The sequence below is a fragment of the Cololabis saira genome, chromosome 12, assembly GCF_033807715.1.
Source record: "Cololabis saira isolate AMF1-May2022 chromosome 12, fColSai1.1, whole genome shotgun sequence".
NCBI lineage: Eukaryota > Metazoa > Chordata > Actinopteri > Beloniformes > Belonidae > Cololabis > Cololabis saira.
In genome coordinates, this window is record NC_084598.1 from 45,239,871 (window position 1) to 45,311,959 (window position 72,089).

Below are 72,089 nucleotides of genomic sequence, written 5' to 3' on the forward strand. Positions count from 1 at the left end.
CGGGTCCTCGCCGTCATGGGCACCAACCCTCCCAGGTCCCCCCAGATTCCTGGGTCAATATCACTATGAAGTGCTTTTAGTGTCCACATCAAAGTCAACTTATTATCATGAGCTGATTCGAAAATAACAACATTATAAGGTTCTGGAGTAAATGAACGAACATTTCCACACATGAGTGTTGTGGTAAGTCTCTTGACATGGAATTTACCATTTTAAACCATTTTCTTTGATTTGGTCTAGGCCTAGGTGATAAACCAAAAATATACAGATACCAACATTCACTCCGATGACTAATGTCAATTTTTTCTCATGTCGGTAAACTTTGTATTTTGATTAAAAAAAAGAAAACAAACATCTTTTTGTCTGTTTTTGCTGTGTGTGCTGATGGGCTATTTTAATTCCCCTTTAAGACAGTGTACAGTGTGTTTGTGTAATCATGTGTCTCCACCCACCCAGTCTGTACGAGAATGGAAACCCCATAAAAATGGCTGATGGTTCAATCGAAGAAGCGGCTGACGTAGCCGCAAATGAAAAAACAGGGCTCTCACGTTTCATGCATTCAGCGTGAGACTCACGCATTTCAACAATTTCACACTCTCTCACGCCACACATGGCATTTCTCACACTGAGAAATTAACTTCACCAACAGCCCAACTTAAAAACGAGTCAAAGTACGCTACTGTGCGCAGGGCTTAAAGTTAAAAAATATCCTGAGCCTGAACCTTTTCTCCGGGACCGGGGGCACATGGGCTCGGCAATTTGGCAAGCAACAAAAATCAACATTTGAAAATTATTTTCCTTTTCACTATGGATGCTTTTGATATCAAGTGTAATGGGAAATTTTGTATAACATATAAATTCTGCTTTCACAAATCCTGTTTCAAGTGAACATTCCTTGGCGAGGTCATGCTCCTTTGACACCGCATGGTTGTCAGGGTGATATGTATGTTTTGTCTTTGTTCCCAGCCTGACTGAGACTGTAAGACAGCATGGGGGGAAAACATCGGGAGGGCATTTTAGACTGACTGTCGCTAGTTGTCATTGTCTTTGACGGGGTATAAGAGGACCTACAATCTAAAATAGGAATATTTTAAATTAAAGGTCATAATGTTATAAGGGCAGATGAAACTCAGGCAGGCTAATTAATTGGTGGAATTATTGATTAGCAACCATTTAATTCAGTAAAGGACAATATATAATTTCCACTATTTTTTTGTTAAAATTTTCAAAACACCTACAGTGCAACAGTTGAACAATAAAAGAGAGGAAATAACCTGGCTGAGGAGGTGGTTGCTGAGATGCCTTGTGCCTCAAGTCCAGTCCTCTTTCCCGTCATAACGACACAATTGTCCAGTAGAAAACTTGTGAATTGTTTCCACTCAAGCTCATAAGACTGCAGGACATCTTCTAGTTCCAGCAGAAGTGCTGAAACATTGGCAAGATGAACTTCTCTGCTTGCCAATTGCTTGATGTTGAGTTGTTACTCTGGCCGTATCATCATGAAAAAAGTGAACAAGTACCTTCATCATTTTGTTCATGCTCTGGCTGGTGGCTTCGTCAATGTTTTTTTTTTTTTTTTTTTTTAACTTTGTTTATTAAGATTTTCAGGTTTTTATAAAGACAAGTACAAAAAACAAAGACAAAAAAACAAGATTGTGGTCAACCACTAGGTGGAGTCAGAACATGCATGAACTGTAATATAAAACATGGTATGTACGATAAATAAAATGATACCCTCAGCAAAATGTAAAGTCAAAAATAACAACAGCAAAACAAACAACAGAGAAAGAGACAAGAAAAGGAAAATAAAAACAAAAAATAAAAACAAAACAGTTAGGCACTGTCACACATGACGCATGGAGATCAGAAGAAATGAAGCATGGCGGTTTTGAAATTGGTAGACAGGATTAAACGATTATGGGACTGCAGACAACTGAATATTTTCTTTAATGTGCTTCTGGAAAGGGTTCCACAATCTGGAAAAGGTTTGAGCACAGCCTCTCAAGGAATACTTTATTTTCTCTAGCTTCAAAAAATAGAGTTAATCCCTTATCCAGTGATTAAAGGTGGGTGGGTGTGCCTCCTTCCATTTAAATAAAATTAATCGTCTGGCGAGCAGAGTAGCGAAAGCAACGCAGTCAGCCTCTGCCTTTGAAAGAACGATTGTGTCGGGGGGAACGCCGAAGATGGCTATGGATGGGCACGGAGAAATTCATTTCTTAAGGCAATCAGAAATTGTTCTAAAAATGAGAGACCAAAATTCTTCAAGTTCAACACATGACCAGAACATGTGCACATGAGTGGCAGGAGTTAACTTGCAGCGATTGCAAGTTGAACTCACATCTGAAAAGAATTTTGACATCTTTAGTCTAGTCCAATGGGTCCGATGTATGATTTTGCTGCATTAAGCCATGCCTGGCGCAGATAGATGACGTATGGACTCTCTGTAAGACGGACTGCCAGAGCTCCTCTGTAAAAACCTCACCAATGTCAGATTCCCAGTCTCCTTTTAAGGAGAGATAGGAGGAGTACTGCACCTGAGAAAGTCTGCTGTATAGAGTGGATATGAGACCTCTAAGAGTCGGTGGGCGCTCTAATAGGGCATCACACGGGTTGCATGGAGGCAAAGAAGGAAACTGCGGAAGCGTTTTGCGTAGAAAGTCTCGTACTTGCAAAAAACGAAAGAAATTTGTTTTGGGCAGACTGAATTTAGAGCAGAGTTGTTCAAAAGATGAAAAAACGTCATCTGAGTAAAGATCGTGAAAGGTCTTGATACCCAAATTCTGCCACTCTGTGAAAGTATTATCGGATAAGGACGGTTTAAAAGTATGGTTGGAGCGAATAGGGGATTTGAGCGAAAATGATATCCAGCCAAAGTGTCGTCGTATCTGTGTCCAGATCCTCATAGTTGATTTCACTATTTTATTCTTAGTGACTCCTGTGAGGGATGTAGTGACAGAGGAGTAAACCAAGGCTGGCAAAGATGAAGGCTGACATGACAGAGATTCGAGAGTGTACCATGAAGGAGCATCAGCACCAGGGTTTTCATACAGCCAATGCACAATCGGACGGAGATGCCCAGTAATACGCTAAAAAGTTTGGCGCAGCCATGCCTCCTTTACATTTTGGATGCTGCAAAACAGTTTTCCTAATTCGGGGGGCTCCGCCATTCCAAATCATAGAGGAAATAATAGCATCGAGCCTGCGGAAAAATGATTTGGGGATGAATATAGGAACGCATTGAAAGAGATACGTGAATTTAGGGAGAATATTCATCCGTACTGAGTTGATACGACCTGCAGCAGAGAGAGGTAAAGACCTCCAGCGTTTAAGAGTAAGTTCCGTCTGAGCTATTAGGGGAAGAAAATGAGCAGAGAGGAGCTTAGAAAACTTATCTATAACACAAACACCTAGATAGGCTTCGTCAATGTTTAATAAAAACACTCTTTTTGAGCTTCTCTGATAACCATTTTTTAAAACTCTGGTGCTGTGCCCATACCTGTCAAGAAACTACCGTATTTTAGCCCTCTTTCCCACCGTTCTCCCATATTAGTATTTCTGTTTTGTAATATAATAATTTTTAAAAAGGGTTATCGTGCCTCTACAAACTGAATTGTCGCTAGCCTCACGAGAACTGCCCCTTGCTGTAGCCTGGGTGGAAGTTCTCGCAAGGTTAGTGGCAACAACGGGAACAAACTCAGAACAACAAATCAGATGGATGGATGTAACGAGAGAAAAGACATTTCTGTCAGAAAAGCGAAGACTTGATGTAAATATATCTAAAAATGGGAGCCAGAGACCCACATCAGTGACAATGACAAATTAAAAGAAAATGTTTCACTTCAAGACAATCAATTTGTATATAAACTGAAAGTATTTAAAATAAATAAATGTGCTTTAATTCCCCTTTGTGTTTTCATTTAGACTATATTATAGGAATTGCATACATACGGATGTCTACAGCATTTCAACAAAGGTACAGAAAGAGCACATAATTGTAGTTTGTAAGTGATTGACAGGTAGATAAATATCTTGTAAACCTGTCCAAAACTTAAATCCATAACTTGACAGGTATGTATGCCATGTGTATTCATATACAGTAATCAGTAATCAGTAAAAAGAGGGCAGGAGACCTCATAATAAACTGCCTACTGCTCGCATGCTGCTTGCACCAATGACCTATGACCCCATCAAAGTAAAACGTTTGCTGGACAAAACCAAAGACATGCAAAAGTATTACCACGACCGTAAGAGAGCAGGTAAACCCCCCGTTGCCCTTAAACCTGGAGATGAGGTCAGAATGCAACCACATCCTGGCTACAACAAGTGGTCCCCTGGAGTTGTAGTGAAACAACACAGTGGGCTGCGATCCTATGTTGTGGACTTGGGAAATAAGGAGTACCGCCGCAACAGTCAACACCTTCGTAGGAGCACTCCAGCTACCAGCCATCCACGCCACTGTATATGCGTTGAACCGTGGACAGAGCCAGCAGGTCCACCTGAGAAAGAGCTGAAACCACCGTCACGAGCTGCCTCACTGTCCACCCAAAACCCCTTTGAGCCCCACTGGAGCCCAGCCAGCTGGACAGTTCACTACTGAGTTGTGAAGCCTCCAGATAGACTGAATCTGTAACTGATTTATGTTTGACTAGTTAAGTTTGCATTAAGAAAGTGAAGGGCTTATAATCACACCTTCATAGTTACAGTACTGTGTGTGAAATGTCATTACACTGGTTAAATGACTGTTTCATTCATTTCTCATTTCAACTCAACTCAATTCAACTCAACTTCCTTGTATTGCCACGCAGCTCGGCCTGTGGAATGAGTTTCGCGGTGCAGGTGGTAGCTGCAACAATACACCACAGCAATACAAAAGACAGAGCATTTTTCAGAGAACACAGAATATTTTGGATTATGGCAGTATAGAATTGGACCATTAAATTCTTCCTGATTCTGTATTTTCTTAGTTGTCTGAGGTGAAATAGTCTCTGGTTTGCTGTTTTGGGCAGATGAGTGGTGTGGTGGTCCCAGTCCAGTTTATTGTTGATGTGTGTACCCGGGAATTTGAATGAGTCTGTGGCAGAGGTTGGTTGTTGATGATGACGGGAGCCTTGACGGGAGTGTCTTTGCGGAAGTCAATGATCAGTTCCAAAGTATATATACCTGTACATATATACATGCATTTATTTGCCCTCTAGTGGACACATAAATTACTGCATTTAAATGCATTTATTTGCCCTCTAGTGGACACATAAATTACTACATTTAAATGCATTTATTTGCCCTCTAGTGGACACATGAATTACTGCATTTAAATGCATTTATTTGCCCTGTAGTGTACACATAAATTACTGCATTAAAATTACTTATTTGCTCTCTAGTGGAAACATAAATTACTGCATTTAAATGCATTGTTTCGCCCTCTAGTGGACATATAAGTTACTGCATTGAAATGCATTTATTTTCCCTCTAGTGGACATATAAATTACTGCATTTAAATGCATTTATTTGCCCTCTAGTGGACACATGAATTAGTGCATTTAAATGCATTTATTTACCCTCTAGTGGACATAAAAGTTACTGCATTAAAATTACTTATTTGGGCTGTGAGACTCTCTTGAGATGCGGTAGTATCGCAAGAAAACTACGAGGCAACATAATCCATCATGGCGAGGTAAAACAACATTTCTGTTCTCAGCAAATGCTTTAACGAATATCAACTAAGATTAAACAACGAAAAATTATTTCATAGATAGGTTATACAAATATAAAAACAATCTGGAGCATAGCGAAACTTTGGACTCATTTTCAGAATTTATAGACAAGTGCTTTGACCGAATAGTTATGGTGAAAAAGTCCGGCGCCGCCGTCGCGTCAACACCGAAGCGATCTCGGCCCGAGGAGTCACCTGGAGCCATCTCCCCTCCAGGAAATTCCACCGCGGACATTCTGCTGTCTATCGACAGCCGTTTGTCCAGCTTCGACTCCCGCCTGTCCCTCCTAGAAGTCCTGCACAAGGAGATCCAGGCTCTGCGTGGGTCTCTGGAATTCAGCCAGCAGCAGGTGGAAGCGCTCGCAGCCGAGAACCGCGGTTTGAAAGAGTTGGTAAATTCCCTCACAGAGGGAATGAACCGTCTCCAGAAAGAGAATAAAACCACGAAAGAGGCCGTCTTAGACCTGCAGGCTCCGAGCATGAGGGACAATTTAGTGCAGGGGTGTCAAATGTGCGGCCCGCGGGCCGCATGCGGCCCGAGAGAGATTCTCATGCGGCCCGCAAGAAGTTTCCAACGCAAAAAAACAAAATGTTAATTTACTGAAAAAGGAAGGCATAAATAATTGCCATGAATCGCAGCATATCCGATAATATATTTCTTCTACAAATCCATTGTTATAAGATAAGATAAGATAAGAAATCCTTTAATAGTCCCACAGAGGGGAAATTTGCAGATTACAGCAGCAAAGGGGACAGTGCAAAAAACAAGAGGCATCAATAAAAGTAGTTTTCACACAGTGATAATAAAACACAGTTATTCCACAAAGAGAGCAGTTTGACATTTTTTTAGTTTTCTAGAATCCATTTGCCGATTTTATTTCTTTGTAGACGGTCGTTTATTTTTATTAACTGACGACTATTATATATTTTTACAGGAAAAATATCACTGCTAATAAAGATGATAGAAGATATTTATTCAGAGAATTTCAACAAAAGTGACAAAGTAAAACAGTTAAAAGAAAAGTAAATATCTGCCCCAATTTTTAAAAATAAATACACTTAATTGTACTGGAAAAATCTCTAAACCACAAAGAAACACTCTCGGATGTAATAAGAAAGATTTAGCTTTTAATTAAATTTCCTATAAAAAAGCGAAATATTAAAAAAATACTTGTTTCTGTTTATCTTTGTAAAATGATATTAAAAGTATCTTACATAATTTGAAAAAAACGAGAAATTTCAAGAAAAGATCCTGAAGAAATATATTTTACATAATTAGAGTGTAAACAAAGTGCATATTAACTAAATTAATATTGGATTAGATAACAATAGTAAAAAAAAGAATTGGGAAAAAAAAAATGTCGCACCGTTTTTGTAATTTTGAGCGTGCGGCCCGCGAGAAAAAAATTGGTCAAATCCGGCCCGCCAAGCAAAATGAGTTGATTTAGTGTTTTCGGGGATACTGGAGCAGACGGATGAAAACACGGAATTGATTCTTCAAGATTTCATCCAAAAACAGCTAAAATTTCCAGAAGAGGTGATGCGGAACATCACATTCCATCGTGTCCATCGCCTGGGAGGAAGAAGAGCAGAGGGCCAGCGACCAAGACCCATCGTACCGAAGTTTGAACATTTTAAGTAGAAGGAGCAGGTGAGGAGCTGTGGACCCCAGCTACGGGGATTACCGTTCATCGTCAACGATCAATTACCCCGGGAGATCCTGGACCGTCGCCGGGTCCTGTTCCCAATCTGGAGGAGGCTCCTAGAGGAGGGAGCACGGGCAATCCTCACCGTGGATAAACTGTACGTGAACGGTCAATTTTACCGCAACCCTGGATCAGCTGCAGCTGCCTGATAGATTTCTTGTTAAGGCCTGTAAAGATGCCATTGCAATAATCCAACCTACTGAAAATGAATGCATGAATAAGTTTTTCCATGTCTTGTTTAGACAGAATCCCCTTAATTCTAGCAATGTTTTTTAGGTGGTAATAGGCAGATTTGGTGATAAACTTTAGATGGCTGTTGAAGTTCAGGTCTGAGTCAATAATTACACCCAGGTTTCTGGCTTGATTTGTAGCTGTCAATGACATGGAGCCAAGGTGAGCGCTGATCTTTTCCCTTTCATTTTTAGGGCCAAAAATTATCACCTCTGTCTTTTCTGCATTTAGCTGGAGAAAACTCTGGCACATCCACTCATTGATTTGGTGAATACAGTTACTTAATGAGAGTAGGGGACTGTAGTCATGTGGTGACACTGAAATATAGAGCTGTGTGTCATCGGCATAAGTATGGTAGGAAATGTTATGATGTTCCATTATCTGAGCTAGGGGTAGCATATAGATGTTAAATAGAAGCGGTCCGAGTATAGACCCTTGAGGAACCCCACATGTGATCTTGGTTCTCTTAGACTCATGGTTTCCAATTGACACAAAAAAGGCCCTATCTTGTAAGTAAGATTTAAACCATTGAAGCACAGTGCCGGTAGGTCCCACCCACTTTTCCAATCTGCTGAGAAGAATGTTATGATCAACTGTGTCAAATGCAGCACTGAGATCCAGTAATACCAGAACAGAGGATTTGCCTGCATCATTATTCAGATGAATATCATTTAGGACTTTGATGAGTACAGTCTCAGTGCTGTGGTGTGGCCGAAATCCAGACTGAAATACATTAAAGAGGTTGTTTTGCATCATAGAAGCATGGATTTGCTGGAAAACGACCTTTTCAATGATTTTCCCCAAAAATGGCAGATTTGATATTGGCCTATAGTTACTAAGTGTTGTAGCATCCAGATTAGATTTTTTTAGAGGTTTTATTACTGCAGTTTTCAAGGCCTGAGGAAACTGGCCTGTTTGAAGTGAAGTAAAAACTGCAGTAAAAACTGTTCACCTGGTTCACGAGGCTGCCTGCAGAGCAGGGATATTCAACTAGATTCAGCCGGGGGCCACATCTGCAAAAGGACTGTATGGAGAGGGCCGCACAATTTGAAAATGTGGGGGTTTTTAAAATGTATTTTGCACTCAAAGACGAAGACTTATGTAAATATAATACATTGGTGTTATACATTTGAATATATCTAGTTTACATATGAATTATGTATTAATTGTCTCCAGATTTAGTAATTGTGAATGTTAAATATAATATTCAGATAAAGAAATATTATTTTGAATGCAAGTTCATTTTGAAACCATGCATTGTGCAAACTTAATGAAATTGATATTGACCTACTTTTAATAAAACACGTCATAATGACAAAGCACCACTTTCCACCAAGATTTCCTTATTTGAATATTATATTAAGCATTGGGCACAAGCATTTTAGTCCATAGTAGCCAGTTTGATGTTATAAATAAGCAACCAAAATATTAACCATAAGCTCCTTTATTTATGACACATCTGTGCATTATATCAGCAAAACAAAACAATCACGAATTATAGGAGGCTTAGAAGTTCCATCTGAAATGCAAAGTCCTCACTTATTCAAATGAAAGAAAATTCAGGCCAATCCTAGAAGCCTAATGATGTAAACAAGTCCTCTGTACAACGGATGTTAATAATAATGTGACAAACATTAACACTGTGCAACACTGGCAAAAAATCCGAAGTAAAAAACATCTCCAACAGAGATTAACATGTACAAACACTATGCATCGTTAACCAACTAAAAAAAGGCTACCAAGCATCTTAAACTTAAATGCGATATGCATTCTCTGCACACATTACAAATAAAAATCGCACCTTGTGTGAACGCATTCCTGGCATGTCTGTCTGCCTGTGTGTCTGCCTGTGTCTGTTAGCTGTTATTAACTGTTCGGTTTTTTCCCCACTTATTCCACCGAACACCGAAAGTGTTTTTTTTTGCTATTATCGGCCGAACATTCGGTGCATCACTATTATTAAAAAAAAAACAAAAAAACAAACACCCCCTTTTTTGAAATATGACCAGGGGCCACATAAAAGCTCCTGGCGGGCCGCATGTGGCCCGCGGGCCGCCAATTGAATAGCCCTGCTGTAGAGTGTGGATCAATTCTTCTGAACCCGGTGATGTTCTGCAGATGTTCTTCTGAACCCGGTGATGTTCTGCAGATGTTCTTCTGAACCCGGTGATGTTCTGCAGATGTTCTTCTGAACCTGGTGATGTTCTGCAGATGTTCTTCTGAACCTGGTGATGTTCTGCAGATGTTCTTCTGAACCTGGTGATGTTCTGCAGATGTTCTACAGATGTTCTTCTGAACCCGGTGATGTTCTGCAGATGTTCTTCTGAACCTGGTGATGTTCTGCAGATGTTCTTCTGAACCTGGTGATGTTCTGCAGATGTTCTACAGATGTTCTTCTGAACCCGGTGATGTTCTGCAGATGTTCTTCTGAACCTGGTGATGTTCTGCAGATGTTCTTCTGAACCCGGTGATGTCCTGCAGATGTTCTACAGATGTTCTTCTGAACCCGGTGATGTTCTGCAGATGTTCTTCTGAACCTGGTGATGTTCTGCAGATGTTCTTCTGAACCCGCTGATGTTCTACAGATGTTCTCCTGAACCTGGTGATGTTCTGCAGATGTTCTACAGATGTTCTTCTGAACCCGGTGATGTTCTGCAGATGTTCTTCTGAACCTGGTGATGTTCTGCAGATGTTCTTCTGAACCCGGTGATGTCCTGCAGATGTTCTACAGATGTTCTTCTGAACCCGGTGATGTTCTGCAGATGTTCTTCTGAACCCGGTGATGTTCTGCAGATGTTCTTCTGAACCTGGTGATGTTCTGCAGATGTTCTTCTGAACCCGCTGATGTTCTACAGATGTTCTTCTGAACCTGGTGATGTTCTGCAGATGTTCTTCTGAACCTGGTGATGTTCTGCAGATGTTCTTCTGAACCCGCTGATGTTCTGCAGATGTTCTTCTGAACCCGGTGATGTCCTGCAGATGTTCTTCTGAACCTGGTGATGTTCTGCAGATGTTCTTCTGAACCCGGTGATGTTCTGCAGACCTCTGCACACAGAGGAGGGATCAGGGTTGGCAGAGAGGCGACTCTGCAGTCTTTCTCCGTAGCTCCTCTTTGCTCTTCTGATCTCCCTCGTCAGCGTGTTCCTGGCCTGCTTGAAGAGATCACCACTTCTGTAGGCCTCCTCCATGGCTCCATCACCTCCTCCTTGGCTCCATCACCTTCTATAGGCCTCCTCCTCGGCTCGGCGCAGCTTCCTGAGGTTCGGTGTGAACCAGGGCTTGTTGTTGTTGTATGTGCAGAAGGTCTTAGTCTGCACACACACGTCCTCACAAAAGCGGACGTCACAGTGTCCGTGAACTCATGCAGGTCTGTGGTTGCAGCAAAAACACTCCAGTCAGTGCAGTCAAAGCAGGCCTACACACACACACACACACACACACACACACACACACACACACACACACACACACACACACACACACACACACACACACACACACACACACACACACACACACACACACACACACACACACACACACACACACACATTGTGGGGGGGCTTTTTTACAGGGAACCTTTTTGGGGTGCATGGGATCATGTAAAATATAGGATTCGGTTATTTCTTTGAACAGTCTAGATTTTTGATTATGATTGCACCTTTTTTCTTTTTCCTGCCAGAATGCGGGAACGGGGTCCTTGCATTTGTGGAGTTGGTGTGTGGAGTCTGCTGCTATCCTTTTGTCTGGCTTCCCTCACACATGCACACAGGAGCCACACAGGTAAGTCGATATCAACCTGTAAATCTGTTGTATCTGTTTTTTAAATTTTTTTTATTTTTAATTTTATTTTTTTTTACCTTGTCTGCACACATATTAATGATTGATACCATAGTGCCCCATGGGAGAGGCTCTTTAGTGTAGGAGGGGGCGTTGTAACCATGGTGATATACTAACATGCCACCGGGTAGACCGGCTCGTGTTCCTTGCAAAAAACTTGCAAATGTGAATAGCAAATGTAATGACTGACATTACACACCTCTACCTCCTTCATGGGTTGATTATTATTTAGCATGCAAAGACCCAGTTTAGTTTAATTAGAAAATGTCTTGTTTTATTTAATTGGAAATATAACTTACTGTATGTTTGCAAGTGCTGATTTGCTGATTTTTTTTTTTCAGAGATAAAACTTTATATTTTATTATATTTTTTAAAACTTTTTTTCAACTTATTTTACAGAGTTTTGCACTTTATTCATTCATTTTTGGTTTAATAAGAGACACACACACACACACACACACACACACACACACACACACACACACACAAAGGTAAAGACCAAACCAAGACGCAGAGACGATATTGATAAAAGATACGCTTTTATTCAGCAAAGTATCTCCATGATTCACGACACCAAACACTCCATGTTCACTTCACCTCAAGTCTAATAAAAAAATAAGAAAATCAACATTTTACAAGAATCGTGACTCCAAGAAGAGAAAACACGCCGTCGCTCATCAGAAACATCGAGTTTAATCATGCTGGTTGGTTAACGAGTAGATTAGTAAGCTGGAGGTGTGGATGAGGGGGGCAGCACCCCGGGGTGGGGGCAGCACCCCTGGGTGAGGGGCAGCACCCCGGGGTGGGGGCAACACCTCGGGGTGCTGCACCCCTGGGTGAGGGGCAGCACCCCGGGGTGGGGGCTGCACCTCAGGGTGGGGGCCGCACTTCGGGGTGGGGGGGTCCGGCAGAGTTCAAGATGGTTCCTCTGAAAGTCTGGAAATGTTGGCGAACGCTTGGTCTGTGTTTACCGCGTGTTTCCTTCGGCGCCGCTGAGCCCACCGGGTCATTTTCTCTTCCCTGCAGGAACTGAACCGTCCTGAGATCAAACTCTCCACCACCGATCAACTGGAATATAAAAACCTGCCGTCCGTCAGTTACCGTTGGTTACGGCGTTAGTTATGCCGCGTTCCATTTGTCCTCGGAAGTCGGAATTTCCCAGTTCCCAGTCGGAATTTTCAACTGGAACGCCCCTCGAAGTGGGATTTCCTACTGGGAAAGTGGGAGAAGCTTCACCACCCCCGAGTTACCATTCCAAGATGGCTGCCATTCCCAGTTCCCAGTTCCGATCTCCGAGGTAAATGGAACGCGGCATAAGTAGCTGCTCTCTCTCTCTCTTTCTCTCCCTCCCTCTCTCCCTCTCAGAACTGGTCTGCTGGTCTGGAACCTGGACTGTGATGGGGGGGTTTATCTGGTTTATCTGATTTATCTGGTTTATCTGGTTTATCTGGTTTATTTAGTTTATCTGATTTATAATTCAGGTTTATCTGATTTATCTGGTTTATCTGATTTATCTGGTTTATAAATCAGGTTTATCTGATTTATCTGATTTATCTGATTTATAAATCTGGTTTATCTGATTTATCTGGTTTATCTGGTTTATCTGGTTTATCTGATTTATCTGGTTTATCTGGTTTATCTGGTTTATAAATCAGGTTTATCTGATTTATCTGATTTATCTGATTTATAAATCTGGTTTATCTGGTTTATCTGATTTATCTGGTTTATCTGGTTTATCTGGTTTATCTGGTTTATCTGGTTTATCTGGTTTATCTGGTTTATCTGATTTATCTGATTTATAAATCTGGTTTATCTGGTTTATCTGATTTATCTGGTTTATCTGGTTTATCTGGTTTATCTGGTTTATCTGGTTTATCTGGTTTATCTGGTTTATCTGATTTATCTGATTTATAAATCTGGTTTATCTGGTTTATCTGGTTTATCTGGTTTATCTGGTTTATCTGATTTTTCTGGTTTATCTGATTTATCTGATTTATAAATCAGGTTTATCTGATGTATCTGATTTATCTGATTTATCTGATTTATCTGCAGGGTTCTGCTCTAGTTGGCCCATCGACCCGCCGGGTTTTTATTGGTACAGGTATGTAGAGCGGTCTGGTCCAGGTGGGTCAGGTACGTAGAGCAGTCCAAGTGGTGGCGCTTGCACGAGCAGAGGTCCAGGTCCAGGTCCAGGTCCAGGTCCAGGTCCTGGTCTAGGACCCGGGTCCTGGTCCTGGTCCTGGTCCAGGTCCAGGTCCAGGACCCGGGTCCAGGTCCTGGTCCAGGTCCAGGTCCCGGCCCCCTCACTTGTCCCGGTAGAAGAGCAGGTACAGCTTGAGCGGCTCGGGCAGCGGCAGGCCCAGGATTCTCTCCCGCAGCAGGTTGACGGCGGGCGGCGGCCGCAGCAGCTCCCCCGTCTCCTTCTCCTCCTCCTCCTCCTCCTCTTCTTCCTCCTCCGGCTCCTCCTCTTCCTCCTCCTCCTCCTCCACCACCTCCTCCTCCTCCACCAGCCCCCTCCGGGCCCGCCGGCCCCCCCTCCGGGCCTCCCGCCGGGCCCCCCGGGCCGCCTCCTCGTCCTCCGGCCGGCCCTGGTTGTTGTTGCCGTCCAGCGGCGGCGGCGTTGCGGCGCCGCCAATGCCGCTGCTAGCCACCACCTGCCGCGTCGCCAGCACTAGCGCGTTGCAGTGGCGGCGGTGCACCCGCCGGCGCTTGAAGCGGGGGCCGTACTTGTGCAGGCCGGCCACGGCCAGGCCCCGGCCCACGCTGAAGGAGGAGCCCCGCCCCCGGGGCGGCCCCCCCCCCGGCGCCGCCCCTGGTCACGCGCAGGGTGTGGCGGATGCAGACCCGGGCCAGCTCCTGCAGGGACCGCACCTCGTACCTGGCTGGGGGAGTATGGAGGTAGAGTTGTTACTTAATTATTCAATCAAAAAAAAGATTGCTTCAATCAAAAAATATATTTTCAATAAAATAATTCACTTCAATCAAAAAGAATGATTTCAATCAAAGAAAAAAAGTGTTTGAATGCAAAAAAATATTTGAGACTCAAAAAAATTGCATTTGAACTCTTTATCATTTGAAGGGAGAAAAAATATGTTTTTGTGTCCTGAAATGCCCTGAATTCCCAAAACACAGTCTGCACTAGGGCTGGGCGGTATGGACTAAAAAATGTATCACGATAATTTCTGGCATTTATCCCGATAATGATAAAAATTACGATAAAAAAAATACCAATTCAACTCCACCTTTTTAACTATAAATCTATCACCACATTCAGTCTTTGGAGCCAAATCACTGCTCTAAAAGATACTGAATACTAAACTACACCAATTAAGGGAATTTATCTTTCTTTCTTTCTTTCTTTTTTTCTTTCTTTATTTCAGGGTCGTATCTTCCTTCCTTCCTTCCTTCCTTCCTTCCTTCCTTCCTTCCTTCCTTCCTTCCTTCCTTCCTTCCTTCCTTCCTTCCGACTCGTTTCTTTCTTTCTTTCTTTCTTTCTTTCTTTCTTTCTTTCTTTCTTTCTTTCTTTCTTTCTTTCTTTCTTTCTTTCTTTCTTTCTTTCTTTCAGGCTTGTTTCTTTCAGGCTTGTTTCTTTCTTTCTTTCCATAAATCAGTTTTACACAAAAACGTCATCAATGGGAATTTATCATTTTTACCGCGAGATACAAATTCTTACCGTGGGGAATTTTTTTGACGGTTTATCGTGAACGGTAAAATATCGCCCATTCCTAGTCTGCACCTGCTGTTTGTTAACAAATGTAGCTGTGATGTGTGGCTTGTTCACACGGGGCTGGGTTCCCGTGGGAAGCGACTTGGTGTGGGAGCTCGCGTAGGGGTGAAGGGCCCTTTTCCCGCCCCCACCAGCTAGGAAAGTTATAAAGACGGGACAGCCGGAAGTTCAAGTCAGAGTCAGCTGTGGGTCTAGTGCACGGACGCCCAGCGGGTTGATGGCTGCTCTGCCAGGACTGTCCGGCTCTCCAGTCCTTTGTGTGTCGAGGTAAGAGTTATCAAGGCCTAGCCCCTGTGTAATTGTTTGTTGCTCTGCCATTTGCGGGGGACAACCTGACACAGTTATCCTAGCAAAGGGCAATTGTGTGTGAGTCTTTTTGTGTGCACTGCTTGCTAATAAATTTATTCATTATAGCAGAAGCGAGTGTGTGTGTGTGTGATTCATTTTTGCGCAGCCAACCACTCTAGAACCCTAAGTGAGATTTCTCCCAAAACATAATTTATCATTTATTCAAAAAAGAAGTTGCTGGTCTGACTAATGGGGAAGCATCCACACACTGCGGGATGTTTGTGTCAAAATGATTCAATCAAAAAAACTTTTTTCACTTTTTTCACCCAAAAAGTGTTCAAATGCAATTTTTTGGGTCTCAAATGTTTTTTTGCATTCAAACACTTTTTTTATTTGATTGAAAAAGTTTTCCTTTATTAAAATGATGTTTTTTTATTGAAAAATATTTGTTTCTTTTTGAAGCAACTTCTTTTGTGATTAAATGATAAAGACACAAATGTCCTACCCATAATAGGGCCCGAACACAAAACAACACTACTTCAATCAAAGAAGTTGCTTCAAACTAAAAAAGACTTAACTTCTATCAAAGAAAACATTCCCAATCAAAGAAAAACAGTGTTCAAATGCATTTTTTTGAGTCTCAAATGTTTTTTTTGCATTCAAACACTTTTTTTCTTCGATTGAAATTTTTTTTTTTGATTGAAGTGACATTTTTTTTATTGAAAATATAGTTTTTGATTGGGAGGTGAGGGTCAGGGGGAGGCGGTTGGGACTTACGCAGCGGCGTGGTCCGGGTCCGGCCCGGCCCACCATGTTTGGGCAGCACCAGCGGGGCGAAGGACACAGAGATGATCTTCTTGGTCTCCCAGCTGGAGGTTCCGGTCCTGGTGATCTTGGTGAGCTGCAGGAACAGAGACCAGGAGCTGCAGGTTCAAATCCACTTCCTCGTGGTTAAAGGAAACATTAGCAGCAACAAGCACAACCCCCCAGGTTTGTACCACGGGGTACCAGCACCACGCTAACCCTAACCCCTCTGACCCCCCTCTAAATCTTAAAAGGGACCTATTATGAAAACCAGGTTTCCCTTGCTTCAACATATATAAAGTGGTCTTCCCTCAGCAACTCAGAGAAGGAGGAAAGCAACCAAATTCTGTACAGCCGCCCGGATGAGCCGTCCAGTCTGATGTGGATCTACGAGCCGTTCAGATTCTGCTCCCTTTCGTTACGTAACCAAAATGTGATTTACATCGGTTGGTCTCCGATACATGAAACCACACCCACAACTAACTCCACCGGCCGGAGCTTCCTCCATTTTTTCGTAGCGGTGTATCGCGTCATTCAGGCAGCCAATCAGCACAGAGCCTCATTATCATAGCCCCGCCCACTCAGAATCCTGCATAGATAATGAGGTTAGAGAATGGGAAGATAAAGACATGGATCAGAGGCTGAATTTCTAATTTATTTAACCAAAACAATCCAAAAATTGTTTTTAAGACATTCGAGGCTGGTTTAATATCGATGTTTTTTGGTAAGTGACCGTGGTTTAGCGGGATAATGCCCTTCGACGTGCGGAGGCCCCCGCGTCGTCCATATATTTATGATAATGTACGCCTCGTCGGGCATTATCGGGAGCACATTACACCTGTTTTAAAATCGCTGCATTGGCTCCCTGTGCGCTTCAGGGTTGATTTTAAGGTTCTTTTACTAGTTTTTAAGTGTCTTAATGGTCTTGGGCCTTCTTATTTGTCTGCACTACTTTTACCCTATCAACCCTCACGGACCCTGAGGTCCTCCGGTGCTGGCCTTTTAACCATACCAAAAGTTAGAACTAGGACACACAGGGAGGCGGCATTCAGTTTTTATGGTCCCCGATTGTGGAACAGCCTCCCGGAGAACCTCAGGGCCGCAGAGACTGTTGATGTTTTTAAAAAGAGGCTCAAGACTCATCTCTTTAATCAGGCTTTTAACTGACTCATTTAACTCTTTTACATTTTTTATGCTCACCCTTATTTTTATTGGATCTTACTACTCTGTTTTATAGTTAGTTTATCCTTTTTTATTATCATAATTTATTCTCATTGTTTTATCTTAATGTTTTATCTAAATATTTTAGTCGTTATTTATGGTCTATTTTATACATTTTACTGTCTTAGTCCTTTAGTTTTTAATGTCTTGCTTTTTAGACATACTTTTAGGATTTTACGTTATGTTATACTTTTTAAACTCTATTAGTGTATTTTATCCTGTTTTCTTGTAGCTTTTATCTCCAGTGTTTCCTCATGGGGAGCCTCCATGCTGGGAGTGACTCTGGCCTGCAGGGGGTCGTCCTGGGGATGGTTCTGGCCTGGATGGTGGTGGAGTTCTGCACCACGGCTTCACCGCTGTGGTGTGGACTTCTCTATCCGTCCGGGCCGGGATGGTCTCTGTGGGCCCCCCCCCCCCTTCTAGCTGCGGGCTATGAGACCTCCTGGCGTGGACGGCTCCCTGTTACCGTTTCGTCACCTGGATCCTCTGTGCCTAGCCATGTCTGCACCATGTGTCTGCGTGTGTCTATCTGTGTGTGTGCGGGGAGGGGGGAGGGGGGGGGGGCATTAATACATTTTATGTTTATGTTTTATGAAAAGCACTTTGTGTTACATTTTTTTTTGTATGAAAGGTGCTTTAAAAATAAAGTTTGATTTGATTTGATTTGATTATCCCTTACACAATTATTGAAAGACAATTATTAATAACTCCTAATAACTGAAACAGCACCCCTTTTGTTGAGCATCATAAATGGTGCCCCGTGTGAGGAACACCGCAGAACTGGGTTCCCCAGTACCCCCCCTCACCTTCTCCTCCAGGGGCATCACCAGGATACCCCCCCCCTCACCTTCTCCTCCAGGGGCATCACCAGGATGCCCCCCCCCTCACCTTCTCCTCCAGGGGCATCACCAGGATGCCCCCCACCTTCAGCAGGTTCTTCATGTAGTCCTCGTGCTCCTTCTGGACTCCGGCCCCGCAGTAAACCCGCTCGTACTGCCGGCTCTCCGGCGGGATCTCCAGGCAGTTCCCCTCCACGAAGGTCGGCTCGCAGAACTCGAACCTGGAGACGGGAGGGGGCGGGGCTTAGCGTGGGGGGGGCGGGGCTTAGCTTAGGGGGTGGGGTTAGGGGGGGGGGACCTACTTGTCGAAGCTGTCGCTGGTCTTGATGAAGGAGTCCAGCTTCTGGTAGGCGTACTGGATGACGTCGGCGTGCAGCTCGATGCCGTGGTTCACGCCCAGCGGCCCTGGAACAAAACAACAACAACAAAAGTTTAACATTTAACCCTGGAACCATCAACAAACATTTAACATTTAACCCTGGAACCAAACATCAAACGTTTAACATTTAACATCTAACCCTGGAACAGAACATCAAACATTTAGACGCTAGAACCAGACCAGAACCAGAACCAGACCGGAAAAAACTGGTCAGACGAAGGTCAGTGGAGGTCAGCAGAGATCAGAGGTTACATCTAGACCCGACCCGGTCCCGGCGGGGCCACCTACCCAGGACCAGGGCCACCTACCCAGGATCAGGATCAGGGCCACCTACCCAGGATCAGGGCCACCTACCCAGGAGCAGGACCAGGATCAGGATCAGGACCAGGCCCACCTACCCAGGATCAGGCCCATCATGGTGCTCAGGTAGCCGGTCCACCTACCCAGGATCAGGCCCACCATGGTGCTCAGGTAGCCGGTCCCGCTGCCCAGGTTGAGGAAGGACAGGCCCGGCTGCAGGTCCAAGGCCTCCATCACCTCCGAGTAGATGCAGGGGGCCGACAGGTGGATGTTGCCATGGCGCCAGGCCAGGTCCTGCAAGGAGAACCGGAGGATTAGATGGAGGAGGCGGAGATGGCCGCTGCAGCACTCGCCTGCGGGTAGGCCCACTTCCCTCGCCATGGAAACCGCATCATCGGCTAACCCTGGATTCACACTGAAAGCGTCAAAAATCCCCTGACGCCTGCACCGTGCTGCTTGTTGGATTCACACTGAAAGCTGCTGCACTGCCGACGCCTACAGAGGGCGGGGCTTACAGTGGGCGGGGCTTCAAGCTGCGCTGCAGAACTGGAGTGAACAGTGTATATAGTCTACATATATCTATATATAGCTGCACATCTTCAGTTTCCTATTTCACCATGGATCACACTTTGGGAACCTTCTTTTAGTGCTGGGCGGTATGACCAAAAATGTATATCACGGTATTTTTCAAAATTATATCGGTTTCACGGTATATCACGGTATTTTTTTTTTCATGCACAACTGGGTGTTAACCACATTTTCTAATGATTTGGAAAGGAATTGCTGCAGTAAATTGGCTTAGAATGGCCTATTTTACTGTCATGAGGAGGATGCATAAATCAAATAAATTTGATTTAGGCTTTTCAAAGAAAAAAATCTTTTACAAAATTACAAAGTAGAAAATATTTATTGAACATAAAAAACTGAACATTTTTTAATTTCCAGCATTATGTTGTTTTGGTTCCACCTCCTGGTGAATGTTGGTAAAATTCTTATGGGGTTAGTTTTTGGTTGGCCAACGATTTATGTTTGTGGTGCAACCGTTACGGAGCGGCCAGTCTATTTCCTTATATTACAACGCCGTTATTAATTGTTCAGTTTTTTCCCACTTATTCCACCAAAAGTGTTTTTTTGCCATTTTCGGCCAAACAATTTGGGTTACCAAACAATCGGTGCATCACTGCTGCTAAACAGTCCCCTCACAAACAGTGTCCGGCGGCGCGGCGTTCCCAACGTTGTGTAGCTACTGTACACACTCACTGGTATATCATATCATAAGAAAAATAAACACCGGTATTCGGTATGAACCGGTATACCGCCCTACCTTCTTTATATTTTAGCGTTATTTCTGCGTAGATAAGAGTGAGTTTGATGCTCCTTAACGTTATTTCTGCGTAGATAAGAGAGAGTTTGATCCTTAACCAGGTTGGTCCTGGATCAACATCAACCATCACCGTTGGTCCCGGTGAAGCTGCTTCTGTCTGCGGTGAATACTGACACACTGGGTCGGAGCGGATTTGGTTATTTTGCGTTGGATCGATGTAGCAAATAAAATCGTTGTGACCATCCAGCTCCTCAACCATCAGTTATTGTTTCACATGAGCAGTTCAGGTAAAAACGTCAGTCAAATCAGCAAAAATGTCAGTTTGCTGGATGAAATATATTAATTCCTGATAAAATAAGTGTGTTAGTGACAGCTCTGCTCCTGTACGCATGTGAATGAGTGAACGTTTCTACATGAAAGTACAATCTGCATTGAGGTTATTGCTTTGGGAATCCCGGTCTGTGATTGGACGCTGCCTCGGCGTCGCCGCTGCTCATTTGCATAAAGTTCAGATATTTCAACTTCAAATTGACGCTCATGACGCCTCCGACGCCTCTCGCAGCGTTTTCATAGACAATGAATGGGAGCCGGACGCCTGTGACGCCTGTGAGCTTTCAGTGTGAATGCAGGGTTAACCTAGGGTTAACCTCGGCTCGGCCCGGCGGCGCCTGCTGCTTCTACGCCGGACGATGCATGAAAGGAGACCCACCCACCTCCATGCCCAGTTTGAACTTTTACCCTCTGGCCGGAGATTCAGATTGCCCAGGACCAGATCTAACAGACTGAAAAATTATTTTATAACTCACGCCATCACCCAACTTAATTTAAAACTCAATAAATGAACAGCTGTGAACTCCACCCCCCACTCTCCACACTACATCCTCAGCCCCCCCCAGGGTATTTGTGTGTACTTTGTGTGCAAGTCTTTCCCTGACCCTGCACCCCAACCTGGGACTTGCTGATTGGGCCGGAGCTTCGGGAGCTGCGTGCTGGCCTGCGCCCCCCCCCCTCTGGTCATCCCGTTGCTGCTTCCACCTGCCTGCTGTGCTGTTGCCGTCCCTGACCCCCCAGTCTGGCCCTCGGCAGGAGGGTCCCCCCTTATGATCCAGGTCCTGGTCCAGGTTTCTTCCTCCTAAAGGGGAGTTTTTCTTGCCACTGTTTGGCTTAAGGTTTTTCTCCCACTATGGGAGTTTTTACCTGCCATTGTTTATGTAAAAATTGCTCGGGGGTTTATGTTCATGTTCTGGGTCTCTGGAAAGCGTCTAGAGACATCTGTTGTATTAGACGCTATATAAATAAAATTGAATTGAATTGAATTGTGCTGTGTCCTAGCTGTGTGAATGTGCTCTGTGTGAATGTGCCTTTTATGTTCTATGTTTCTTGGGTTTATCCCCCCCCTGTAAAGCGAATTTCCCCTCTGGAGGAGAATACAATGAAATTGAATTGAACTGCGAGGCCCCGCCCCTAAAACACAGGAGCCAATGGGTGTCGAGGACGAGGTCCACAGGGACCAGGACTCGGACACTCGGGTTAAAACGGGTCAGGGGGCCGGTGGGGGGGCTTAAGGGCGGGTCCATGACCTCCTGGACCCCCCTGGACCCTCTAGACCAGGGGTCGGCAACCCGCGGCTCTTTAGCGCCGCCCTAGTGGCTCCTGGAGCTTTTTCAAAAATGTTTGACCTTTTCTTTTTTTTTCCTTCTTTTTTTCTTTTTTTTTCCTTTTTTTCTCTTTTTTCTTCTTCTTTTTTTCCCTCTTTTTTCCTTCTTTTTCTTTTCCTTTTTAATCTCGACATTTCGACTTTTTTCTAAAAAGATTTAGATTTTTTTCTCGAAATTTTGACTTTTTTCTCGACATTGACTTTTTTCTCAACATTTTGACTTTTTTCTCGACATTTTGACTTTTTTCTCGACATTTCGTCTTTCGCCATTTGCCTTCATTCTAAGGCTTATACATCTAAGACTTTTCATTTTTTGCGGCTCCAGACGTATTTGTTTTTTGTGTTTTTGGTCCAATATGGCTCTTTCAACATTTTGGGTTGCAGACCCCTGCTCTAGACCCTCTAGACCCTCTAGACCCCCTGGACCCCCCTGGACCCTCTAGACCCCCTGGACCCCCCCGGACCCTCTAGACCAGGGGTGTCAAACATACGGCCCGCGGGCCGGAACCGGCCCCCAAGGAGGTTCGATCAGGCCCGCGGGATAATTTAAAAGTGAAAAAATGCATAAAAGACATGGAATTCAAATTTTTAATAAGATGCAATTCATGTATTATCCGCTAGGGGGCGCATTGTTTTGATCAGAGTAGAAGACAACAGCGGTATCAAGGCTCCATCTGCTTTTTTATAAATCTCATTTAATCTTAAAGTGCATTACTAAATTTTTCAATACCAATTAATTGTTAAAGTTTTGTGCCTTTGCACAAATCAGTGGGATCAGTTGCAATGCATATATGTGAATGATAAAAGTAAATTGCACATTTGTCTAAGGAAATATGAGGTGTTCCATGAAATGTTTTGTAAAAGGAATATTTTGAATTTCAACATTTTCCTAATGCTCTTGCGCTTTTTTACACCAAAACAAAGGAAAGAAATTATATTTTGAGTGTGACTTCCATACATGCTATTATATAGCATGTATGGTGTAATTTGAATGGTCCGGCCCACTTGACATCTACCGAGGCCGTATGTGGCCCACGATGTGAAATGAGTTTGACACCCCTGCTCTAGACCCCCTGGACCCCCCTGGACCCTCTAGACCCCCCGACCCGGCACCCTCCCCCCTCACCTTGTAGGCGTTGTCGCGGTACTCGTCCAGGTAGTAGTCGGCCCGGTCGATGGCCCGGAAGGCCCGCTCCACCAGGTCCGAGCGGATGTAGTACGCCTCCTTCAGGTTGTCAATCAAGTCGTCGTTGTCCTCGCCGGCGCTCACGGCTCCGCCCATCCTGACTGGAGGAGGGGGAGAACGGGAGTTGGTACCGGTAGCAGTGGTGGTACCAGCACCGGTACCAGCACTGGTACCAGCACTGGTACCAGCACTGGTACCAGCACTGGTACCAGCACTGGTACCAGCACTGGTACCAAGACTGGTACTAGTGTTGGGCGGTATGATCAAAAATGTATATCACGGTATTTTTTTTTTTCATGCACAACTGTGATTTGGAAAGGAATTGCTGCAGTAAATTGTCTTAGAATGGCCTATTTTACTGTCATGAGGAGCAAATATTGTAGACATTAATGTCCACACTAGTATAAATACAGGTTTGCATGGCCGGCACTTCTGATTCTAATGAAGTGAGAGAATCAGTCAGACAACACTTAAAGACTTTAAGGGCCCGATTTACTAAGATCCTAAATAAAGAGTACTAAATTGCGTGTGCACTGAAAAAGTTTGCGCGTGCTGTTTGCGTGTGGTTTGCGGGTGATCAACTAAGATTGCGTGCACAATTGATAACAGGTGCAAACAGCAGTATTTAAATGAGGTGTTGCGCGTCTTACGGTTTGCGAGCGCAAACTTTGCGCCATGGAGAGTCTGGATGGAAAGCAGAGTCACAAGTCACAAGCACAAAATGAAATTTGACGAGTTGGAGTTAGAGATATTAGTGGAAGAGGCAAATAAACACATTGATGAACTACAGCAAAGAAATTTAAACATTACCAAAAGAAACGCAATATGGGAGAAAGGTCCGTGTATCTTTTGGTCATTGGATTTTTCCATCATGAGTGGGAATCAAAAAACAAAAAACGATTGGTTTATTTGATTTTCCTTTTAAAACAAAAAACAAATATTGAATTACACTGCATTTTTTCTTTTTCTGTGTTAATATGATTTAACAAAGATTCAAAATACGCTTTTATTTTCGTTTTCTATTTCATGTAAGAAAAATGAAATCCCTAGTCAACAGGAAGGAAAAAACGAACCAAAAACAACCGTTTATTCATATTCGTGCACCGGAAGCTGGCATTTACAACCGAGTGAACTTAGTTCTGGATATTTAACAGGCATTCCTGTGACAATTCTCTCCAGGGGAAGTTTGATTTTAATATTTTATTGGTCGGGTTTACGTGACTCGGAAATGGCTCTGTATGCTGCAGTTCGGGTAACCATGGCAACCATAGCGGCTCTGAAACAACAGATTAAGGATTATTTTTTAAAGATTGATTAAGGACTTGTTCCACAGCGGTTTGACGCACAAACACATTTCCTGCACGTTGCAGCAGATGTGTCTCCTGCAATGCTCAGAAATGAGCGTCAGAAGATTCTGTGCTCGGCATGATCTGAGGAGAAAAAGGCTACGCAGAGCTGGAGAGCGCTTTGATTCATCATGGCCGAATGACCGGCTATCTGTCTTCACTGGGGGTGCATGCTGGAGAAGGTCGGGTTGGAAGAATTAATTTAGTCCCACGCGTGAGGTATCCACGTGATTACCATTATATGTATAAATTGCACTGCAGCACAAACTTTACCTGACGCCGGAATTCATGGTATGGCTGATGGAGCTCTCTCAGGTTCTTCCAACCCGACCTTCTCCAGCATGCACCCCCAGTGAAGACAGATAGCCGGTATTGCGGCTTTCCTGTACTTTTAAGAGCCGCTTGAGAGTTTATTGTTAGGTCCTGTATATTTGCATGACGCGCTGCTGACAGAGAATAGGCTGAGTCCGACAGAAGTTTTATGGCGTTTAATGACAAAACTCAGCCACAACGGCCTTCCGACATGCTTAATGGGTTTTAAACGTGTACACTGCAAACGTGATCGGGGTGATCAGTGATCAGTACAAAGCTGTCAACAAAAATTAGGCTACGGCTCCCTAACAGTCTGTCCTAACTGCATGCGAGCGTCCGACTGTCGCGCCGCACTGCGTGGCATCGGACCCGCTCTGAACGCGTTATCGGCCCCACGTTCTACCACGTTCTTTTGATTGACAGCTGAGACTCGCCTTTTAGAAGGCTGATTTATGGGTCCGCGTTACACCAACGCAGACCTTACAGCGTAGGGTACGCGGCGCGGTCACCGAACGGTGCGCGTCGCCGCGTACCCTACGCTGTAGGCTACGCCGTCGATTTTACGCGGAACCATAAATCAGCCTTTATTCACCCGCCCGTGCGCTCCTGAAAGAAACTCCTAACATTAGCCGACTCCTAAAAGAGTAAAGGGACAAGTAAAAGATGGGTGATTACTTGTAATCTCCCTACGTTTGTACTTTCTAAACAGAAAACAAGCTTATTATTCGGTGGAATAAGTGGGGAAAAAACCGAACAATTAATAACGGCGTGTGATTACGCAATCAAACAGCGAACAGCTGGAGTGACCGGCGTGCGGTGCAAACATGTCAGCATGTCAGATCATTACTGGGATGTGGGGAAAAAGCAGAGGACACGATCAATCCGGCAGGATCCGGGACAAATTAAGCCCTAATAAGATTAAGATAAGATTCTTATTATATCTTATTATCTTATCAGAACCTTCCAGCCTGGCGATCTCCCTCCAGCAGCTGCCACTTTATTGAAGTTCTTGTATTGAAATGACTGTTTCCTACAGCGCTTTACACTTTTTTTTCAACTTTCAACCGGCTTTCAACGCGAGCGACGGGAAGAAAATAGAAGCAGGGCGTGCGACAAAAGTCTAGCTCAAAACGACGCCGCGTCGCTCGCCACCAGTGTAGACAGTGCAATAAAAAATAAAGCAATGGAACTGTTTTTGACGCTGACTCTCGCTCGCGTCGCATGCAGTGTGTATATTTGCAATATACTGTGGACATCTGAATAAAAACCTCATAAATAGATTGAATCAAAGCGCTCTCCAGCTCTGCGTAGCCTTTTTCTCCTCAGATGATGCCGAGCACAGAATCTTCTGACGCTCATTTCTGAGCATTGCAGGAGACACATCTGCTGCAACGTGCAGGAAATGTCATTGTGCGTCAAACCGCTGTGGAACAAGTCCTTAATCAATCTTTAAAAAATAATCCTTAATCTGTTGTTTCAGCGCCGCTATGGTTGCCATGGTTACCCGAACTGCAGCATACAGAGCCATTTCCGAGTCACGTAAACCCGACCAATAAAATATTAAAATCAAACTTCCCCTGGAGAGAATTGTCACAGGAATGCCTGTTAAATATCCAGAACTAAGTTCACTCGGTTGTAAATGCCAGCTTCCGGTGCACGAATATGAATAAACTGTTGTTTTTGGTTCGTTTTTTCCTTCCTGTTGACTAGGGATTTCATTTTTCTTATATGAAATAGAAAACGAAAATAAAAGCGTATTTTGAATCTTTGTTTAATCATATTAACACAGAAAAAGAAAAAATGCAGTGTATTCAATATTTGTTTTTTGTTTTAAAAGGAAAATCAAATAAACCAATCGTTTTTTGTTTTTTGATTCCCACTCATGACGGAAAAATCCAATGACCAAAAGATACACGGACCGAGAAAACCTGCGATAGAATAAATGCAGTTGGTAACACAAAAAATGGAAAACCGTCTGGTTTTTCATATTTCAATTTTAGGCACAGATCAAAAATACGAAATAGAAAAACGGACCACAGGACCGAATTTGATTTTAATATTGAATTGGTCGGGTTTGCGTGACCCGGCGGTGCTCGGCATGATCTGAGGAGAAAAAGACAATCAGACACAGAGCTGGAGAGCGCTTTGATTCATCTATTTATGAGTTAAGTTTTTATTCAGATGTCCACAGTATATTGCAAATATTATATCTTATATAGCAAACACTGACAGTAAATGTGTGACAGACAGGACCATCATCCGAAAGAAGAGAAGTGTTCAGAACAGCACTGAGCGCACACTAAAGGCTGATTTATGGTTCCGCGTTACACTAACGCAGAACCGAGGGCGTAGGGTTCGCGGCGACGCACACCGCACCGCGACCCTACGCCGTCAGCTACGCCGTCGATTTAACGCAGAACCATAATTCAGGCGAAGCTGCAGTCTGTCTGCGCTGATCCTGACACAGCGGGTCGGAGCGGATTTGGTCATGATGTTTAACCAGTGTTTTGTGATTAATAAGCACGGGTTTTAATTAAATGTAATTTACGAAGGATGATTTCACGTTCAATAAGATAAGTAATCAATAAAATACAAAGTTTTGGCACAAAGGCTTGGCCTGCTTGTGGGCGAGTGGAGGGGGGCACAATAAGAGAAGGTGGCAAGATATAAGGCGGAGAACTAAAGAAAAAGTGGCCTTTAATAAAACTTGTGCCACCATTTTTAAAATAGCATGCAGCAGAATAAAGACTCTCTCTCTGCGTATTCTTTGATTTTGGATGTCGCCTCCTTGCCACAATAACAGCAGCAGCAGATTAGCACCTTCCTTTCGAACGTATTAAATACAGACGCAATCACAATACGCGCAATTACTTTCAGGCTTGGTAAATCTCATTGCGCGTGGTAAATGGAGCAATTTGCATCTTCCCCTCCCAGTATTTAGGATTTCTGCCGGGTACGCCCCATATTGATTATTCATCAGGGCAAAAGTACTAAATGAACAGCGTGTGCAATTTTGCGCATTTCAGAGACGCAGTCCTCTTTGCACGCTGTTAGTACATCAGCTGGTACTTTGGTTTGCGGGTGCTGTCAAGTTTGCACACGTTTTTACGCACGCAAACCTTTAGTAAATCGGGCCCTAAGTGTTGTCTGACTGATCTTTTACAAAATTACAAGGTAGAAAATATTTATTGAACATAAGAAACCGAACATGTTTTAATTTCCCAGCATTATGTAGTTTTGGTTCCACCTGCTGGTGAATGTTGGTAAAATTCTTATGAATGGGCTCAAATTAATGTCATAAGTATTTTGTATCTGTAAATAAACTTTGTACTTGTAGAAATATTTTGTGCGTGTGCAAAAAATATTTGTACTTGCAAAAAATATTTGTACTTGTAGAAATATTTTGTGCGTGTGAAAAAAATATTTGTACTTGTAGAAATATTTTGTGCGTGTGCAAAAAATATTTGTACCTGCAAAAAATATTTGCACTTGCAAAAAAAATTTGTACTTGTAGATACAAAGCTACAAACTTTTTTTACAAAAGCTACAAACTTTTTACAAAGCTACAAACTTTTTTTACAAAAGCTACAAACTTTACAAAGCTACAAACTTTTTTTACAAAGCTACAAACTTTTTTTACAAAGCTACAAACTTTTTTTACAACTACGAGTTTTGGCACTGTTTTGACGTGCCAAAACTAAGAGCCAATCAGCGATCTTTGGCACGGGTTTCAAAGGGGTTCTGGAGAGCCAATCAGATCATTGCATCGTCTACTGACGTCGCCGCCATATTGGATGTTCAAGACTGTAAACTAATACAAGTAAATGGACTTATTTTCATAAAGCGCCTTTCTACAAAGAAATGTACGTTTTACGTCTCATTTATTCATTCACACACGCACTAATATACTTGGGAAACAATTAGGCACCAAATATAATATATTTAATTTTCTCAGATGGCAAAAATAAGAACTTTATTGATCCCACATAGGAGTAATTCATGTTATATCAGCTATAGAGAACAAGGTAGTGCCGAAAAACAATATATATCCCCCTCACAAAAATAAGAAAAATACAGAAACATATTCTCTCATTAACAAAGCATATTTTACATCTTTACACATTACATTACATGTTATTGTTATTTTATTGTCTGAAAAATGGTTCAAATATGTTATTTTGTTATTTGAATTTTTTTTAATTCGTTTTGTTGATAAAAAAATGTCTCTATTTTTGTGAGGGGGGATATATATTGTTTTTCGGCACTACCTTGTTCTCTATAGCTGATATAACATGAATTACTCCTGTGTGGGATAAATAAAGTTCTTATTTTTGCCGTCTGAGAAAATTAAATATATTATATTTGGTGCCTAATTGTTTCCCAAGTATATTAGTGCGTGTGTGAATGAATAAATGAGACGTAAAACGTACATTTCTTTGTAGAAAGGCGCTTTATGAAAATAAGTCCATTTACTTGTATTAGTTTGCAGCGCAGTCTTGCCACATCCAATATGGCGGCGACGTCAGTAGGCGATGCAATGTGCTGATTGGCTCTCCAGATACCCTTTGAAACCCGTGCCAAAGATCGCTGATTGGCTCTTAGTTTTGGCACGTCAAAACAGTGCCAAAACTCGTAGTTGTAAAAAAAGTTTGTAGCTTTTGAAAAAAAGTTTGTAGCTTTCGTAAAAAAGGTTTGTAGCTTTGTAAAAAAAGTTTGTAGCTTTGTGAAAAGTTTGTAGCGTTGTATCTAGAAGTACAAATACTTTTTGCAACATGCACAAAATATTTCTACAAGTACAAATATTTTTTTCACACGCACAAAATATTTTTACAAGTACAAATATTTTTTGCAAGTACAAATATTTTTGGCACACGCACAAAATATTTCTACAAGTACAAAGTTTATTTACAGATACAAAATACTTATGGCTTTAATTTGAGCCCATACTTATGTGGTTACTTTTTGGTTGGCCAACGATTTATGTTTGTGGTTCAACCGTTACAGGAGCGGCCAGTCTATTTCCTTATTTTACAACGCCGTTATTAATTGTTCAGGTTTTTTCCCCACTGATTCCACCGAACACCCAAAGTGTTTTTTTTTGCCGTTTTCGGCCGAACTATTTTGGTTACTGAACAATCGGTGCATCACTGCTGCTAAACAGTCCCCTCACAAACAGTTTCCAGCGGCGCTGGTTGTGTGGTTTACAGCTTAAAAAAACTCAAATATCCTATCTCAAAAAATTTGAATATTCTGGGAATCTTAATCTTAAACTGTAAACCATAATCAGCAATATTAAAATAATAAAAGGCTTGCAATATTTCAGTTGATTTGTAATTAATCCAGAATGGATGACATTTTAGTTTTTTTAATTGCATTACAGAAAATAAAGAACTTTATCACAATATTCTAATTTTCTGAGACAGTCCTGTATGTCTATATATAGATTTATAGTAATTTTTATGTATATAATTGGAGGTAAATATATGAACCAGTATATATAGCATATCTACTCTTATATAGTTATTCAAGTATATTGTTATATCATTACTGTCTATTGTTCTCTATTATATTGTAGTATTATAGTAAAGTAATGCTAATGTAATACCATACATTATAATTACTTCTATTATTACATACATACATAGTAACAACTAAATGCTGGACGTTTGTTTTGTTTGCTTTGATTTGTTTTTGACTATATTTATATATACATATAATTGTTATTAAAGTAGGTATGAGTGTTTTATAAGTAAGTTTATTGAAACTCTTGTTCTATGTAATAATGTATGTAGATTCAGGGGTAGGACTGGATAAGTGTTTACTACAATCCTACTCTGTTTGGAACATGTTGGTGGATCCGAGAACTAATATTATATGAAGTGCTGTACATACATATATATATATATATATATATATATATATATATATATATACATATATACATATATATATATATATATATATATATATATATATATATATATATATATATATATATATATAAAAGATAAGAATAAGATAAGAAATCCTTTAATAGTCCCCCAGAGGGGAAATTTCCAGATTACAGCAGCAAAGGGGATAGTGCAAAACACAAGAGGCATCAATATTACACAATAATAATAATAATAATAATAATAATAATAATAATAATAATAATAATAATAAAAAACACTATAAACAGTATATACAATAATAAGAAGAAGAAGAGAAGGAGAATAAAAATAGTAATAAATAAAAAATACTAGTATACAAAAAAAGAAAAACAGATGGATATTTACAGATGTTATTTATGCACGTTGAGGTGAATGATATTGCACATTATTTTCCGGTTTGTATATTTATTGTCAGGATTGTTTGTGGTCTACTGTGCTGGTGATGGTTGTGTAGTCTCACAGCTGCAGGGAGGAAGGACCTTCTGTATATATATATATATATATATATATATATATATGTCTAAAGTCTAATGTCTAAAATATATATATATATATATATATATATATATATATATATATATATATATATATATATATATATATATATATATATATATATATATATATGCATGTTCGCAGTTGCATGTCAACCAAAGCTGCACTAATGTACATGCACTCAATGATCTTCTCCCATATAACTTACTGCTTGACAACCTGGTCTCAAGCTAGTAACACTGCACTTAAACCACTGCTTTCCTTATACAAAAAACCATTAAGGTACTGGACAAGAAATCCAATGACTATCATCACTGCCATATTTTATTGAAATATAAGTTGTTACATCTGGACAATCTCATCAAATACTCACACTTATGTCTATTGTATAAAATCATTCATGGACTTGCTCCTCCTGTACCGAACCAGTTCATAAAGGATAGATAAATGTAAATGTAATTAATTCATCTCATCAAGGTGGCATCAACATCCACACGGAGCAGCTAGAGATTGTGTGGTCCAGTTAAGAAAACGTGCTTTTAGCCAGTCTGCATTTTCTATCAGGGCTGCTCGTGAGTGGAACTTCATACCAACTGAGATTAGAAACCAATCAAATGATGCTTCTTTTAAGTTTTATCTAAAAAAGTGGTTAATTAGTGGCCAAGGCTGTCAACATTACATTTTAGTGCTTCATTTTCCTGCTTGCTGCCCTGCCTGTCGGTGTTTGTCTGCTCCACCTGTCATGTTGCCTATTAGTTTGTGTAGTTACACTGTTGCTTTTTGTGCATGGCTTTTTATTCTGTGTTTAGTGCTTTTGTCTTGTTTGTTTTTGGCCTGTTAGTGTGTTACTGTGTCTTGTGTTATTAATTGGAGCTTAACCAGCGAATTTCGGGAGCAGGACCACGCCTCAACCACGCCTCAACCACGCCTCCTCCGGCACCACGCCTCCTCCGGCAAACCTTCAAATACCAGCCTAACCCTCAGTTCCTCTTCGCTCTCGTTCTCTGCAGCACGTTCGCTCTCGTTCTCCGAACCAGAACCGCAAGCACGACAACACTACTACACGCTCGTATCTTAGATCGTTACTCACCCATTCAGGCATGGATCTCGTGTCGTTATCGCCATCGGATGACCACCGTTTGCAGGGGATCACCAGCAAACACCAGCTGATCGGGATCCCGAGGAGAAAAAACTTTTCAGCCGTCGCCGCGCCCGAAGCGCCGCTCTCCCGGGCCCCCACGGCCGCCCGGGGGGCCGTCGAGCTCCGTCTCCTCAGCGGTCCGCGTCCGGTTCATCTCTCCTGAACATCCGGGATTGCGGCAGCCCGCCATGGTGTCCTCCCCGTCTCCTGGCCCGCCTCTGTCACCGGCGGGAAGGGGACGCGCCGCGGACAATCCCTCGCCGTCGACCCAACAGCGCAGGCTGCGCATCCGCCGGCAGTCTCGCCACGCTCCGGCGGGGGGGCCCCGACGGCCCGCCTTCTGCAGGCGTTTCGGGCTGGACTGTCGCCACCCTCCATAGGGCACTGCGTGGTGGAGGAGTCCCTTTTCACCGCATGGACAATAAAGAAAAAACTTCTCAACCATCTCATGCCAGCCTGCCATGCCTGCTCTCTTCCGGGTGACGTCATCACGCCGACGGCGCGCCGTGACGTCGACGGCCCCATTAAAGGGCCCGTCCGCTCCAGCCCCCGGGTCTCGCATGCGAAGATTTTTCCAGTGGCCAGCCGCGGTATTGCAACCGAAAAAAAAAATTAAATTAAAAAAAAGCTTTTTCCCATAGACCGCAATAGTAAAAGAGAAGCAATCGTACAAACCGGATGTTGAGCATTACCTTTACTCACAACGTCTTTTATTAACATTCTCGTTAAACATAATCTCCGAACAACGTTGCCTCATTGCAGGAACCTCAACTCCACATGAGCGGTCCTTCACCTTAAGCCGTCCGTGTGGAAACATAAACAATTCCATCGTTACACTGCCCACCTCCAGCAACTACAACAGCTAACTTCGGCCGGGGTTGCTAGCACCGGCTTGCTAGCTCCCCCCTCAGCCCTCCTCCGGAACCTACAACAGCTAACTCAGCCGGGGTTACTAGCACCGGGATGCTAACACCCCCCTCAGCCCACCTCCAGAACCTACAACAGCTAACTCTGCCGGGGTTACTAGCACCGGGATGCTAGCTCCCCCCGCTATGCTCGTTCAGCAGCCTCAACCGCCAGCAGTAGAAGGGGACCTCGGCACCGGATTGCCAGGATCCTCTGCTTCCCAGCGCCATCAGTCCCAGCAGGTTACCTCGGTTGGGGCCACCAGCATCGGGATACTGGTACCCGGCATCCCTCCCACCGCATTTCAACCCAGTTTCCTTCCTCAACCCGTTCCGGCCCCGCAGGCAACTACTCATTTCACCCCGTCCACAGCTAATCCCGCCGTCCGTCATCCCAACGCTTTCGCTTCCCGCCCTTCCCCAGTTCCGGCCAAACCTGCGCAAACAAACCTACAACTTGATTCCGAGCGAAGACTTCTCCCTTCACTACGCCACCATCAATCACGCCATCGCCCTCATTAAACTCACCGGGAAAAGGTCGTGGCTCTCAAGCGGATATCACCAGCGCTTTCAAGGTTCTCCCCATTCACCCAGACTTCTGGCAATACTTCAGCGTCCGCTGGCGAGGTGCATACTACTTGCAGTCAGGCTCACCTTTGGCTGCAAGAGCAGCCCCTAACTTTTCGACACCTTTAGAGGCCCTCTGCTGGATCCTCTCCAACAACCACGGCATTCCTTCCTCGTCCATCTCTTGAATGATTTCCTCATCGTTACCCCTCTCTCATCGCCACCCGCTTCCGGCCTTCCGTTTTCTCCGAACTCGGGGTTCCATTGTCCGCTGAGGAAACGGTGGGCCCCTCCACTTCCCTCGAATTCCTCGGTATCACTCTCGATACGGATCTGTTTCAGGCTTCTCTTCCAACCGAAAAGCTCAACCGAATCGGTCTTCTTATTTATCGGTCTTCTTATTTCCTCTTAGCCCCAGGCTGCACCAAACGCCAACTCCTCTCCCTCCTGGGCCACCTCAATTTTTCCATTATTCCCCAAGGGTGGGCCTTCATCTCCCACTTGCCGTCCATCGCTTCCGCTGTTCCATCTCTCTTGTCTCCCATCTCCCCAGACAACCCGAGCTGTGCCGAGCTTCGTTTGTGGCTCAACCTCCTTGCCGCCTGGAACGGGATCACTTTCTTCATGATGACCAACTGGCTCACCCCCACGACATCAATCTATACACCGATGCTGCTCCTTCAATCGGTTTTGGGGGCTTTTATGATGGCAGATGGTTCGCAGCAGGACGGCCCTCAGAGCGCGCAAACGAATACCACAACGTATCGACCGAACCATAGATCATCATCGCCATCGTCATTGCCATCGTCATCGTTATGGTCATCGTTATCGTCATCATCGCCATCATCATTCATCGCCATCATCATCATCGCCATCATCATTCTTCGCCATCATCATCGCCATCTTCTTCGCCACCATCATCGCCATCATCTTCATATCGATAAGTATCGACATAATTAATAAAGGACGCTCCAACTCCACATCCATCATGCTGTTCATGCGCCGTCTAGTCTGGCACTCAGCCATACATCAATTTATCCTCCATGCAGCACATGTCCCCGGTCACTCCACCACCATCACCGACTCTCTTCTCGTTTCTCATCCCCGAAGACCAATCACCCCTGAATACTTTCGAGACCCCGGCCAACTACTTGTCTTCCTGGAAAACACAGAGCACATCTTCAACAGATCCTTGCGTCCGAGTCAGGACAGTCGTCACCAGTTTCTGGTTTCACCATCGCTTCCGTCATATACTCTCCTTATCGGCATCTCCCCAACGCACTACTCCGGTCACTCCTTAGGATCAGAGCCGCCACTTCAGCCTCCCGCCACGTATCCCAGAGCACCTCATACAGCCCATGGGCCGATGGTCCTCCCAACTATCATCGCTACATTCGCTCAGATCTTAGCGACCTCAGATCCGCTCAGTCTCATCTCCTTAAATAATCCACGGTTTTGGGGGTTCGTCGTTGCCCGGGCGCTGCGGCAGATTCCCTACCAGCTTCCCCACAACGCATCGACCGATCCATAGATCATCGTCATTGTCATTGTCATCGCCATCGCCATTATCATCACCATCGTCATCGTTATCATCTTCGTATCAATAAATCATTTAAACGTATCCTGTTGATGGCGTGGTCCTTGCTAGTGAATTGGAGCTTAACAAGCGAATTTCGGGAGCAGGACCACGCCTCCTCCGGCACCACGCCTCTTCCGGCAAACCTTCAAATACCAGCCTAACCTTCAGTTCCTCTTCGCTCTCGTTCTCTGCACCCCTCCCCCCCACCCCTTTTCTCTTCACCTTCTTCCCTCTCTTTCTCTACCTCATAAGCCCCTTTCACACAGAGATTCCGCAATATTGGTGTAAAGAAGTCCTGCCAATACGCCGCCTTTGTTGGTTCACACAGAACCATACAACGCCGGCATAACGCCGCTCCCGTCTGTAAATTCACACAGCATGCCGGCGTTCCGCAATCAGAGGCGTGACGACAGCGTCAGCGTCTAGTGGCATGCCGGCATGCCGGCTGTGTCATTCACACAGACCCCGTTTCGGCTCTGTGACTACCTCCGCTGCCGGCTTATTGGTGGGGCCACTTGGCCCCCCCATTCCGCCTCCGTGACTTTCACACAGAACAGCGAGGCGGCTTAAAGGCGCAACGTTCCCGCCTCGAACTGGCTGTGTGAAAGGGGCTATAGATTCCTAGGGGGTTCGTCGTTGCCCGGGCGCTGCGGCGGATTCCCTACCAGCTTCCCCACAACGCATCGACCGATCCATAGATCATCATCATCGTCATTTTCATCGCCATTATCATCACCATCGTCATCGTTATCATCTTCGTATCAATAAATCATTTAAACGTATCCTGTTGATGGCGTGGTCCTTGCTAGTGAATGTTGATGTTACTGTTGCTGCTTCATGTTGTTTCTGTTTTCGTTTGTAGCAATTTTCTGTTGTTGAGCTTATGTTAACCTGTGTGTGTCTGTACTTTAGCTTAGTCTCTTACCCTTTAATCTTTATTTTGATGTAGCCTTCTTATTTGGAAATGCTTTATTGATTATAACTTAATAATTTTTCTTTTAGGTTGACTATTTTACACCAGTCCAGGGACAGCAGATGCAAAATAGCCTTTTTGGCTAATTCTGGCATATTTTACATTGGTGTAAATGTATTATTAATGTGCATTGTCCCTGTAATTTAAACCTTTAAATAAAAATAAAATAAATATATATATATTTGTATTCTGTTTTGTGACTTTTTTGTACGCTTTTTTAAGCATGTTCGAAATAAAATCTTCAAATCAAATTTTTACCCCCTAACGTGTCAGGTTGAGGGTTGAGGGTTCGAGCCCCGCCGGGCTGCAGTTCCCCCCAGGGGCCCCAGAGCCCCGGGAGTCCCGGGGCCCCAGCGGCCCCAGAGCCGGCCCTGCTGCTGGATCAACAGTCTCGTGGATTAAAAACCCAGATTTAACCAGAACCGGTTCTGGAGCCGTTTAACGGGCCGGTACCGGGCCAGTACCGGGTCCGACAGAACCAGCCGCATCTCTAATAACAACCAGGGAGGATAAAAACATCCATTCTGCTGGAACTGCAGCGGAACCGAGCCGGACCGGCGGCTCGGACGGTTCAGGGCTCGGGTTCTGGTTCGGTACCTGCGTATCCGGATCCTGCGGAGGTTCTGCAGCAGGTTCTGCAGCAGGTTCTGCAGGAGGTTCTGCAGGAGTTCTGTTGTTGTTGTTCTGGATCAGCTGCAGGAACCAGTGCCGGATGTTAAACATAAAGCCTGATTTATGGTTCTGCGTTAAATCGACGTAGGGTACGCGTACCCTACGGCGTAGGGTACGCAGCGACGCGCACGGTACGGTGCGCTTCGCTGCGTAACGTACGCCGTAACTCTGCGTTGGTGTGACGCAGAACCATAAATCAGCCTTCAGGGCCAGAGGACGCGCTGACGTCACGGGTCACGTTACGCACGACGTCAGTTAGGGGAGGGGCGGGGCGGGGAGAGGAGGGGCCAGCGCGCATGTGCGGGGTAAAAACACAACAAATAATTGAATGAAAAATGAGAATAAGAATAAAAAAAACTTTATTGAAATTCACGTGTGCAGCAGCAAACACACATACGCTTGACAAATTTAACAAAATATACAAGAAAGTACGAAAAAGGTATAAAAAGGGATATCCTAAAAAAAATAACCAATAAATAGCTAAGTAATTAAAAAGAGCAATATAAAAAAATAAATAAATACACACAGAACCGCTCTATTTGCTCTATTTAATTCAACAGATCTTAGAGTCAAATGTTCAGATTCAGACCCAAACCGCCATCAAAACTTTAAAAACTCCACAGAACAATGAATTCTAGCAGGAATTTATCAGTTTAATGGGAGTTAACAGACACTTTCTTTGTGATCAAATGCTGTTATTTATATATATATATATATATATATATATATATATATATATATATATATATATATATATATATATATATATATATATATTAAACTGATGTCAAACAAACATTATACACATATTTTCACCCCCTTACAAACCCCTCGGACCTAAGCATTCCATGAAAACAATATATATACTGTATATAATATAATATATATAAATTAATTTATTATATATATTATTATATATACATTTTATATTTATTTATTCATTATATATATATATATATATATATATATATATATATATATATATATATATATATATATATATATATATATATATGTATATATATATATATATATTTTTATATTTATTTATTTTAATGTTTTTAATTAATTTTTAATTAATTAATGAATACATTATTTTTAAATTAATTTATTATATATATTATTATATATACTTTTTATATGTATTTATTCATTATATATATATATATATATATATATATATATATATATATATATATATATATATATATATATATATATATATATATATATATATATATATATATATATATATATATATATATATATATATATATATATATATATATATATATGTTTTTATATTTAATATTTATTTATTCACTTTTCATCATGGATTCGGGCTGTAGATATTTCCAGATAGATAATATACACTAACAAACACTTTTATGAGCTTGTTGGTTTCTGTGGACTGGAGGACTGAAGGTGCAGTACCGCCTCATGCCGCCAGAGGGCGGCGGACATGCGCAGTACCGCCTCTGGCCGTCAGGAGCATATGGTCAGGAGCATAGACATAATAAAGAGGGTTAGGTGTTAGGTGTTTATGTCTATGGTCAGGAGTGTCGGTACTGCGTCGGTACCGCTATCGGCCACCAGGGGGCGGCATCACTCCACTTAACAACGACCCGGGCCCGAGCAGGACCCGCCCACAGGCCGGAAACACAACAACAACAAGCAGAAAACATTACCATAATCATGTTCCTCCTTGGTAAATGTTGGATCTTTATGAAAAACCAACGTTCTGTTATGTTATTTAATGTTTTCTAGATGGATGAGACACATTTCTTGGAAGCTGCTCTCGTTTTCTCTAAACTGTGGACAGATTTCAAGCTGCAATCACAAAACCTCCAAATCCTAGAAACATAGAAATATTAAACATAGAAATATAGAAACATAGAAACATAGAAACACAGAAACATAGAAACATAGAAACATCTATACATAGAAACATAGAAACATAGAAATACAAAAACACAGAAACATAGAAACACAGAAACATAGAAACATAGACATACAAAAACACAGAAACATAGAAATATAGAAACATAAAAACATAGAAATATAGAAACATAGAAATACAAAAACATAGAAACATAGAAATACAAAAACACAAAAACATAGAAACATAGAAACATAGAAATACAAAAACATAGAAACATAGAAATACAAAAACATAGAAACATAGAAATACAGAAACATAGAAACATAGACATACAAAAACATAGAAACATAGAAATACAGAAACATAGAAACATAGAAACATAGAAACATAGAAACATAGAAATACAGAAACATAGAAACATAGAAACATAGAAACATAGAAATACAGAAACATAGAAACATAGAAACATAGAAACATAGAAATACAGAAACATAGAAACATAGAAACATAGAAACATAGAAACATAGAAATACAGAAACATAGAAACATAGACATACAAAAACATAGACATACAAAAACATAGAAACATAGAAACATAGAAATACAAAAACATAGAAACATAGAAATACAAAAACACAGAAACACAGAAACATAGAAACATAGAAACATAGAAATACAGAAACATAGAAACATAGAAATACAGAAACATAGAAATACAGAAACATAGAAATACAAAAACACAGAAACATAGAAATACAGAAACATAGACAAACAAAAACATAGAAACATAGAAATATAGAAATACAAAAACACAGAAACATAGAAATATAGAATCATAGAAAAACAGGCCCGTTACTCTATTTCATTTATCCTTTAATAAAAACTATCCAGTTAAATTGCTCCATCCGGATAGAGTGAATTTGGTTGTGGTTGTTTCAGATGTTCTTGTCCAGTTTTGTTCTTACATCCGTTCCCTCAGATTCCTGCAACTAAACTTGGATGTACATTCCAATAAAGGTTAGGATAAATGATAACATGAACATGAAGTTTGACTTTTTGCACCATTACAATACTTATAGGCAACTAGTCATCATATCTGCTGCTCTCTGAAACACATGTTAATGCTCAATAGTACACATATATGCTTCTTTAATATATTTATATTAACACATGTTAATGCTCAATAGTACACATTTATGGTTCTTTAATATATTTACATTATACTAAGATACATTCATTTTCAATGGCTTTTGTCCTTAATGTCTTTTTTCCCCCTTACATTACTTTTACTTTTATACTTTAAGTAGTTTTGAAACCAGTACTTTTATACTTTTACTTGAGTAAAAAACTTGAGTTGATACTTCAACTTCTACAGGAGTATTTTTAAACTCTAGTATCTATACTTCTACCTGAGTAATGAATGTGAATACTGAAGACCCCTCTGGTGTTAACATGCTGCATGACGTAGCTTACAGCAAAGAGAAATCGCACATGTAACAGTGGACTATGGAAAAAGAAATTGAGATTAAGGGTGATGGTCAAATGCAGATAATACTGGGGTCCTTGACATGCCAGTTTGAGATCTAAATATGTTGTAATATTGTCATTGAATGCACTGTATTTTTTATTGTTTTTATTGTACAATATGTTTTTATACAGAACTTTGTATTTTTTTCTTTATCCTTTTGAAGAAAAAAAAAGTCTTTGACAGATCACCTGTTTTGGCGTATTTGTTACACGTATTTGTTGGTGTTATTTGTTGTGGTGGTGGTGTGTGAGGGGGTATATGTGAGGGGGTGTGTGTGAGGGGGTGTGTGTGAGGGTGTGTGTGAGGGGGTGTGTGTGAGGGGGTGTGTGTGAGGAGGTGTGTGTGAGGGGGTGTGTGTGAGGGGGTATATGTGAGGGGGTGTGTGTGAGGGGGTGTGTGTGAGGAGGTGTGTGTGAGGGGGTGTGTGTGAGGGGGTGTGTGTGAGGGGGTATATGTGAGGGGGTGTGTGTGAGGGGGTGTGTGTGAGGGGGTGTGTGTGAGGGGGTGTGTGTGAGGGGGTATATGTGAGGGGGTGTGTGTGAGGGGGTGTGTGTGAGGGGGTGTGTGTGAGGGGGTGTGTGTGAGGGGGTGTGTGTGAGGGGGTATATGTGAGGGGGTGTGTGTGAGGGGGTGTGTGTGAGGGGGTGTGTGTGAGGGGGTATATGTGAGGGGGTGTGTGTGAGGGGGTATATGTGAGGGGGTGTGTGTGAGAGGGTGTGTGTCAGGGGGTATATGTGAGGGGGTGTGTGTGAGGGGGTGTGTGTGAGGAGGTGTGTGTGAGGGGGTGTGTGTGAGGAGGTGTGTGTGAGGGTGTGTGTGTGAGGGGGTGTGTGTGAGGAGGTGTGTGTGAGGGGGTGTGTGTGAGGGGGTATATGTGAGGGGGTGTGTGTGAGAGGGTGTGTGTGAGGAGGTATATGTGAGGGGGTGTGTGTGAGGGGGTGTGTGTGAGGAGGTGTGTGTGAGGGGGTGTGTGTGAGGAGGTGTGTGTGAGGGTGTGTGTGTGAGGGGGTGTGTGTGAGGAGGTGTGTGTGAGGGGGTGTGTGTGAGGGGGTATATGTGAGGGGGTGTGTGTGAGAGGGTGTGTGTGAGGGGGTATATGTGAGGGGGTGTGTGTGAGGGGGTGTGTGTGAGGGGGTATATGTGAGGGGGTGTGTGTGAGGGGGTGTGTGTGAGGGGGTATATGTGAGGGGGTGTGTGTGAGGGGGTGTGTGTGAGGGGGTATATGTGAGGGGGTGTGTGTGAGGGGGTGTGTGTGAGGGGGTATATGTGAGGGGGTGTGTGTGAGAGGGTGTGTGTGAGGGGGTATATGTGAGGGGGTGTGTGTGAGGGGGTGTGTGTGAGGGGGTATATGTGAGGGGGTGTGTGTGAGGGGGTGTGTGTGAGGGGGTATATGTGAGGGGGTGTGTGTGAGGGGGTGTGTGTGAGGGGGTATATGTGAGGGGGTGTGTGTGAGGGGGTGTGTGTGAGGGGGTCTGTGTGAGGAGGTATATGTGAGGGGGTGTGTGTGAGGGGGTGTGTGTGAGGGGGTATATGTGAGGGGGTATATGTGAGGGGGTGTGTGTGAGGGGGTATATGTGAGGGGGTGTGTGTGAGGAGGTATATGTGAGGGGGTGTGTGTGAGGGGGTATATGTGAGGGGGTGTGTGTGAGGGGGTGTGTGTGAGGGGGTATATGTGAGGGGGTGTGTGTGAGGGTGTGTGTGTGAGGGGGTGTGTGTGAGGGTGTGTGTGTGAGGGGGTGTGTGTGAGGAGGTGTGTGTGAGGGGGTGTGTGTGAGGGGGTATATGTGAGGGGGTGTGTGTGAGGGGGTGTGTGTGAGGGGGTATATGTGAGGGGGTGTGTGTGAGGGTGTGTGTGTGAGGGGGTGTGTGTGAGGGGGTGTGTGTGAGGGGGTATATGTGAGGGGGTGTGTGTGAGGGGGTGTGTGTGAGGGGGTATATGTGAGGGGGTGTGTGTGAGGGTGTGTGTGTGAGGGGGTGTGTGTGAGGAGGTGTGTGTGAGGGGGTGTGTGTGAGGAGGTGTGTGTGAGGGTGTGTGTGTGAGGGTGTGTGTGTGAGGGGGTGTGTGTGAGGAGGTGTGTGTGAGGGGGTGTGTGTGAGGAGGTGTGTGTGAGGGTGTGTGTGTGAGGGGGTGTGTGTGAGGGGGTGTGTGTGAGGAGGTGTGTGTGAGAGGGTGTGTGTGAGGGGGTATATGTGAGGGGGTGTGTGTGAGGGGGTGTGTGTGAGGGGGTGTGTGTGAGGGGGTGTGTGTGAGGGGGTATATGTGAGGGGGTGTGTGTGAGGGGGTGTGTGTGAGGGGGTATATGTGAGGGGGTGTGTGTGAGGGGGTATATGTGAGGGGGTGTGTGTGAGGGGGTATATGTGAGGGGGTGTGTGTGAGGGGGTATATGTGAGGGGGTGTGTGTGAGGGGGTGTGTGTGAGGGGGTGTGTGTGAGGGGGTGTGTGTGAGGGGGTATATGTGAGGGGGTATATGTGAGGGGGTGTGTGTGAGGGGGTGTGTGTGAGGGGGTATATGTGAGGGGGTGTGTGTGAGGGTGTGTGTGTGAGGGGGTGTGTGTGAGGGTGTGTGTGTGAGGGGGTGTGTGTGAGGAGGTGTGTGTGAGGGGGTGTGTGTGAGGGGGTATATGTGAGGGGGTGTGTGTGAGAGGGTGTGTGTGAGGGGGTATATGTGAGGGGGTGTGTGTGAGAGGGTATATGTGAGGGGGTGTGTGTGAGGGGGTATATGTGAGGGGGTGTGTGTGAGAGGGTGTGTGTGAGGGGGTGTGTGTGAGGGGGTGTGTGTGAGGAGGGATATGTGAGGGGGTGTGTGTGAGGGGGTGTGTGTGAGGGGGTGTGTGTGAGGGGGTGTGTGTGAGGGGGTGTGTGTGAGGGGGTGTGGTCCAACTTAATAATTGCGGGTAAAGGGGAGGTAATTATCAGACGTTTTGCCAATTGTTCAAATCTTTATAATTATAATCTACAATTACCAGGTAATATTATGGAAACAACACACGCTTTCTTTTACAGTCCAGTTTCACTTTAATTAATGGGTAAATATCAGGGGCCTCATTTATAAAGCTCGCTTGCGCACAAAACAGGGCTTGAAAGATGTGCAAGCACCTTCCACGCAAAGGTTGGGATTTAAAAAGAAAAAACAAACCGAAAAATGTGCGTATCTCTACGCCAACCCTGACCCTCCCGTAGGAACTTACTTAAGACACGGGGAACTGGCGACGCAGGCTGTGAGGTGGTGAAATGAAGCCAGATTCATATTATACTCTTAATAATGTCATCACATATCAGACTTATAATATAATAGCGCTGATCGTGTCCCTCTGTGTGTGAAGCTCAGCGTCAGTCAGGACTCTGGTGCTGCTGCTGCAGCCGCGGTGCAGGACACGCCAGGAACCTCGTCTTCACCCACCACTTCCAACTGTAGAGTGACTGAGGACAGAACAAATGAGGGGCTCCGTAGAGCGTTTAAGGGCTCTACGGAGCCCCTAAAGGGACACAGATTTTAAAATATATATAATGAGTTTAACGCGCACGTGAAACCTTTACGTGCAGGTGTAATCCTAAATTATGGTTCCGCATTAAAACGACGCAGAGCCTACGCCGTAGGGTTCGCGGCGATGCACACCTACGCCGTAGTTCTGCGTTGGTGTAACGCGGAACCAAAAATCAGCCCTGAGCAGCTCTGAGGGGAGAGGGGGAGCGGGGCTGCCGGGCCGTCTTCGCATCGTCTTCGCACAGGGTGTCTTGATGATTTGCAATTACAGGCTGAGCCTACCATTAGTTTTAAACTGTAAAAAGTGGGGGACAAATACATGATTTTGAAAAGTAGGATGTCCCCCCTGTCCCCAAGGGAAATTGCGCCGTGGCACTAACGGGCACTAACGACGTGCTGCCACTCACTCGCTTTATTTTATACTATTTATATACTTTTTCTACTTTTACTGTGACCACCAAATAATGTGGTTTTCCTGTCCTCCACCTCATCCACAACATCTCCATCTCAGTCTCCGTGAAATTTAGTGGCACGGTTGCTCGACACGTCTCATTCATCCTGAAGCCAAACAGGCTGCAGGTGCCACTGTGCATGCTCAGCAGGCTCATTCATATGCAAATACTACTCTTCATTGCCCATTTATGGTATGAAGTGGGCGTGTAGAGGGCGGGATATGAGGCGAATTCACCTGTGCAACCTTCCAGCTGGACTGTGATTTATAAAGAGAACATTGCGTGCAAGTGTGCGTGCACGCGGTTTTATAAATCCAGATTTTTTTTTTGCGCCCGCAAATTTCGGCTTTTGGCTTTACATGCACTTTTAGTATGAATCCTACGCACTCTTTTATAAATGAGGCCCCAGGTAATTATTTCTGTACTTAATGAGGAAGTACCAGGTAATATTATGGAAACAACACACGCTTTCTTTTACAGTCCAGTTTCACTTTAATTACCGAGTAAAAGCCAGGTAAGGATAAGGATAAGGATAATAAGGATAATCTTTATTGTCTCTCTTGAGAGAAATTTGTCTTGGACAAAAACTAGAGACTCCAGGCACCACATATATAACAAAACATATAAAATCAGGTAAAAATGTCTGTACTTATTGGGTAAATACTTAGGAAATAGAATTACTGGGCAAGTAACTACAAGGTAAGTACCTGGATTACCAGGTAAAACATGGTAACTATCAGGTTAATTACAAGGTCAATAGAGTCATTTACACCCCTCGGGGGTTCCTGCACCAATCCATTGATAATACATAAATCAATAATGAATGGGTAAATACCCGGTAGTTATCCATGAAATGTATAGTAAATACAAGGTAACTACATGGTCATTGAAGTGTAATTATTATTATTTCGTTTATTTCGGCATGGTTATATAGACACATTTCATCTCCAGAACATTATACATTGCATACTCAGCACATGACGAAAAGGGTACGGGAGAAGCTGACGCTTATCAAAGTCCCGCCCCGTTCTATGTAAGATTCATGATCACATCAACAACAGAATTCAGTAAGATACATAGTTTACCACATAGCAATTTGTCTAATTTCATCCTTCACAGTCCAGATAGCATGTATGTTTGTACACGTGTCCAGTCCACTCATCCTGATCACCGTTCCTGTGATTTACTACTGTGTCCACTGTACAGTTATTTTTATGTCCAAGCCTCTTTTTGCATGCAATCCACTTTGCAATGGAGGTGCGTGTGTCAATGCAGATTTTGATTAGTCGCTGTCCTCTGGCTCTCTAGCCGCCTTTGCCCCCTCCGCTCGTACTGACTTCATCTTCTCCCGAGCTTTGGACACCTCCGACCATACACTGGTCAGTCTCTCCTGGATGTCAGCGAGGCCAGAGAGCAGCTTTGCCTGATCAGCTCTCACTTTTCTCAACTTTTGTAGCATCCAGACCCCGCCAAGCCCTAGGATCACCAGGCCCACCGTCATGCCCGTGAAGATATAGACGTCTTCCACGTCTTCCATATCCAGCACCCCAAGACACACCACTTTTCATTTATTCCAACTGTCCATAGTGTATCCCGCCAACAATGTCCCATCTGGACAGGCCGGTTCCCCTGTCCCAGCACGCCGTGTAGAAAAAATCTTGTCAATAGCATTTACTGACCAGTTCAGAATCTCCATTCTTGATTGTATGTTCTGCTTGGTCGTGATATCTGCTGTGCTGTGATAGAGCTCAATTTCACACACACACATTTTATAGTCACTTTGTTTTGTTTCCATGTTTTGTTTCCATGCCAGGTGTTCCAGTGCTGATTTTCCCACATTGCCATTGTTTTGTACACATAGCCAGACATTGCCATTCCTGTACCTAGGTTTGATATTCCTTCAATAACAGCTTCTTTAACTCATGTTTGAAAACAGTTAAATTTCTTGCTAACTTTAATTCATTGTTTAGGCTATTCCACATTTTCACACCAGCTACTGACAAACTATGGCTTCCCATCGTTGTCCTTATCTTTTTCTGTTTAAACTGCAGCGAGCTGCGCATGCTGTGAGGACCTTGACTAAGAGTGAACAATTTCTGAACATTTACTGGTAATGCCGCCTGTGTTGCTTTGTAAATTGTTTGTAGCATCTGAAAATGAAGTATCTCTCTCAGTTTTAGATATTTCGTCTTTATGAACAGTTCGTTCGTATGTGCCCTGGCTGGGACAGATCTAATTATCTGGTAAATACCTCAAATATAGGTTATAATTTCCTGGTAGTTTGCAGAAAAATACTTAGTAATTACCTGGTACTTACTTAGAAATAATTCATTTAATTTCAGAGTAATTACATGGTAAATTGACTGGTAGTTACCAATATTAACCTAGTAAATACCTGTAATTTCCCTCATAGTTCCCATCTAATGTCTTTGTAATTACCTATTCATGTTTAGTTTAAACAACCAGGTATTTACCATGTAATTACATGGTAAATACACATAATTACATGGTACAAGAAAATACGTAATACTTACCTAGTACTTACTGGGTAAATTACCCGGTAGTTACCATGTAATTACCTTGTAAATACAAGGTGCTACTAGGTAATTACAGTGTAATAACCATGGTATTACCTGTTTATTACTGTACTGTAAAAGAAAGGGTTACCGATTTCTTCACACCAAGCCTCTTACCTACTGCAGATTCAGTCTTCCCAGCCTGGTGCAGGTCTACAATTTAGTTTCTCACGTCCTTTGACAGCTCTTTGGTCTTGGCCATAGTGGAGTTTGGAGTGTGACTGTTTGAGGTTTTGGACAGGTGTCTTTTATACTGGTAACTAGTTAAAACTGATGTTTTTTATACTGGTAACCAGTTAAAACAGGTGTCTTTTATACTGGTAACCAGTGTTGAGAGCCATTGTCACGCAAGTTCCAGCTTCCAGAGGACCCCTGCAGGGACGAGGACTTGCAGGCGGCTCCAGTCTCATACAGTGCTCGAGACACATTGTCACGCAAGTTCTGGCGTCCTGAATCCCTGCTGAGATGGCACCGTGGAAGTGGCTTTGACTTCCAGCCCCTGCAGAGACGAGGACTTGATCCACGGAGGATACCAAATATGGACTTCCTGACTCCTCAGGGGGTAGTCCCAAACTGAAAGATCACACCTGACTGTAAATAGCTTTTTGTCTCTCACTTGGCTTGTTTATTCCTGTCTTTTGTTGATTGAACTTCTTGTATAAAAACCCTGTTGTAAAATCTATCTGGGTCGACACACCAACTCAGACACGATCTGTGCTGGTCCTGCTGACCGCCGGCTACTGAATAAAACTCACTACTCACAAGCGGACTTCTGAACTGGTTTTGATAAATTCCTCAACACCAGTTAAAACAGGTGTCTTTTATACTGGTAACCAGTTAAAACAGGTGTCTTTTACACTGGTAACCAGTTAAAACATGTGTCTTTTACACTGGTAACCAGTTAAAACAGGGTTTTTTATACTGGTAACCAGTTAAAACAGGTGTCTTTTATACTGATAACCAGTTAAAACAGGTGTCTTTTTTACTGGTAACCAGTTAAAACAGGTGTCTTTTACACTGGTAACCAGTTAAAACATGTCTTTTACACTGGTAACCAGTTAAAACCGGTGTCTTTTATACTGGTAACCAGTTAAAACAGGTGTCTTTTATACTGGTAACCAGTTAAAACAGGTGTCTTTTATACCGATAACCAGTTAAAACAGGTGTCTTTTACACTGGTAACCAGTTAAAACATGTCTTTTATACTGGTAACCAGTTAAAACAGGTGTCTTTTACACTGGTAACCAGTTAAAACAGGTCTTTTATACTGGTAACCAGTTAAAACAGGTCTTTTATACTGGTAACCAGTTAAAACATGTCTTTTACACTGGTAACCAGTTAAAACAGGTGTCTTTTATACTGGTAACCAGTTAAAACAGGTGTCTTTTACACTGGTAACCAGTTAAAACAGGTGTCTTTTATACCGATAACCAGTTAAAACAGGTGTCTTTTACACTGGTAACCAGTTAAAACATGTCTTTTATACTGGTAACCAGTTAAAACAGGTGTCTTTTACACTGGTAACCAGTTAAAACAGGTCTTTTATACTGGTAACGAGTGGAGGACAGAGGAGCCTCTTAAAGAAGAAGTTACAGGTCTGTGAAAGACAGAAATCTTGCTTGTTTGTTGGTGACCAAATACTTATTTTACCCAGGAAGTTACCAATGAATTCAGTACAAATCCTACAATGTGATTTCCTGGATTCTTTCCCTATCCAATCAGAACCTTCCCAACCCCCAGACCTTAAGAGGAATTGGATAAAGCCGATCAAATGTGTTTTCCATGTAAACCTCAATTCAGAATTACTATTTCCATGTAAATTCGAAGGAAAATAGTTTAATTCGGAATTATTTAATTCAGAATAAATAATTCCGGATTAAAAAACATCATGCAGAAATGTCTTTACCACAACATACACAAGTGCCCACCAAGATATAAAGACAAGTACACACACATACACACACAAGTACTTGTCTATGTGTCTTTATTGGTACTTTCATAGCGAACATTTAAAATGGTTCAAACCCCAACAACAACTGACATCACTTCTCGTCTGTAACATTGACACAGGAAACAGGGGAACATGTATACGAGTACACAAACACAGTCACAAACCGGGCCCTGCTACGCTGCCGTAAACCCCGCCCCCTCCCTGACAAAAAGACCCGAGGACGACACAGCCAAGGAATGTCCCACTTTACAAAAGGAACAACCTCGTCTACAAAAGTAACAAAAAACCACCGCACAATCTAGCGTTGTGGAAGTGCTCGTAATGCTGGAAGTTTGTGTTTTTAAAGGATTTAAATCTAGAAAATCAGCAGTAAAAATAGCTCATCTCTGTAAAAACCTGCTAGCAGGACAACCCTTGGCTGTGCATGTTTTCTTTTTTGCCACAAACTAGTCACTTTTTTTTCTGTCATTTTCTTTTTTAAAACAACTCATGTTCAGTACAACAACAATAACACTGTTTCTTTTTAATACAAATATATACAGACGCTCCGGAGTAATGCCCTGCACACGGACGCGGGACTAGCGTCCGGACTAGCGGGGGAAGCTAGCTGGACGCGCTAGCGGGCGACGACCCGGGTTCCTTCTCCGAAACCGTTCCGAGCAGCTCGGTACCTGAATCAGCAGAGATCACAGTTTCTTCTCGTTTTGTCTTTTTCCTCTGCAGGTGGACGACATTTATTTCTCAGAGTAACCGCCCGAGCCCCGCCCCCACGCCCCGCTCCACTCGCCCGAGCCCCGCCCCCACGCCCACGCCCCGCTCCACTCGCTCCGCTCCACTCGCCCCGTCCCTCGCCCCGCCCCCCCTAAATGTTAAACATGGAGACCAGAGATGTTCAGGCGGAAAAACACCCTGAATGTGGACGTGAGTGGAAAGGCACGAATGAGGACCACAGGTCTGAAGACGGGGGGCGGAGACGGGGCAGAAACGGGGTGGAGATGGGGACAGGGGCGGGGACAGGGGAAGAAATGGAGGCATAGAAGGGGACAGGGGCGGAAATAGGGCAGAGCCTGGGACATGGTAGATAAGGGCGGGGACAGGGGCGGAAAAAAGGCGGATACGGGGGCGGAGTTGGGGCTATTTTGGTTTTCGGTCAGCTTGATGAAAAAGTATGAAAAAGTACTTTCTTTCCTCGTCTTGTGTGATTTGGTGGCTACACCCCCCCACCCCCACCCCCTACACCCACTACTCACATTTTGGATTCTGGTTCCCTGAAAAGTTAAATAAATTTACATCCCACACACTTTGGGGTACAAACAAATAAATAAATCCTCTTCTAAGATTAATTTAAATGAATTAAAAAATAAAAATCAGTAAGATGGTCACAATTGTTATTTTAGTCAATTTAAAATAAAATAAAAAGATATGTATGTAGCCATAAATATGACAAATTCTTAAAAAGAAAACATTTAAATAAGATGAATTAAAAATGCAGCCCAGTGTAAATGAAGAAGACAAAAATAACAATAAAAAACTGAGACAAAAAGAAAGAGAATCAAGCCATTCATGTAAAAACAATTGACATTTAATTCAGAATAAAATAAAACAGGATGAAGATGGCCTGAAGTGAAGTTTCAGAAATAGAAAAACATAGAAAAATAAAAAAACAAAGCTCAGAGGACCTTTGAGTTTTTAAAGGTTTAAAAACCAGGTCTAATGTAGTTTAACGCTCGTTTCCTCCGACCGTCGTCCCTCATCAGCGCTTTCATGTGAGGAAGCAAACAAACGGCGCGTGGGCGTCACCGTGGGCGTAGCGGCCGCGGGCGCTACGCTCCTCGCTAACACCTTCAGAGAAACGCTCTGCTAGCGCGCTACTCCTGCTCTTCCCTCGGCGGACGACTTCATCACGCATTTTAAAAGGGGTCACGAGAGTCTTCGCGGCCCTGGTACCCCAGGCGGCTTTTCCTGCATCTTCATTACCCAGATACCCCCCAACCCTCCTTCTTGGGGGGGGTCACACCAGTCCTGGTGAGCGGCTACACGTGTTCACGCTACAAACGCCTCCTAAAACGAGGGGGGGGTCGTGTGGCGAGGCCTCGTCCGCCCCCCCTCCCCCAGCCGAGGACCAGACTGCTTCCTGTCCATCTCTTTTGGTTTAGTTTGTTTGTCAGGAACAGGTTTGGACCCTCAGGGGGGTGAAGGGGGTAGACCCGGTCTCTACGTAGAGATGCACCGATCAGGATTTTTTGGAAACCGATCAGCGATAACCGATCTCCAAAATCAGTATCTGCCGATCCCGATGTTGCCGATCACCGATCACAGCGTGAAATCCTTGAATTGGTCAAGATTGTTGTCTCATGTACAACACTGACATTGTATTATTAGGTATAAAAGTTAGGAGATGAGTTTTATTGCAGGCTGATGTACAATATTTCACTCTAGAGACTCTTAGAGATGATTTAGACTCGGCTTACAAAGAGTTGGTGTAGCTTACTAGCTTAAGCTTTCCTGCGGTGGCTTGTTGTTGTAAACGTCATCGGATCGGCTGCTTTGAACTATTATGTTTCGATCTTCGATCAAAACCGATAGGGGCGTTATCGGTTGCCGATCGATCGGTGCATCTCTATCTCTACAGGTCCTCGCAAGTCTGATGCTAGCATTTTCACCAGAGCAAAGCTACGCCCATCTAGCCGCCCAAACGGCTCCGTGAGATCAGCAAGACGACAACTTTCCTCTCAGGTGACGTTGTTACAGGCGGACGGAACACGACTCCCGGAGGAAAAGGTTCCTCAGAACCGAGATCCGACAGAAACGAGGGATGAGTGGACGGACGGACGGCTGTGGAGCAACACTGCGGACCGATACTCGGCTAGAGGCGGCACCTCGCCCGGATCTGTGGTCCGGATCATAGCGACATCACGAGGACCGGGGAGGGAAGACGACCTCAGAGGCTCAAGATAAGGCAACTTTTGTTCTGGGGTTTAGCTGCCGTAGAGAGCCGCTAGCAGGAAAGAGCGCTAGGCGACAGTGAACCGGCCCGGACCGGTGCGTCCCGGAGCTTACGAAGTCGGAAATCCTCTCGGACGGTCGGAGAACCCCGAGTTCAGGCTTCATCGTGGCTAAAACTAGAACATAATCATGCAGCTATGTGTTTGGAACAGTTGTTTTTCATAAAACAAGTACTTTGCTTACGTTGTTACGATGTTATTATAACATTATTATAACGTTATTATGACGTTATTATGACGTTCTAACAAAGTTATTACGATGTCATTATGATGTTATTAGGACAGTATTATGACGTTATCACGACGTTATTATGATGTAATAATGATGTTATTACGACATTCTTACGTCGTCATTACGATGTCATTACGACGTTATTACGACATTATTACAACATTCTTATGACGTTATTACGATGTCATTATGACGTTATTACGATGTTATTACAACGTTATCATGACTTTATTATGACGTAATTGTCATTACGACATTACAATGTCAATACAACGTCATTACGCCGTTATTACAACGTCATTACAAAGTTATCACGACATTATTACGGCATTCTTATGACGTTATTCCGATGTCATGACGTTATTCTTATGATGTTATTACCATGTCATAATGACGTTATTACGATGTTATCACAACGTTATTATGACATAATAATGACGTTCTTACGTCGTCGTTACGATATCATTACAACGTCATTACAATGTCATTACAAAGTTATCACGACATTATTACGTCGTTCTTATGACGTTTTTACGACATGCTAAAATCACGCAGAAAAAAGTCCAAGCAGCGGCTACAGCTAGTCTGATGTTTGAATGATCTAATTGACCTTAAATGTGGAAGTCGTCCACGCAGGTGTGACGCCCCCCCGAGTTCCCACCTGACCGGCAAGGTACGAGTGGCTGGCTAGTTGCTAGCCGCGGCTTAACTGATGCTCTGTAATCCCGTGTCCTCCGTTAGCTACATCTTTTTTTTTCTTCTGCGGTCTCCGTCGTTCCAAACGCACCGAGCTATTTTCACTTTGTCTCTGTTAGCATTACGTTTGGTGGAATACATTTTAATGAACGAGCTGTTCTATGTCCGTTAGCATCACCGCTAACTGAAGCTGACAGCAAGCGTCAGAAGCGGAACCTGTTTTTATGTGTTAGCGGTGACTGTGAACATAGTCCCTAATGAATGTTAATACATTAGACCTGTTAGCCAGGTGTTAGCTCGTTGTTCTGGTTCAGGAGTTAGTTTTTATGTTCTTAGATCTCACTACGGTCCGATGTCTCGGCCGAAATGCCGGCCGGCTCCGCCCACAGTGTTGCTCTGAAGCTTGGCAGCTCTGGACGGTTCGTTCCCCCCCAACGTCTCTTCTAAACGAGTGAGCGATCTTTGATACAAGAAGAGCAAGTCAACACTTACACTGGAAAAATATACGTATGTTTGTATTCATATATATAGCATCTTTAAAATCTATTTGTACAGAACGCATAAATAGTGTACGTATGGCCGTCTCGGCAGAGAAATCAAGGCATCTGAACGATCAGCACTCTCTCTCGGGACCAGACATCGGTACATTGCAGAGATGTGAAGAATCAGGAAAAAACAAAGTAAGTTCTCTTCTTCCTTTTTTTTTTCTGTGGCACTTTGTGCGTCAAATAAAAGTTAAAATCTAGAGTAAGGCTACAAGGGTGTGTATGTTTGATCTGTTTGTCAAAAGGACGCCATCTTATCGTGTCGCGGAAGGGCCGGATACGTCGCCGTTAACGTCCGGACCGGAACCTCGGCTCGGGTTCCAGATCCGTATCCATGACGATTCTGCAGCGGTCGCTGTGCGCTAGAGGGCTAGCCGAGCCGCCGTCGGCCCGCTACAACACGCCGGGGATAAAGGAAGATCTGACAGACGCAAACACAACAGAGACCAGATCACGTCTGTCGTGGTTATTTTTACAATCAGCTGCTGCTACAGTCTCCTGCGGAAGTTAGCGCCGCTCTTTTACCGCCGTCGTCGGGTCATGGAGTTCCTGGAACTGTATTTATCTTGATACAGCCATCAAGTTGTTTGCAGATGACATTCTGCTTTATGTGGAGCTCCTTCATCATTTCATTTTCTATTTTCTGTTAATTTTTGTGAACTAAATAAAGGTTCGGGTTCTGAGATGTTTTTGTTGGAAACTCGGACCCGGTCGGAGTTAAAAGAGGCGGGGCTAACTGTCCCACATGACCGCACGTCTAAGTACACGCCTAAGCAGTCAAACAGTATTGGTATTGAATCTTTATTTAAATATTAATTAATGACTTTCTTCTTTAAGACTACTCAGACTCAACATCACTCACATAAATAAAATAAATACACAGCCATATCAGAGGAATTCTTTCATATTAAATAAATAATAAATACATACTTTGTCGTCGTTTTTTTTTCCCTCTCAGCAGTCGGTTTCTGAAAGTTGCAATAAAATAAAAAAAAACAAAAAGGAAAAAAACTAAAAAAAGTTTTTTGTTGTAAAATTATATACGTATTTATACATATATATGTAAATATATGTATATATATATATATTATATATATAAATGAATATATATGTGTACATATATTCATATATATATATATATATATATATATATATATATATATATATATATATATATATATATATATATATACATACATATATGTATACATATACATATGTTCATATACGTATATATGTAAATACACATGTATATGCACATATATGTATATATATATGTATATGTATATAATGAATCAGATTTTAGTCCGATATAAAACATCTGCACTTAAAAAGTGTTAAAAGTTTTCCAAAACATTATTATAATTCTAGAATTATAATTCTAGATTTTTTAAATATCGACGTAAAGACATTTGCAAAAACGGATTCTCTGTTGTTGATTTACAAAACAAAGTTAATAATAATAAATAGATCACTTCAAATAAATAAACTCAATAATAATAATAATAACATAAAATGGCAATAATAATTTAAAGTTCACAGATTTAAATAAACGATTTTTAACAATAATTATCGTAGCGAGAAAAAACTAGTCACTGAAGTGAAGTGCAAACTCCTAACACCGATCAATACTATTGATCTGCCTACTGACTCTGAACGTCTGCTATCGCTATCGTCGCTTCAGGTAAAAAAACACGGGGGAGGGGCTAGCGGTGGGTCACATGACCTCGCTGGCCCAGGAACCCCCTCGGACGAGTCCACCGGTTACCCAGCAGCCCCGGCGGCGGCGGCGGCGGGGATGATGCTAGCTCGTCTCCAGCAGAGTTCCCTGGGTTGCCGTTTGTTGAAATGACCTGAATTCCCTTTTTTGTATTTTTCTTCGGGTGTTTCTCCGGGTTCGTCCCCGTCGGGACGGGTGTTCCCCCCCGGGGCGTCCCGGGTTCGTCCCCCCTGCCGTCACACCTTGATGCCCTGCACGGCCTGGTGGATGCTCTCCAGCAGGGCCTTGTTCTCCGGGCTCTGCAGACGCTCCTTGTTAGCGTACATGTCCGTCAGCGTGCTAACGTAGCGGTCGAAGTTCTGCTCCGTGATTGGCTCCTGCTGCGGCGGGAAAAAGAGACACGTTGTCAACACATAATAATAATAATAATAATAATAATAATAATAATAATAATAATAATAATAATAATAATAATAATAATAATAATAATAATAATGCCTTTGAAGACACTCAAGGTCGCTGTACAAAATGACAATAGAGGGAATGTTCATGACGTCACAGATGCGACTTCACAGCAGGTTTTGCCCACTGAGTGTCAGAAAGACTGAGTGTCAGAAAGACTGAGTGGCAGAAAGACTGAGTGGCAACGTAAACTTTCAGTTTGAGCAACTGGAAAACATCTAAAATGGGATCGACTGCACTCATAGATTTAGCAAGAAATCCGAGTTATCGTTTCATAGACTGCCGAAAAAAAAGCTTAAGAGAGACAAATGGATCTCTGCAATTCTCAGAAACAACTGGATTCCAGACACCGAAACGTGGATTTGTGGTTCCCATTTTGTATCAGGTAATGTTGGATTTTTGGGTAGCTAACGTTAAACGGTCAAATCATAAAGTTCGGTGTCCTCATCACTTTAATTTCTCCAACAAATCCTGCCTTGAAGTCGGACCAAGCGTCAAAACTTTTGTAAGCCTTCAAGCTTTGCTTCGTGTATTTCCCCGGCGTAGAAATTAAGTACATATAAATATCAGGAAACTGGATTGGTGTCCAAATATTAATGTCCATGGACCACTGGTTCTTGGTAACTGTACCAAATATTAATGTCCATGGACCACTGGTTCTTGGTAACTGTACCAAATATTAATGTCCATGGACCACTGGTTCTTGGTAACTGTACCAAATATTAATGTCCATGGACCACTGGTTCTTGGTAACTGTACCAAATATTAATGTCCATGGACCACTGGTTCTTGGTAACTGTACCAAATATTAATGTCCATGGACCACTGGTTCTTGGTAACTGTACCAAATATTAATGTCCATGGACCACTGGTTCTTGGTAACTGTACCAAATATTAATGTCCATGGACCACTGGTTCTTGGTAACTGTACCAAATATTAATGTCCATGGACCACTGGTTCTTGGGGTAACTGTACCAAATATTAATGTCCATGGACCACTGGTTCTTGGTAACTGTACCAAATATTAATGTCCATGGACCACTGGTTCTTGGTAACTGTACCAAATATTAATGTCCATGGACCACTGGTTCTTGGTAACTGTACCAAATATTAATGTCCATGGACCACTGGTTCTTGGTAACTGTACGGGTCACTGTCAAGTCCAACTGACGCTAATTTAAGCTGATAATCGTCTGTTATCCGGTCTTCTCCACTAGTTGCAGACATTTTTGCTGATGTTCAGTGTGAGTAAGGGGGCTGGTCCAGTGGGGAAGTGACATCAACGCAGACCCTCTATAAAAACAATCAATAAAAACCTAGGACCTCGCAGCTCTCAGGGGGCGGGGCTAACACCACCAGGGGGCGGGGCTAGCGTCAGACAGCACTCACCAGGTGCGGCAGGCGGATGTTGGCCAGGCCCCGGATCAGGGCCCGGCTCAGACCCGACAGCTCCAGGAACAAGGCCTCGTTCTGCTCCTCGATGATCTGGTTCTCGTGCTCGATGCTCTTCAGGTTCTTCTCCATGGAGGAGATCTGCAACACAGAGGCAGCCATTCAGAACCGGGTCGGGTTGGGGTGGGGTGGGGGGACCGGGGGCGGACATGGGGGTAGACCCGGAGAGAGACCAGGGGAGGGAACCAGGGCCGACCAGAGACCAGACCCGGGGTCAGATCCGGTGTGTCTCCGGGCCCCTCAGCCTCCTCCAGAGACGCTCTCATCCCCAACTTCAGACTCTAGACCAGGGGTGACCAACCAGTCAGAGGCTCAGAGCTACAACTGGTTACTGTGTTATTGCAAAGAGCCACATCAACTACCCATGATCCTTCACTCCCTGCTCTCTCTGAGACATAAAAATACCATTATAAAATGGAAAGGTTAAATCCTGCAATCTGATTGGTTGTTAACTGTGGTATAATGATCTGATTGGTTGTTAACTGTGGTATAATGATCTGATTGGTTGGTAACTGTGGTATAATGATCTGATTGGTGGTTAACTGTGGTATAATGATCTGATTGGTTGTTAACTGTGGTATAATGATCTGATTGGTTGTTAACTGTGGTATAATGATCTGATTGGTGGTTAACTGTGGTATAATGATCTGATTGGTTGTTAACTGTGGTATAATGATCTGATTGGTTGTTAACTGTGGTATAATGATCTGATTGGTTGTTAACTGTGGTATAATGAGTTTATACCACGGCTTCTATTCTAAAGCCTCATCACAGCAGATCATTCCACGTCAGGGAAGCAACAATGTTTCCATGACAACAACCAACTGGTACAGATTATTGATGGTTACAGCAGGTAGCAAAAAGTAGCTGGTGTTAAAGTTTATTTTCGTCAACAATTAATGAGGCATGTTGACGGTAAACTTTGATCTCCGGGGATGAGCTAACGTTAGCGGGGAGGAGCTAACGTTAGCGAGGAGGAGCTAACGATGGATGGATGGATGGAGGAGTTCCTGTCTCCGACATGCGGAGCTACATCTGGAGAGATGGAATATTGTTTTACACAGTGGGATATTTTTACTGGATAATATGTATTTCTGATTAATTAAAAACTACATAAAATAGATTGTGTATTCCTCTTTCACATTTCCATTATTGGTAACTGTTTTATAAAAGCCTATATATCACGGTCTGTCGGGAAGTATTACATTTTTTTCCTGCCATTTTGATGGATTTAGTGTATTTTTTCAACACGAGCGCTAGCGTCCGTATGGTTCAACGGGTTGAGCAGGCGACTTATGTAAACCTTCCCCTGTACAGCGACGCGGGTTCAATTCCAGTCACGGCATATTTTTCCCCCACTTCCTACGTGTCTGTCTTTCACTGCACCATCAAATAAAGTCGCAAGAGCCGCCGACACCAGGAAAAGAGCTGCATGACACCGGGAAAAGAGCCGCATGACACCAGGAAAAGAGCCGCATGACACCAGGAAAAGAGCCGCATGACACCGGGAAAAGAGCCGCATGACACCGGGAAAAGAGCCACCGACACCAGGAAAAGAGCCGTATGACACCAGGAAAAGAGCCGCATGACAGCAGGAAAAGAGCCGCATGACACCAGGAAAAGAGCCGCATGACACCAGGAAAAGAGCCGCATGACACCAGGAAAAGAGCCGCATGACAGCAGGAAAAGAGCTGCATGACACCAGGAAAAGAGCCGCCGACACCAGGAAAAGAGCTGCATGACACCAGGAAAAGAGCTGCATGACACCAGGAAAAGAGCCGCCGACACCAGGAAAAGAGCTGCATGACACCAGGCAAAGAGCTGCATGACACCAGGAAAAGAGCTGCATGACACCAGGAAAAGAGCCGCCGACACCAGGAAAAGAGCCGCATGACACCAGGAAAAGAGCCGCATGACACCAGGAAAAGAGCCGCATGACACCAGGCAAAGAGCTGCATGCGGCTCGCGAGCTGCGGGTTGGACACCCCTGATCTAGGGTGTGACGTTCCTGTTGACGAGTATTTGTCGTTTGAGTTAAATAAACAATAAAAAACTTAATCTGACTTTCTCATTATAAGAATTTGCACATAAAAGTCAGAAATTCTGACCATAAAACCTCAAATTAGAAAAAACTAAAACAAATTTGGACTTTCTGAAACCGAAAACTCAGAAACAGCAGGTTAGAAAAAGACGACTAAAGTTCGAGCTCCAAACTGGTGGAGTCGTACGACTCGTGCCCCGAAGTCGTCCGGCCCCGCCACGACGCCGTGATGGACGCCAGCTATCAGAAGGGATTCACATACTTTTTCTTGCAACTGTAAGTGTTTGGACCGAAAAAGGGCAAAGGACCAGGACCGGGACTGGGACCAGGACCAGGATCAGGTCCAGGACCAGGACCAGGACCAGGACCAAGACCAGGACCAGGACCAGGACCAAGACCAGGACCAGGACCAGGACCAGAACCAGGTCCAGGACCAGGACCAGGACCAGGACCAGGACCAGGACCAGGACCAGGACCAGAACCGGGACCAGAACCAGGACCAGGACCAGGACCAGGACCAGGACCAGGACCAGAACCAGGACCAGGACCAGGTCCAGGACCAGGACCAGAACCAGGACCAGGTCCAGGACCGGGGTGTACCTGAGTCTGCAGGTTGACCATATCCGCCTCCATCTCGTTGTTGGACTCGTTGAGGTCGTTGATCTCCTTGTTGAGCGTCTTGATGTCCTCGTCGTTGTCCAGAACTGGTCCAGGATCAAACACACAGAGGTTAACTTTATTACTTCATTAACTTTATAAACTGTATAAACTCACTAATCCAATTTATAAACTTGCAAATGTCCGAAAAAGATTTGTTTGTTTTTAAGCTGCAAAAGAAAATGAAACAAATCGATCATTTCTGACTTTAAAAACTAAACACGTCCTTTAAAATCTCCCAAAATAAAAGAACCGTTTGACTTTACAAACTTACAAACACATTTTATCAAGAAATCTTGACATCAGGTGCGACTTTGTAAGAAAATGTAAAACTTCTGAACCAATAAACCTGTAAAAAGACGGCTAGTTTTATTTGGCGCCCCCTGGTGGCTGCATGTTCCCGCCTCCAGCTCCATCTTACCGTCAGCCGGCCGGAACTTGGCGTTCAGGAAGTCCTCGGCAGGGAACTTGTTCTTCTTCTTGGCAAACAAGGCCCGGGGGCAACCGGAGAGGCTGCAGACACAGACGGGGTCAAAGGTTAAAGGTCAATATCTCTGGTTCCTCTGGCTGCAGTGATGAACAAACATCCACAACCACATCAGGCCGGTGGGTGATGAGCGCTAATAATAATAATAATAATAATAATAATAATAATAATAATAATAATAATAATAATAATAATAATAATTAAAGCTGCAAGCAGCGATGAACGTGCGTTCGCACTCACGGCCACCGCCCCCCATAAGCATATCAGAAAAGACACCACCCACGACTTCCTATGTCAAACCATTCAAAAGTTATGTCAGAGAAAAGTTTTCTAGGGGGCGCTGTTGAGCCACGCCCATTAACGCAAACCATGAAATATCAAATGTATTAATTTCCATCTGCTCATCTTGCTTGTAGCACGGATGCATACTAGAAGACATGACAATTCCTGGTGCCAACAGGTGGCGCTACAACCGATCCTGAATATTCCATCAGAGATGTCTTCAGGCTCAGCCTACAATCATGCACATACGTTTTCAACCACATCAAATCATGTATTGCTGAGTTACAGCCAATTGGTGTTTCATGGCGAGCCTTAAAAATGACCTCAAACTTCGCTGGATCACTACGGTCACGCCCTCTGCCAAAAACTTAAAAACTTCGCAATTTAGTCGGCCATGTGTCTAGATTGTACAAACCAAGTTGTGAGCCAATCTGATAAAATCTCTAGGAGGAGTTCGTTAAAGTACGAGGCCTAGAAATGATCAGAATTCATGAAAAATGACATTTTCTGTTCAAAATGCCGGACTTCCTGTGTAACTTAGAGCATGGGTCCAAGAGACTTTTTTGTAGGGCTTTGTCTGATATAATAGACACATAAAGGTCATTGCTGCAGCTCAAACCGTATTATGGGGCTCGTTGAAAAACATAAAATAGGTGGTGTTATAGAGCCCATTCTTGTGGACCCATGCCTGTCGCCCATAAAATATGTAGTTTTTCGCGACTCTGGAAGCCTGTGCAAAATTTGGTAAGTTTTCGAGCATTTTAAGGCCTCCAAAAAGCCAATTAATTTCTCGTAATAATAATAATAATAATTAAAGCTGCAAGCAGCGTTGATCGGGCCCTCGCACTCCTGGCCAACGCCCCTCCATGTATAAGTATAATAATAAAAAATTTAAAAAAATAATAATAATAACTCTGATAATAATAATAATAATAATAATAATAATAATAATAATAATAATAATAATAATAATAATAATAATAATAATAATAAATAACAACAATAGTAATAATAATAATAATAATAAGAACAACAATAATAATAATAATAATAATAATAATAATAATAATAATAATAATAATTAATAATAATAATAATAATAATAATAATAATAATAATTAATATTAATAATAATAATAATAATAATAATAATAATAATAATAATAATAAATAACAACAATAGTAATAATAATAATAATAAGAACAACAACAATAATAATAATAATAATAATAATAATAATAATAATAATAATAATAATAATAATAATTAATAATAATAATAATAATAATAATAATAATAATAATAATAATTAATAATAATAATAATAATAATAATAATAATAATAATAATAATAATAATAATAATAATAATAATAACAACAGTCTCACCTGCGGTGGGTGAGGAAGCTGCCGTTGGCGTGTCCCGACCCGTCACAGCCCGGCGTCGGGCAGGTCGGCCCCTCGGTCTTGAAGGCCTTCCAGTTGAAGGGCGTCCCGTTCAGAAGCCCCTCCTTCTGCCGGCGGGCGGCCAGGGGGCACCCGTAGGCGCTGCGGTGGGTGGCGTACTTCCCACTGATGTGGCCCAGGCTGTCGCAGCCCGGAACAGGACACCTGCAGAAGAAGAAGAAGAAGAAGAAGAAGAAGAAGAAGAAGAAGAAGAAGAAGAAGAAGAAGAAGAAGAAGAAGAAGAAGAGGAGAGGTGGGCAGGAGAGGCAGAAGAAGTAACAAGAAGAAGAAGAAGAAGCAGGAAAAGAGAGTGATGGAGCACAAAGACAAGAACAGGAAGGTCAAAAAATGCAGTCCGTAGATAAAACTGGGATTATTGTTGCAAAGATCCACAAATAAACTGCTTATTTTCAAGGCCAGATCATTTAAATCAAATCTAACATCAACGTTTGACTCTATTACAAATACAGTCACGAGCAACAGATGGAACCCCTCCTCTCCGTTTGTGTAACAACATAATAACACCCGTCTGATCGTAGCGGGGGAAGGAAAACACTCATCATTCATCCGATAAAACTGGAGCATGTGTTAACACAATGCCAAGAGGGAAAGACGTCAGCAAGTTGTCTTTGAGAAGGAATTGTAAACACAAACTAGTCAGAAAAGGGCTAATAAAAAATAATTTCTACGGAAACGAGTTGTTCACGACTAGAAAACATCCACAACTAGTGTAGTCCCCATCACGGCATTGTCAAAACATCGCTATCGGCCAAAAAAGTATCGGTGCATACCTAGTTATTAATGTTTTTAATAAATATTACTTATTAAAGCGTTTTATAACTGTATTTAACAATACAGACAGTTGATGTGTGTTTATAAGATATTGCTTTTGGGCGGCGCCGCGGCTGGAAGAGACGTTTGTGCTGGAGGGGAAAGAAGCGTGGCTAACAGGAAACTAACAACAGCTAGGCTATGCTAACAACAGCTAGGCTATGCTAACAACAGCTAGGCTACGCTAACAACAGCTAGCCTACGCTCAGATAAACGGAGACCATGTCTGAAAGTTTTAAAAAGAAAGAAAAGCTGTGGGAGAAAAGTGACTGTAAATGATTATCCGTCACTCGTTTATCATCTTTTGGTCACTTTATTGACTCTCGGTGAAACACAACACAGGGATGACTGGTGTTACGGTCTAAAGGGTCCGTCTCCGAACAACCACACTTGGTTCCTACGCTGGTGTTACGGTCTAAAGGGTCCCTCTCCGAACAACCACACTTGGTTCCTACGCTCTGCTAACATCATTACAACACAGTGACAGAAAACTATAACAGCCGCCATGAAAAGCTGCTGCTATTCCCTTCATGCTGTTGAGAATTTATTCACTAAGGTTCAGCCAAAATGTATTTTAATTTTCTTATTGATTTTGAGTTTGGCTGGATGTAATTCAACTTCTGAACCTAGTAGGTAATCTACCTCTTTTTGAAGTGAAATGTATTTATTTTTGTTATTGCACTATTCTGCTATTTTGTTTTAGTTTACAGTTTCATGTTTCTACATTTTGTGGCTCCAGAGCTGATAAACTTTGTTTTGATCCAATGATGCAGTCAGTGAAAAAACATATGTCCATGTTGGAGAGAATGGACAAGAAAAGAAACTTCGGACAATTTGAGTTTTAGTCTTCTTTTTGTTTTTTTTTACTTAATTCAAAATGTATCTGATCGGGAAAAAGTTTCGTAATTGTATCGGGAGCCAAAAGAAATGATTGGAACGGGAAAAATGGGGATCGGCAGAAACTCAAACTCAAGTGATCGGGAGCTAAAAAATCCTGATCGGGACAAACCCTATCCACAACGTCGTAGGAACTATCGGGGTTCATCAGGGGACATCAGGGCGTCCTGGTTGTCACGGCAACACCTGGTCCACGCCTGGAGGCCACGCCCACAAATCCCACCGTCATCAAAATGACGTCAACAGAGCTAGCTAGCTAGGTTTCCCATGATGCTCCTGGACTTTGAGCGGCCGGGATGAAAATCCACCGAGTCGCATCAGGAAGAGCAGCGGAGATGAAAGGGTGCCAGGTGGTTACCACGGCGACGGGGGAGACGGCAGCCCCGCCCCCTCGGTTTTAACCGACGCCCACTACGATCACATGGGGTGGATTATGTTTTTAATCCACAAGGACCGGAGGAGGAAGAGAAGATAACTAGCATCATCACAGGTTTGTGTGTGGTGTGTGTGTCATGTGGTCATGTGGTCTGGTCTCTACGCCCCCCTTTCCGAGCAAGAGCTGGTCTCTGAGGGTCTGAGTTTGTGTGTTTGCTGGTCTCTAATGGCCCCATCGATCGACTGTCAATCATGGAGGCGGGTCGGTACCTCTGCACCTACGTCTCCCTGCCTCATTTTACCGTCAGTCCCGCTAAAAAAAGCAGACGTTACGACTTTCTGAGAGGTACGAACTTTAAAAGCTCCGAGTCCTCCTGGTTGTCCTTGGTGGGAGTTTTAATTCCACTTTTCTTGGCACGCGGGCACCCAGAGAGACTGAAAACAGAAAGTATGGAGTTGATAACAAAGGCTGGAAAACGTCTGAACATTAAAGGAAGCATCACTTTTAGATGGTTGTTGAACCAAATGACAAATCAGATCAAGTCAAAGCGCCTAGAGGAGTGAGATGGTTCCTGCCTACGGCCTCAGAGACTGGCTGACGTGTGCGTGTTCATGCCCGGGAACTTTCACCGGCTTGTTACCTTCGGTGGGACGCGTAGTTCCCGGTGATGTGGCCGGAACCGTCGCAGCCCGGAGTCGGACACCTGAGGAAAGGAGAAGGTCACTGAGCTGGGAACTGAGGCAGAGGAACTGACCGGGAACTGGGCCGGAAACCTAGCTGGGAACTGAGCCCAGAAGTTAGCCCAAAACTGAGCCCGGAACTTAGCCAGGAACTTATTCAGGAATTTAGCCAGGAACTGACCCGGGAATTTAGCCAGGAACTGACCCGGGAATTTAGCCAGGAACTGACCCGGGAATTTAGCCAGGAACTGACCCGGGAATTTAGCCAGGAACTGACCCGGGAATTTAGCCAGGAACTGACCCGGAATTTAGCCAGGAACTGACCCGGGAATTTAGCCAGGAACTGACCCGGAATTTAGCCAGGAACTGACCCGGGAATTTAGCCAGGAACTGACCCGGAATTTAGCCAGGAACTGACCCGGAATTTAGCCAGGAACTGGGCTGGGGATTGTATAATACTGGGCCCGAAACTTAGCTGGGAATTGGGCCGGGGACTGGGCCGGGAACTTAGCCGGAAATTAGCCAGAAACTGAGTTGGGAACTTATTCAGGAATTTAGCCAGGAGCTGAAGCCGGAACTGAGCCGGAAACTTAGCCGGAAAATGATTAACTTTTTTTCCAATGCCTTATTATTCCTTCGGCAAATTAATTTTCTGAGGGAACTTAGCCGGAACTTAGCCGTGAACTAAGCGAACGGTTTGACTCGAGGAAGTGACGACACCCTCTTTCAGTTCTGCGGTTGGACGTGTCGGGACAACCGCCCCTCAGGGGGCGTCGCCAGGAACCTCCCGTCTTCTTCAAACAGCAAACGTTTGTTTGGGGACAACTTTCCAGGTTTCCTTCAGAAGTTGCTGAATCCTTCAGGAAGACAGTCGGCGCACACAGCGGTCCGAGGGGGAGGCGCCAAAGGCGTACTCTTGGGCTTGGTTACCATAGCGACGAGTGAGCTGTCAGACCCTGGAAGAGCTGGTCGGGGCCGACTATCGCCGTACGCCGATGATGCGCTACTTTTCCTTAAAAGACGGTGATGCCCCCTTTAAGGGCTGGTTTTAAACGCTGACCGTGTCTAACCTACGGACTAACCTACGCTCGTGTGACGAGCATCTCGGGGACGACACACCTGTCCCTGTCCCTGTGGGCGGGGCTAGCCGGGCCAAATGTCCAACAACCAACAAAAATAAACCAAATGGACCAAACTTCCTCTACAGGCAGATAAAGTTGTGAGCAAAGGCTTCTGAATCATGGGAATCTTACTTTTTCATACTGGTTTTGCATGTTGTATATATATTTGTATATAAAAATGCCATGCCAAGAGGGTAAGACATAAGCAGTAGTCTAGAAACCAACATGAAAAGGGTCATAAAACCACTCTGTGTCCTGATATGTTTGATGTAAACGTGTGTTTTTGTATTTAACCGTACATTGAAGGGACTGAAACAAGCGTGGAGCAGCTCCACCGTGACAGAAGCAGCGACAGCAACAACAGACAACAACAGCAGAATGAAGGTGCAGAGCAGACATACTTGAGTTCAGGGGTGTGGGCCGCCATGAGGGACCGCAGGCTCTTATCGGCGAGAGGACACCCAGACAGACTGAGAGAGCAGCGAGGAAACAGCGAAGGGCGGCCAGAGGAGGAAAGCCAGGGGTGTGAGGGGTTGAAAAAGGAGAGAAGAGAAAGGCGTAAGTGAAGGGAAATCGAGAGTGAAAGGCAAACCAAGGTCCTTCAGGAACGAGAGGCAGACAGGAGGAAGTAATTTACTGATGAGCATCAGCGTCACCACGGCTACATCACCAAGAGTTCTGGCTGGGGTTGCTTATTTAATGTTCCTTAAATAACACTTAACTAACCCTTAAATAAGAATTAACCAACCCTTAAATAACACTTAACTAACCCTTAAATAAGAATGAACCAACCCTTAAATAACACTTAACTAACCCTTAAATAAGATTTAACCAACCCTTAACTAACCCATAACTAATCCGTAACTAGCACTTAACTAACCCTTTACTAACTATTAACTAACCCTTAACTAACACTCAACTAACATTTAACTATCCTTAACTAACACTTAACCCTGAAATAACCCTTAACTAACCCTTAACCAACCTTAACTAACCCTTAACTAACACTTAACTAACCCCTAACCAACCTTAACTAACCCTGAACTAACCCTTAACTAACCCCTAACCAACCTTAACTAACGAACCAAAGTCCTTCAGGAACGAGAGGCAGACAGGAGGAAGTCATTTACTGATGAGCATCAACGTCACAACGGCTACATCATCACTGGGGGGCGCCCATGCTACGATGCAGCTGTATTTAGCCCTGCGGCCACTGGGGGGCGCCCACGCTACGATGCAGCTGTATTTAGCCCTGTGGTCACTGGGGGGCGCCCACGCTACGATGCAGCTGTATTTAGCCCTGTGGCCACTGGGGGGCGCCCACGCTATGATGCAGCTGTATTTAGCCCTGCGGCCACTGGGGGGCGCCCACGCTATGATGCAGCTGTATTTAGCCCTGCGGCCACTGGGGGCGCCCACGCTACGATGCAGCTGTATTTAGCCATGTGGCCACTGGGGGGCGCCCACGCTACGATGCAGCTGTATTTAGCCATGTGGCCACTGGGGGCGCCCACGCTACGATGCAGCTGTATTTAGCCCTGCGGCCACTGGGGGGCGCCCACGCTACGATGCAGCTGTATTTAGCCCTGTGGCCACTGGGGGGTGCCCACGCTACGATGCAGCTGTATTTAGCCCTGCGGCCACTGGGGGGCGCCCACGCTACGATGCAGCTGTATTTAGCCCTGCGGCCACTGGGGGGCGCAGAGGCTACGAGCCTCGACACCACCAACTTGTGGAGACTAAAGTGAGCTGGAGCACGAAGCTACGAGCTGTTTCTTCTGTTTTGTCTTTAAATTTGTGGGAAAACATTTACAAGTTGAGAAAATTCGAACATGTATTAACTCGGGACGTGCCGTTGTTTTCTTTCTCAATAGTAAGTTCATAACATTAAGAATGTGTATTTTCTTTTTCAGCCAGAAGTTTTTCACAAATTTATGATTTTAATTCTTTTTTTTTTTGGTTAAACTTAACTTGAATTTTTATTTTTAAACCTTCTCTCAGCTAAACCCGTTAACGATGACAACAAGATCAACTTCAGTTTGAATGTTAGATTTAATCACGAGTTATAGTAGTAGTAGTAGCAGTAGTAGTAGTAGTAGTAGTAGCAGTAGTAGTAGTAGTAGTAGTAGCAGTAGTAGTAGTAGTAGCAGTAGTAGTAGTAGTAGTAGTAGTAGTAGTAGTAGTAGTAGTAGTAGTAGTAGCAGTAGTAGTAGTAGTAGTAGTAGTAGTAGTAGCAGTAGTAGTAGTAGTAGCAGTAGTAGTAGCAGTAGCAGTAGTAGTAGTAGTAGTAGTAGCAGTAGTAGTAGTAGTAGCAGTAGTAGTAGTAGTAGTAGTAGTAGTAGTAGTAGTAGTAGTAGTAGTAGTAGTAGTAGCAGTAGTAGTAGTAGTAGCAGCAGTAGCAGTAGCAATAGCAGTAGTAGTAGTAGTAACAGTAGTAGTAGTAGTAACAGTAGTAGTAGTAGTAGCAGTAGTAGTAGTAGTAGTAGTAGCAGTAGTAGTAGTAGTAGTAGTAGTAACAGTAGTAGTAGTAGTAGTAGTAGTATTAATAGTAGTAGTAGTAGTAGCAGTAGTAGTAGTATCAGTAGTAGTAGTAGCAGTAATAGCAGTAGCAATAGTAGTAACAGTAGTAGTAGTAGTAGCAGCAGTAGCAGTAGCAGTAGTAGTATTAATAGTAGTAGTAGTAGTAGCAGCAGTAGTATTAATAGTAGTAGTAGTAGTAGCAGCAGTAGCAGTAGCAATAGTAGTAGTAGTAGTAGTAGTAGTAGTAGTAGTAGTAGCAGCAGTAGCAGTAGTAGTAGTAGCAGTAATAGCAGTAGCAATAGTAGTAACAGTAGTAGTAGTAGTAGCAGCAGTAGCAGTAGCAGTAGTAGTAGTAGTAGTAGTAGTAGTAGTAGTAGTAGTAGTAGTATTAATAGTAGTAGTAGTAGTAGCAGTAGTAGTAGTATCAGTAGTAGTAGTAGTAGCAGTAGCAGTAGTAGTAGTAGTAGTAGTAGTAGTAGCAGCAGTAGTAGTAGTAGCAGTAATAGCAGTAGCAATAGTAGTAACAGTAGTAGTAGTAGTAGCAGTAGTAGTAGTAGTAGTAGTAGTAGTAGTAGCAGTAGTAGTAGTAGTAGTAGTAGTAGTAGTAGTAGTAGTAGTAGTAGTAGTAGTAGTAGTAGTAGTAGTAGTAGTAGCAGTAGTAGTAGTAGTAGTAGTAGTAGTAGTAGCAGTAGTAGTAGTAGTAGTAGCAGTAGTAGTAGTAGTAGTAGTAGTAGTAGTAGTAGTAGTAGTAGTAGTAGTAGTATTAATAGTAGTAGTAGTAGTAGTAGTAGTAGCAGTAGTAGTAGTAGTAGTAGTAGTAGTAGTAGTAGTAGTAGCAGTAGTAGTAGTAGTAGTAGTAGTAGTAGTAGCAGTAGTAGTAGTAGTAGTAGTAGTAGTAGTAGCAGTAGTAGTAGTAGTAGTAGTAGTAGTAGTAGCAGTAGTAGTAGTAGTAGTAGTAGTAGTAGTAGTAGTAGTAGTAGTAGTAGCAGTAGTAGTAGTAGTAGTAGTAGTAGTAGTAGTAGTATTAATAGTAGTAGTAGTAGTAGTAGTAGTAGCAGTAGTAGTAGTAGTAGTAGTAGTAGCAGTAGTAGTAGCAGTAGTAGCAGTAATAGTAGTAGTAATAGTAGTAGTATAGAGTAGTAGTAGTAGTAGTAGTATAGTAATAGTAGTATAGTAATAGTAGTATAGTAATAGTAGTATAGTAATAGTAGTATAGTAATAGTAGTATAGTAATAGTAGTATAGTAATAGTAGTATAGTAATAGTAGTATAGTAGCGACCTCTTTTACTTCTTTTTCTAATCTGACAACATCTAAAGTCAAGATTTCAGGTTTTTTGTTGCGTCAGCATCTCCTGAATTTTTGTATTGTGATTTAAAAATTGATAAGACTTTTGAGGGGGGGTGGTACCTGCGGTGGGAGGCGTAGTTCCCGGTGATGTGGCCGCTGCCGTCACACCCAGGGGTGGGACACCTGCAGAGGAGAGGAGACGGAGAATGAAGGGAAAGTTCCAGGAACTCTTACTGGGGCTCGACTGGGACGGCGCGTTACTCACGAGAGAAGTTCCTTCTTGGCGTCCTTGGGCTGGAACTTTACTTTGAAGGTCGGGGTGGTGACTTCCCCCGGGTACTTCCTGTCCTCCCCCGGGTACTTCCTGTCCTCCAGCAGGTCCCCGTCCTCCGGGTCCGAGGAGACGTACGACTGAGTCTGGTCCCCCTGGGGAGACGGAGATTTGATTTAAATTGAGTTTGTAAAGTTAATCTGGCTTCTAATTGTCTTTCATGGTATTTATACTTCACTTTTAAATGTACTAGGTTTCTACTCTGGTATCTGTTTTAAAATCCTGTTTTAAATGTTTTAACTTTTTAGTGTTTCCTCACTTTGACCTCCTCAGCCCGCATAATACTAATAATAATAATAATAATAATAATAATAATAATAATAATAATAATAATAATAATAATAATAATAATAATAATAATAATAATAATAATCCATCCATCCATCCATTGTCCACCGCATTATCCGAGTCCGGGTCGCGGGGGCAGCAGCCTCAGCAGGGATGCCCAGACTTCCCTCTCCCCAGACACTTCCTCCAGCTCCTCCGGGGGGACCCCAAGGCGTTCCCAGGCCAGCCGAGAGACATAGTCTCTCCAGCGTGTCCTGGGTCTTCCTCGGGGTCTCCTCCCGGTGGGACATGCCCGGAACACCTCACGAGGGAGGCGTCCAGGGGGCATCCTATACAGGTGCCCGAGCCACCTCAGCTGGCTCCTCTCGATGTGGAGGAGCAGCGGCTCTACTCCGAGCTCCTCCCGGGTGACAGAGCTCCTCACCCTATCTCTAAGGGAGCGCCCCGCCACCCTGCGGAGGAAACTCATCTCTAAGGGAGCGTCCAGCCACCCTGCGGAGGAAACTCATCTCGGCCGCTTGTATCCGGGATCCCGTTCTTTCGGTCATGACCCAGAGTTCATGACCATAGGTGAGGGTGGGAACGTAGATCGACCGGTAAACCGAGAGCTTTGCCTTTCGGCTCAGCTCCCTCTTCACCACGACGGACCGATACAATGACCGCATTACTGCGGCCGCCGCACCGATCCGCCTGTCGATCTCGCGCTCCGTTCTCCCCTCACTCGTGAACAAGACCCCAAGATACTTAAACTCCTCCACCTGAGGCAGGAACTCTCCCCCGACCTGGAGGGTGCAAGCCACCTTTTTCCGGTCGAGAACCATGGCCTCAGACTTAGAGGTACTGATTCTCATCCCAGCTGCTTCACACTCGGCTGCAAACCGCCCCAGTGCATGCTGAAGGTCCTGGCTCGAGGGAGCCAACAAGACCACATCATCTGCAAAAAGCAAAGATGAAATCAAGTGGCTCCCGAACCGTACCCCCTCCGGCCCCTGGCTGCGCCTAGAAATTCTGTCCATAAAAATAATGAACAGAACCGGTGACAAAGGGCAGCCCTGCCGGAGTCCAACATGCACCGGGAACAGGCTGACTTACTGCCGGCAATGCGAACCAGGCTCCTGCTCCGATCATACAGGGACCGTACAGCCCTCAGCAGAGGGCCTCCGACCCCATACTCTCGGAGCACCCCCCACAGGATGCCACGTGGGACACGGTCGAAAGCCTTCTCCAAGTCCACAAAACACATGTAGACTGGTTGGGCAAACTCCCATGCGCCCTCGAGCACCCTGCGGAGGGTGTAGAGCTGGTCCAGCGTTCCACGGCCAGGGCGAAAACCGCATTGTTCCTCTTGAATCCGAGGTTCGACTATCGGCCGAATTCTCCTCTCCAGCACCCTGGAATAGACTTTCCCCGGGAGGCTGAGGAGTGTGATTCCCCGGTAGTTGGAACACACTCTCCGGTCCCCCTTTTTGAAGAGAGGGACCACCACCCCGGTCTGCCAGTCCAGAGGCACTGTCCCCGACTGCCACGCGATGCTGCAGAGGCGTGTCAGCCACGACAGCCCCGCAACATCCAGAGACTTGAGGTACTCAGGGCAGATCTCATCCACCCCCGGTGCCTTGCCACTGAGGAGCTTCCGAACTACCTCAGTGACTTCAGCTTGGGTAATGAATGAATCAACCTCTGAGTCCTCAGCCTCTGCTTCCTCGACGGAAGGCGTGT

General features: G+C 43.7%; 2 protein-coding genes across 4 annotated transcripts in view; both read right to left on the reverse strand.

Annotated features, from left to right (window-relative positions):
• Positions 1-13,754: 13,754 nt before the first annotated feature.
• On the reverse strand, positions 13,755-37,199 carry LOC133457554 (protein-L-isoaspartate O-methyltransferase domain-containing protein 2-like). The gene is given in 8 exon segments (XM_061736929.1): positions 13,755-14,291; positions 14,293-14,372; positions 16,283-16,406; positions 18,419-18,590; positions 18,672-18,774; positions 19,192-19,342; positions 23,156-23,316; positions 37,064-37,199. Coding segments are annotated over 7 exon segments (1,284 nt in total). The 5' UTR covers positions 23,312-23,316; positions 37,064-37,199; the 3' UTR covers positions 13,755-13,793.
• Positions 37,200-54,897: 17,698 nt separating this feature from the next.
• LOC133457542 (myelin transcription factor 1-like) overlaps positions 54,898-72,089 on the reverse strand; it is a 44,815-nt gene continuing 27,623 nt past the window's right edge. For 2 of the 3 annotated variants that reach the window (XM_061736910.1, XM_061736909.1), the window contains 10 exons: positions 70,017-70,177; positions 69,872-69,934; positions 66,345-66,413; positions 64,783-64,845; positions 64,496-64,576; positions 61,982-62,203; positions 60,245-60,336; positions 59,767-59,870; positions 57,063-57,206; positions 54,898-55,590 (listed from right to left, as the gene is read on the reverse strand). In XM_061736910.1, the coding sequence (XP_061592894.1) occupies positions 55,447-55,590; positions 57,063-57,206; positions 59,767-59,870; positions 60,245-60,336; positions 61,982-62,203; positions 64,496-64,576; positions 64,783-64,845; positions 66,345-66,413; positions 69,872-69,934; positions 70,017-70,177 (1,143 nt within the window). In that variant the 3' untranslated portion in view covers positions 54,898-55,446. The remainder of the gene's footprint in view (positions 55,591-57,062; positions 57,207-59,766; positions 59,871-60,244; positions 60,337-61,981; positions 62,204-64,495; positions 64,577-64,782; positions 64,846-66,344; positions 66,414-69,871; positions 69,935-70,016; positions 70,178-72,089) is intronic. The other variant, XM_061736911.1, reaches the window with a different exon arrangement.